The sequence below is a fragment of the Rhyacophila brunnea genome, unplaced genomic scaffold (genome assembly GCF_057557595.1).
Source record: "Rhyacophila brunnea isolate RB1 unplaced genomic scaffold, BYU_Rbru_1.0 scaffold_17, whole genome shotgun sequence".
NCBI classification, from domain to species: domain Eukaryota; kingdom Metazoa; phylum Arthropoda; class Insecta; order Trichoptera; family Rhyacophilidae; genus Rhyacophila; species Rhyacophila brunnea.
This window is the reverse complement of record NW_028232827.1, coordinates 21,473,807-21,534,754: the sequence shown is the minus strand read 5'-3', so window position 1 is coordinate 21,534,754 and position 60,948 is coordinate 21,473,807. Positions and strand designations below refer to the sequence as shown.

The 60,948-nt window shown below is 34.6% G+C and overlaps 1 protein-coding gene across 1 annotated transcript; it reads left to right on the top strand.

Moving 5' to 3' along the window:
- The first annotated feature begins 3,027 nt into the window (after positions 1–3,027).
- Positions 3,028–39,712, top strand: LOC147073827 (scoloptoxin SSD14-like). The gene is made up of 10 exons (XM_085944245.1): positions 3,028–3,459; positions 13,940–14,101; positions 27,164–27,384; positions 31,095–31,287; positions 31,409–31,609; positions 31,910–32,180; positions 33,108–33,298; positions 34,367–34,607; positions 35,375–35,488; positions 36,747–39,712. Exons 1-10 carry the CDS (start codon positions 3,443–3,445, stop codon positions 36,903–36,905), a joined length of 1,770 nt encoding a protein of 589 aa, XP_085800371.1. The 5' UTR covers positions 3,028–3,442; the 3' UTR covers positions 36,906–39,712.
- Positions 39,713–60,948: the final 21,236 nt, after the last annotated feature.

Genomic DNA, 60,948 nt, shown 5'->3' with positions numbered 1-60,948 from the left:
TGCTAGTTATTGGTTATCTTCAATAGCGATGGGGTAGCTTGTTCGCAATAAATGAAGATTTTCATTGTATATTTCGTTAAAATAATCCCCATTTATATTAATATTCAACAATAATCATTTTCTGCTAAGAGTTTGTCCATATTGCATTCGAAGTTCGAGCAATAACTAGCACAAGCATCGAAGTTTACAGTGACACGAGGTCTGAATAATATAGTGGGCCTTGCTAACCATCGAACTACATATTATAGGTATATTGAAAAGTGTAATTTAGGAGAAATGGGTCGGGGGGTGGTTAGGACTATTTTATTTAGCACTAAACCACTTGTTGTATAATTGAATAAGTTACATACACAAGTGGTTGTTATTTTAACTAATTCTGAATAAAGCAACAAAAGTACATACGTATATAAAGTAAACTCATTAAATTTATATTCACTCTACAATTTTAATATGCACTGACTCTTCCGTTTATTAATTTGTAATGTATTTTTATAATAATACTTAATAATATGTACATATTCCTATTCTTTTACCGAATTACGTGTAATGCTAATGACTTCTTTAATCAACAATAATTGGTAGGTACACCTTTGTATTTAATGAGTTATGAGTAATTTTGATAAATGCAATTATTGTAATTGCATATTTAATTTAAAATTCCTAAAAACCTGCACTTATCTAATATTCACGGCGAAATTAAATGAATTATTGGTATTTACGTACCTAAATGCAATACGATTTCACTAAAGAATTTTGGAATTTCCGTATTAGAAATTTTGAAGGCTGTTCGATTTTCGAATTTAACAATATTGTACGTTACCAATACAACCGTATTGCTAATAAGTTCATTATTTTTCTTCTTCTGTTGGCAGCCCCGTAAACAAAATGGCGGCTTTATGATTTAAAGTATGTTGCTTTACATTTATATCCGCGATTATAATCTCACGTTGTCATCCTTATTATCGTATTTATTTATTCTTGTAACGACCAATATACTCCTCTCAAAACTTCCAAGCAACAACGACCTTTTATCTCCTGCACCTCATCTACCGCCAAACTTGTAATAAACTTAATCAGTAGACCAAAGGTCCTTTTTGCTTTAATAGTATCCATGAAGAAGGAACCCCCCTTGGATTTAACTGAATTCTTCAAAATTTCGTGCTCGACTAAAAATTGTTGGCAGATCTGCTTGTAAGCGCCCGCTTATGCAAATAATGTTAGATAGCATTAAAATGGTGACACTGTGACAATAGTTCTATAATAAAATAAATTTTAGCGAATGATCTATTACTAGTTGGGTGTGCAATAAATAGTGTTGTGGAAAACTACGTGGCTAAATTTGTTAGGTAAATAAGTTAGGTTTTGGAAATATATACAGGATTAGTCGTATGACTAGAGAAGAATGTCAGGGGCAGCGAACAGATGAGTGATGCATCCAGAAGAATTTTTTTCGGTGTCTTTATTTTAAGATATATAATTTCCTTTCGATAATTCGTCAAATGATTATTTTCCGACTGCCTTTCTACAAGGCATGCTTACTTTTCAATCTCTTGAATCTCGTAGGTCTTTTATGCTGTTGAAACATTTTTGCCTGTTATCGCGAGGGATGGTTTCCAATCCTGTGGGTCTATTCTATACTTATCGAACACTAAATTGATAAATAGTATCAAACTTAGGGTAGGTTTGTATCAAAATATTAGCACTTATTGTAACAATTACACGAAGCTGGTTTTTATTGTTGCAATAAGTGCGATATTTTAACAGCACCTATCTTGCTGCTGTTAAAATATCGCACTTATTGCAACAATAAAAACCAGCTTCGTGTAATTGTTACAATAAGTGCTAATATTTTGATACAAACCTACCCTAAGTTTGATAATATTTATCACTTTAGCGGTCGATAAGCATAGAATAGACCCACTGGTGTCCTAATGAATTTGAATTTATATGCGCTTGTCAATTACCTACGTGGTCGCAACCATGATTTATTCTGGATCGGAACCGTTTCCTCGTATCATGCCTATCAGGCACCATTAGCGCGAGGTGCAAGACTAGCCAATGCGCTCCCCAAAGACGTAGACATTTTAGGAGACGTGCTATGTATATTATTATTATATATATTCTCTTCCCTCTCTTCTGAGGGTAATATTTGTTATAATGTAAATCTCATGTTGTGCACGTCTTGTATAACTTGAAATCCTTTATATTTATATCGAATCGAGCTTCAATATTGGGACCATGCCTTAAATAAAATTTGATATAAATAATAAGGATTTCAAGTTATACACATTTATATTTTTATAAAAATCGATGTTTTTTTTAAATAAATATAAAAAATATTAAAACGATGAATTAGTCAAAAATCTAAAACTTAATAAACTAAATTTTAATAATAAATATGCTCATAAAATATAATGTAATAATAAGATGTGACCCTGCAACGAATTCACATTTTATTACATTTTTTTACAATTGTAAGTTTATCTTTAAATTTAAAAACAAACAAAAAATCTTTTTAATGTTTTCAGATACTTACATATTTATTAATTAATACAGTTGAATTTGTAAATTATCAAAAAAAAATCTCAAATTGCAAGCTTCGTATTTTTCCGCTAGGTTCTTTGCTGGCATGCCTCTCCCCCTTAATTTGCGAAATTATGGTTAGCCTATGCCAGGGTGTAGACTGTAGAAGAATAAAAAGAGATGTAGAAATTTGGGGAAGAAAATGAAAAAAAATAATTGTCGACTTTATTTTGGGAAGATAACTGCTCGGACGGGAAAAAATGTCTGACAGGATAGTTTTTCACCTGGATGGGAAAACAATGGACAAAAAAGCGTTTCATCGTGGGGTATGCTTCTAATTTGAAAGACCCTTGGCGCGTCACCCATTGTTACATTTTTGGCACGAAAGTATAAAAAGGCTCGCCGCCCCTGGTATATGCCTAACAGAAACCACCAATTATTATATTATTTTTCATACTATCGCTGTAACGTAAAACTCGTTAGGTAGTAAAGTTGATAGTCCTTGCATTGACACGCGCGACTCGTTCGCGGGTAGACGTGCCATTATTGTTAATTTACAATATAATATTTATCTACAAGAACGTTGTATTTCGCGAACATATTAATGTAAATTTAAATACAAGTGAAACAAAACAAGTGTTGCAAAATTTTAAAAATATAAAAGCAAAACAATAATTACTATTTGAATTTGGAAGGATTTTTAGTTTGTGTGAATTATACGAATTCAATGTCGATTTGAATTAGGAACGTGTTTTTTTGATTCTAACAATTGTTATTTTATTAATAGAACTTGAAATTGCATTGTTTTTAAGTCGTGAATATAAGTAAATGTGACTTTATAGTTTATTATTCTCTGTGTAAATAAATTTCTCATTGTTTACGTTACTTACGCGATAGTGCCACAGGAATTAATTCCAAGATGATTTTAACGCTTAGGTAAATAAATGCTGGATGTTTTTAAAAATAATACTATTGTTAAAACCTACCGTAAAAATTGAGAAACTGAATATAAGAGGGTTATAAGTATACTTTTTTGTACAATGTAACTAAAAATCATTTTAATCTTATGAATATAATATTATGTGCCGCTAGCGGTAAAGTTGTAAATATTGCGTTTCTCTCAAAATTATAATTTAGTTTTTACGCCAATCTTATATCCAGGTCCTCCATTATATTAATAAAAATAAATCAGTGATGTTTATTTATTCATTATGTATTTAAATTTTGGTGAATCGAGGTTGTCAACTTAAAACTTACCGACCTATACAGTATTGCTCATCTTTTGTTTATGTATTTACATAAGTATATCTAATGGATTGACATATTTGGAGACTCTATTGAAAAATATCGATAAACTAAGGTGCCATTGATATTGTGTGACCGTAACAAATGCGATATGCAAATTTCAACGCTCTTTTTTGTGGTCAGTTTCTCTCTGCAATTAGCTACAGTAGTTATCATATTATTATATTTGCTGTCCATTACATAAATTTTGTACCTAACTGAGAGCCAGCGTATCGCATATTCAAAAAGAACACTTTCAGGAAATCGCGTTTTCAGATTTTCAGACGGTCGGATATGTCAATGAACTTTCAGCCTTTTGATTTTTGATTAAGTATCTATGTAAGTTTATGAATTTCAGGTTTATGTTATGAATACTTATGTAAGTATTCAAAAAGGCGAATTGGTTGTGACGTCCCGTGGCGGTAGGCAGGTTAGGGGCGGCATATTATAAAGGGCTTTGTGACCAGTGGCGATTTTCCATGAAGCAGAAGATGAGGTCGCTTCATTCTAAAGTGTCGACATCTTAGTTTAAAAATAATCGAAGCATAAAAAATTCTGAGCGCATATTGTACATATCGTAATGGCGGATTATCGCACTGGAAATTATTCCAAACCTGTCAGAGCCACAGACCTCCACGTACCTAAAACCATCACTGAAAATAGCTTACGTGGAAATGCTCTAATTCGCGTCAGATGGCGCGTATGACAATAATTTAAAGATGTTTGGTGTACGTAATACCTACCCTGAAGTTACGCGATAAGTGGGTCCGACGAAAATTCGATTCAAGTCGAATTCGTGTAAGTCGCGGTACAACTTTGGATATAAATGTTTTTTTAATTGGGACCAAGAACTAACAAAAACACTAGCTTAGAAGAAAAATATTTAATAAAATTGCAATTATATGTACATGTCATAAAATCTAACAAATTTGTCTGACTACACAATGTCTTCCTTTTTCACGCAGAATGTCTTCGTAGCAAAGCAAATAATTCTTTTTATCCCTTACTTTGTAGCTATAACGTGTTTTCTAATTTTTTAAGCCCTTTTCAATTGAGCTGAGACCTTCTGTCAAGCTTGCAATTATTGTCATGTGATTTTCTGGTGGAACTGGGTTGGATACTTCAACGGCGTAACTCCGAATTCGCGATCGAAGTGAAGTCGAGGTATTACTGTATTGTAACTAAACATGACACTTTGCCTAGGCACGTCACTGGCAATAAAATTGGCTCGGAAAGAAATGATACTTTAGGTATACACTCATCTTTAGATCCATTTAAACACACATTGGTAATGTCTAATATATTTAACTGTAATGGATTCAAGTTCTGTACTATTCCATTTAAGTCGTTTCTCGTGACCCGGGTTTCGCCTTTCGGCATCTTCAGGCGTCGTGTACACTCATGACGAAACGACTTAAATGGAATAGTACATAGCTTGAATCCATTAAAATTTAAATTCAAATTCCATCAAGTAGCTTCGGTCGAAAGTATTAATATTATTAAGTAATATATTTAACTGGGTTTAATATCGTTTTTTCATACGATGACGATGTTCTGATCCTATTGCATAGGTAAATAGATTCCAGTTATGTAAAGTAACAACTTTAAGAATTATGATAATTATGTAGGTGTGTAGGTAATAGTCACTAATAAGGATGTAGGTATTAAACGTTCGAAAGGTAGTCACTCGGTTGATTGACGTGTATGGAGTTTCAATTCGTAAAATTTAACATTTTGGTCAATGTCATAACCTTTGCGGAAGGTAGTATTTTTAAATAAACGACGGAATATAATATTCACTAACGAAATGATTGGATTGATATACTTATTTAATATTGTACGCATAAATTCAAATAAGTCTCTTAGGTCTTTACCATTTCTGTATAGTGATTAGTAGGGCCTTAGCAGTTTTATTCCGGAATAAATATATTTACGTATCATTCTTTAGAAATTCACCATTTACTATATCTACCATGCAACGAGGTTAATGCTAATGCTGGGGGGTGGCGTCTCCAATATACATGAACTTGGATGGACAACAAAAACCGATTATATTTTTAAAATCATGACAGAAAACGTACAGTTTACAATATTTATTCTATAAATTATCAATGGGTTTCGTGAATTAAAATCAAGCTACTCGTCCCGGTATGGGATGGCCGGCCTTGATTTCTCGGAATATGGTCCCAGTTAAAAATGTTTCTTACAAACATTATAGGTAATTTTGCATATATATTATGACAATCTTTAAATATAACATAATATTAATATTTGTCTGCGTTGCAGCCAACTCCTTGCTATAAGACCGTCACAAGACAGCTTCGGGGGTCAATTTGGATATTAACATTATATTATCAATATTCAATATTGCGATAGGTATCTATTGACAACAAGGGATTAAATTTTTCAAGAGAGCAAACCATATTGTTAAAGTTTGTGATCGAATATCTCGATATTGAAATTAAATGGCAAGTAAGATCCTATAAGCACCAAAGCATGTATTTTACAAAACGTGCTTGAGACTGATCATGGCATATTATGGGAACGAGGCTAGAGTGGAGATAGCCTATAAAATGAGAATACACAGATAGGAGACAACACTCGGAGATCATAAGTTAAAAATGAACACATCCGAAAAATTTGCAAACTTAAGAATGTGGTCAGATGGAGAAGAAAATTTTGGAATGTACACGTAAAATAAATTAACTAAGATTTCACACACTGTGTTGTACGGATGATCCTACAGGGTTGAAAATGCAAGATGTACGGGATGTCGTGCTGGACCGTGGGTAGTAGAGGGGTGCCGGACGAAATCCCGAAGGACGAAATCCCGAATGCTGAAATCCCGAATGGCCGAAATCCCGAAAGCCTAAATCCCGAAAGCCGAAATCCCGAACACCGAAATCCCGAAGGCCGAAATCCCGAAAAATAAAAAAATACAAACATCAATAATTGCGCAATCCTGAATTGTGCAATTTTTACAAGAGAGACAAACCCATTTTTGTGGAAATATAATTTTTTTAAATACAAACACAAATAATTGCGCAATTGTTATAAGAGAGACAAAATCCATTTGTTCTACAAAATTGTCTCTCCTGTAAAAAATTGCGCAATCTGCAAAAACCCTATTGTCGCTCTTGCAAAAAAATGCGCGATTCAAGATTGCGCAATTATTTATGTTTTATTTTTTATTTTTCGGGATTTTAGCGCTCGGGATTTCGCTTTTCGGGATTTAGGCTTTCGGGATTACGGCCATTCGGGATTTCGGCTATTCGGGATTTCTGCATTCGGGATTTCGGCCTTCGGGATTCCGGCATTCGGGATTTCGACCCAAACCCGTAGTAGAGAGATTTCGTGCTGGCCGTATGCCGTTTGGAGCGTCACAAGGCGTAGAATGAATAAGAATCCTATTGAAAGTTTAATTTGGTTGAAGAATAGGATGTCAACAGGCTTATTGACGTCAAAAACATTTGGTACCCAGTTCACATAACGTGTATTCCATCATCGCGTAGTAAAAATATCGAGTGAATAGTGAATTATTCATCTAAATCCACGAAGATTATGAAGATTCCTTGAAAATACCAATAACAGACGATTAATTAATTCTTAATGTTCGGTCATGGCTGCTAATTCTTTTCACGGTCGATTGGTTTAGGGACAAGGTTTAGAATATTTAGTCACCCAGATTCGAGAACTTGGTGTAGTGTAGACCAGTGTTTGTCAAAGATAAAGAAAACACAATTAAATTCGTAGTGATTACTATATTTTCAAAATAACAAAAACCGATATGCGCTCATATCACCTGACTAGTAGACTAGGCAACTTCTCTATTTATTCCTCAATGCTAAGGATTCATTATTTTTGTAATAGTTCTTCTATTGCCATGTTCAATACCTCCGTCCAGGCAATCAAGCACTGCGATACATGTTTTCCCCCCTCTGGTGTACACCTACTCAACTACTTTTCATTATTTTATATGCTGCTTTTATGAGATAAATCATTATCGGGGAATGCTGAAAATGCGTTTGAAAAGAAGACGGTTAGATAAAAAAGTTTTAAAAAGTTACCGTTGAGTAAGTTAGTATGTACATATAATAATGTTATTCTCGACGTGTTGTACATAGGTATAAGATAAGACCATTCCATCAAGTGTCTTTCGTAAAGCCTTGTATGCACAGAGAAAAATCTGCCATTCTTATACTATAATTACATTATATAATATTTGTCTTGATTTGTCTGCTGTAGCAAAGCGCAACACAGCAAACACACACAATAAACATACCATATCAAACAATAATTATATTAGTAACACCCGACGCCACGTTTACTGCATAATAGGTGCACAATATTAACTTGTAGTCAGTCCACACTAGGGATTGCTTTTAAAAATCCAAAATACCGGAATTTTGAAGCACACTCGTTTACGTTTTTGAAAATGATTTATAAATCATGTGCTGCTAAAATGCAAATATATTGAGTGAATCCAACAGAGGTGAAAAAATAATAAAACAAATTTCATTAAATATATTTATATAAGTAATTGTCGCGATGAATTATCATAATATTATTTCGAACTATAAAACATCCATGACAAAATTTTTTAATTATTCTGATGACTTTTCCTACAGCCGGACTTATTTGCACTTGATGAACTTTTGAGGGCTTCAGTTAAAAGTATCAATATATTCAAATTATTTGTAAAAAATCACTAGTTCTAAAATAATTATGATCAATATATATTTTGAAATATCAACATTATAAATGTAGGTATGTAGGATTTTGCTGTAAAATAATATTTTTAAATGATTTTAATAGCTATATTTATTGATAAGCACCTACTTCTGTTTTTTTTAATGTTTGAGAAACACCGGAATTCAATAAGAAATACCGAAAACCGGTATTGAGATTTTCATTCGGTATTGCAATCCTTAGTCCACACACCTGACGTTTTATCGCGTTGCATGTCGTGTTCCCAATCTGTTCCCACAGCAGGGCTCGAAATGGACCGGAATGCACCGGAGCGCTGTTCCGGTTCATAAAATCGCACAGTCTCGTGAAAATATGAATTTGACCATCTTAACTAGATATGCCATATAATTAAAAATCTAACACACTTATTTTTATAAAATACACCCACAATTAGACAACTATGTTAATGTTTTTTTTTTAAATTATCGAGCGCTCCGGTTCGTAAAATATTCCATTTCGAGCGCTGTCCCACATTCGAGATTAATTAATGAATGAGTTGAGCCGTGTTGACAATAATAATTGTATGATTATTGTCCAATCGAGTCAGGTCAATATAAGACATAACCGGTGGTGTAGTGAGGGTAGAGCGCCCTGGTACTTTTTAACACTTCTCATCAATGTTATCTTACACATAATAATTTTGAATCACACGAATAACACTAGAAAATAGTGTCGTTACTCAAAGTAGTAATATAAAGAGTGTGGCTATTGTTCGGTAAAATGAAGCCGTGTTTCTCGCGAATAACGCACAGTAGAACCTACATTTTATTATTATTGACTTAATTATGAAACATTATACCATCATGTTGCTTCTCAGTACTGCTACCAAATTTAAACTCAACATATTTTCTACTCAATTAACTAAATGGCCGGCAATAAACCAGCGACGTTTCCAAAACATATTTAATTCAGCCGTAGAATCTAGTACCTATCTTATTCTAAAGCATATTGCGGAGATATAAGCGTGCCGAATGCTTTCTCATTCGCACTCATGATTCGTTTTGTTCAGGCCTTGTGTGAAACAAATTGAATATTAATGCAATGTTATTATTTCCTTTTTTCACGTGTAGAGGAGAAATTAGAAATTTCTGGTACCTACCCAAACATCGACATATTATTTAACAATGTGCTTTTGGCGAAGAGTGAATGATTCGGATTGGTCATACATCAAGAGACTCATAGTCATAACAGTTTGCTAATAATAATATAGATAGACTGTAAAATTGAAGCAGGTCAGTCACTCTTTTGTAAGATAACCTACATTGAATACCTAGGTTATTCATAGATTGCATAATACATTGTGATATATAAGTAAGCATTAATTACTAACTACCTAATATAATATCGACTAACTCCAAATAGTCGGACATAACAGAATGTGATAATAAAATGTCAAGGGGTTTTTCGTTGTCATACAAATACGTTGTGCATACGATAAGGCTCCTTGCGCACTGTCGCCCAGTCTCCGGAAACCAGGTTGACAATGAGAGCAATCCACTGGAGTGCAGGGCAACCGATAGGATGGGTTACTTCGTATCACACGTTCCACAATACACGGGCAACCGGTCTCTAGCCAGAGTTTATCCCATTTTGTTCACACAAGGCTTCAGACATACGGCATTGCAGTAGACGTGCGTCGACGCAGGGTCTTATTTGATTCCAATTGCATCCGATTAGAATTACCAGCTGGATTTGATGGCAATGCCGTGTGTGCATCCCAGTGACGTCCCTAGACTAAATGCCGCCACATTTTTTTATACTTACGGTACTTTTTATCATCCTTTCATGACTCCAATATCTAAGAAATGTGTTATATGGATACATTACTAACAATACCACTACGATTACTTAATCTAATTTAAATGCCATTTCTGCTTCAATAGACAATATTGCGAATCTACGATTTCAGATAGGTACATTTAAAAATACGCCTGACAACTTCCAAAACGAGTAACTAGCAAACATATTTGGATAAATTTTAAATGAATGTAAGTATGTATCTACCTACAATTCAAATATTGTTTGCAAAGCTACACGTGTCATTACTGTTTACTAAGAACGTGACGTCCAAGGACAACGGAAGTAAACAAGATATCGCGAACCCGACAAAAAAAAAGTCCTTTTAAAACTTTTATATCTAGTAATAATTAATACATTTTGTTTCCAACCAGTGAGCTGAATTTTTTAATGGGAATATATTTCCGTTATTACTAAATTTAGGTAACTATATATATATATATATAAATAATGATTCTCCTTGATTTGCCGCCCTTCGGGTAAGTGCCGCCCCAAAGCGACGCTCAATCTGCCTACCCCCACGGGACGTCACTGGTGCAGCCTATGCCATACATGAAGTATGTGTGTAAAAAATACTGTGTTGCTCCTGTTGGTCCTCATAAACAGTGTGAAATTGTTCGCCAATAAAGCTAACTAAAAATCTATGAAAATCTCTATCGCCGCACTTTGAAGAAATAATAATATGGCGGTGATTTGCAGGCGTGCTGTAAACTGCACATTCTATATTATACCTATGGCGTATCTTGATATACTTACTCGAATAATTCCGGAAAAGCGTCACGTGTTTCAGTGTTTGTTTGTCGTTCGTATATTACTTTTTTCAAAGTCACCAACAACAGAAGACCGTGTTAAGTGATATAAATATATTTAGTTGTTTAATAAAAGTCGTAATTTTATATTGTGCTCACACATATCGTCGGTGTTTTGTAAAAAGGGCGAATTAACCAAAATGCTACTTTACAGGAGGAGGATTTTTAACTTTTGATATTTATTTGTTTTTTACCTGTAGATGATTATAAATATCTAACAAGTTTATAATAAAGCTTAGAAAGAATACTGTCATTACGAGGGTGGGTCAATAAGTCCTTAGAAAAGCCGACAGGTGGCGCGACTAGTACTGTAAGCGGTTTGTTTTCATGCAGCGGCACTACCGATTCAGTATGCTGCGAAGTTTCAACCAGATTGGTCGGGTTGTTGTTTTTTATTTTCGTACATTTAAAAAAAAATTTTGCTTGTTTACAAAAATGGAGAAAATTGAGTTTAGAGCTGTTATTAAACATTTTAATATAAAAGGGTTAACAGCAAAGGAAATAAAAAATGAGTTGGATTTAGTTCACGGCATATCTGCTCCTTCACTTGCAACTATTTATAACTGGTTAAATGAATTTAAACGTGGTCGTACATCAACAAAGGATGAACCACGCTCAGGACGTCCTGTAGAGGTGACTACACCAGAAATGATCAATAAAATCCACGATATGGTGTTAAGTGACCGAAGATTAAAGTTGAGTGAGATAATTGAGGTTACAGGGATCTCAAAAGGTAGCGTCATTTCTATTTTACATGACAAATTGGGCATGAAAAAAGTTTCTGCAAGATGGGTGCCGCGTTTGCTCACAGTCGACAATAAACGCAATAGGGTGGTGGCCTCTAAAGCCCTGTTGTCGCTCATGCAACGCAATCCGGATGAATTTTTTCGTCGCTTTGTAGATGAAACATGGATACACCACTATACTCCCGAGACGAAAGAACAGTCAAAGCAGTGGATTGCGAAAGGCGAACCATGTCCAAAGAAGGCGAAAACCGTAAAATCAGCTGGTAAGGTTATGGCTACTGTATTTTGGGATGCACGTGGAATTATTTTCGTTGACTATTTGGAAAAAGGAAAAACAATAACAGGGAATTATTATGCATCTTTATTGGACCAGCTAAAAAACGAAATTGAAGAAAAACGGCCTCATTTAAACAGGAAAAAAATCCTCTTTCATCAGGACAATGCCCGTGTTCACACATGTTTACGATCAATGGCTGAAATTGAAGAATTGAAGTTCGAATTGGTCGACCACCCACTGTATTCGCCAGATTTAGCCCCCAGTGACTTTTTCCTTTTCCCAAACTTAAAAAAATGGCTTAGTGGACAACGTTTTTTTTCAAATGAAGAAGTCATCGATCGGACAAATGCTTATTTTGAGGACCTTCCGAAAACTTATTTTTCTGACGGTTTAAAAAAAATTGAGAAACGTCTAACCAAGTGTATTGAGCTTCAAGGAGATTATGTTGAGAAATAAAAAAAAAATACAAAAATAAAAACTGTTTTAATGCTTTTTTCTAAGGAATTATTGACCCACCCTCGTATAATAGGTATTATAATATACTATTTTGAAAGGCCTAATATGTCACATTTGCTTTTTATTTCGTAATTTTAATTAATTTAATTTTAGTCGATTATCGTTTTTAAGTACTTTCCTGTGAAGATAAAAATTCGCCGTTTTTACACAACAAAGCTAGTGGGGTACATATTGTATTTTCATTAAAATCTCGATTTCGCCAAAATGGTTGATTCGCCCTTTTTACAAAACACCGACGATATTAGATAATTCATAAATCTTGTATGTCGCACGTTTTAGAAGATACTAAGTAATATCATTAAAATATTTAAATATATGATTATTGAAGTTATTATTTCTTTTGGTGCGTTTGGCAAATCAGATCAGAGTGTATTTTTGGCGTGTGACATGTAACACATAATTTATTTTTTCACACGAAAAAAAACGCACTCGATTGGATTCGAACCACCGATTGTTCGGTTATCAGCCGAAGGCACTACCTTTACGCCACAATATGATACTGCAATCGTGACGATTATACAGTATAATATTTATAATCGTTCCGTTGCCTAGGCAGCGAATTTATTATTGTCGGCCATTTGCAATTCCTTATATAAACAAACTATTAAACGTCAGAGTAACAGTTGGTACTTTAAAAATAAAATCAACGAGAAACAATTATATGATTTAGTAATATAAGTTAAAGTGTATAGAAATAAACCAACGGCGTTCCAATAAGCGCTCCTTTTGTGTAATTTAACAAGAAAATTAAGAGCTAGTCAAAGAATCTAGTTTGTCACAAGTTTTGTTTTTGTTTTGTTACGCCAAAGAAGTATAACTTCTAACGCGTGTACATAAGTACACACCGATTTTTTTAAAAATATTATACCAAGGTACTACAGTCTAGTAAAAAAATTTGACTGTCCATGTATCTACTCTTCTTTCGGTCATCGTATACCTCCCTCCGACAGGGTGGAACCCAACTATCTGCACTGCGTGGATTCGACAAATTATATAGCAATATAATCCATAATACTCGTAAATGCCCGAAATGGAGAATACTGTGTATTTAGATTTCTACTACTGATTCACCTCAAATCCAATCGTATAGGTATATCTGAAAAATATTTACTTTAGAGTCAACTGACTCAGTTAAGGATTAATTTTAATCGTAGTGAAAAGGGTTGGATTGGGTAATTAAGATTTTTTTTCCGAGAATATAGAAATATAATATGATGGCTTATAATATTATGTTTCAGAACAAAGTTAATCCTGGTGGTACTCATTGCTGCGGTAACTCTTGCTGCCCTGATAGCAGTCCTCGTGATCTTCTTAGGAGAAGACGAGATCCCAGCTTCGTGGGGCACCTTCAAGACTGCGGCCGTCACAGCGAATGGACAAGAATGCGCTGCGATAGGAAAGTAAGTACACTAATTGTTTTTATCTAAAACATGTTCTAACAATTTATTGTACCTACTGTAAGTGGAATGTTTCACACGTTAGTTTTTTTTAATATGTCGGAACCAGGGCTCGAAATGACCGGAGCGCACCGGAGCGCGGTTTCGGTTCGTGAAAAAATTATGGCTCTGTCTCTTGGAAAAAATATTTTGAAAGTCTGAGATAGATAGGCTATAAATAATGGAAAATCTAACATACAATTTGATAGCAATGTAAATAGGTATCTTCAGAAAACTTGTCTAGCGATCCGGTTCGTAAACTTTTCCGTTTCGAGCGCTGGTCTGAACTGAGGTTTGTAACCCTGGAAATATCTAGATTGACGATGCTGAATTAGCTTTAAATGAAAATATTGTATATACATACATAGATATAGTGTCATTTAAAAACGGTATGGTTTATTACTAATTGTAAAACAATAAATTCTTCACGCGAAAACAATTATTATGACTCATTTAAAATAGTTCTTTAAATTTTGAGACAATCTAGCTTTTTTTTCTGCCAACTGCCAACGAGTGTAAAAAAATAATATTAATATCTTCTTCTTCGGCAATATCCGCTCCTTAGTTGGAGCAAATGGACACCACGAGGCGCCTCAAGAATCCCTGTCGCTCGCCAGTCTTCTTGCATCGTTCCAGGTCAGACCAGCATCTCGTAACTCCGCCGTATGCACTCTATAGAGTATAGATAATATTTAGCGGCTTTCCAGGACGCCGGAATCCGGTTGGCTTGAAGAACAGGCAAGCCATGTTGAAGTTCTCTTCTGGCATCCGCAGCACGTGGCCGAGCCAGTACCAAAGTCGCCTCTTTACTCTCAGCGTGATGAGAGGCTGCTTGGTGCGTTCTCTTATCTCCTCGTTACTCATAAAGTCATACCGCACACCCAGTATTCGTCGCAAACATCTCTGTTCGAAGCTCAATAATACGGTTGCTCTGAGTCATCGTAAGGTGCCATGTAAGCAGCACCGTCAGAATGAATGCAAGCGTCGAATAGGCGGCATTTAGTTTTGACCGAGTACAATCGTGACTCTCAGACACTCCGCATCGAGTTGATATTTGCTCCAGCCATTCCCATTCGGATAGTGAGCTCTCTCTGCAAAATGCCATATTCCGTGATGTGTACCACATATTAATATACTTAGGTAGGTAATAATTATAAGAATTTTACATAAATCTAGCAGGTTTCCGGGATTTCCGATTCAGGGATTGCAAACTTTAGCTAGCTAGCTTGTAGCCAATAGTAGTTATTTACAGTAAGCTAAGTAGATGAATAAATCTCAGCTTTTATTCTGTTCAAAAATTCAATACAATTTTGATGAAGTGTTCCATAATATTATCTCACTATTTATGTTTATTTTAATAAGTGTTACTAGTTTTTTTATCGTATGAATAATAAATCATTAAACAGAACGTGTACCTACATTGAAACAGTCAAAAATTGATATTGACATTGAAATTATAATTATTATTTATGACCTTAACCAATAAACAAGAATATTTATTTACGAATACGAGTTTCTCATAATTCATATTTATAATAAGTAAATAACACTTGTGATAATAACTGTCTTATATTTCATTTGTTATGGACTATATGGTAGTCACTCATCATTCTGGACAAAAGTACGTTGGTAAATAGGTTTCTGTTACTTTTATAGAATAAAGTTTACTTATAGTCTAGTACTCTAGTAGAGTCAACTAGACCCAACTGGTGGTCCACATAGATTTTCTGGTGGTCCGCGAATTTTTGACGTCAAAATGCATCCAATAAAATCTTCAAAATCCGTACACTTGCAACTGTCTGTGCATTGTGTTTTGGTTCTTAAAATAAATTAATGGTTTTACGTTACAAAATAAACCGTGATCAGAATTTATTATACGTTTTATCCCCGACCATGTCCGATCCTAATAAGATCATAATGGGTCTCAACAAAGTGGTGTTTTTACGAGAAATGGATGTCAGCCACTTGCTCAACCTATTAGGTCCATACTCTGACTCATACACAAATTGGAAAACAATATGTATATTTGCTAGACCCAGGATTCGAATCTAAGGCCCGTTTCAGACGGGACACCGGTGTCGTGCTCGTATATAATAAGGAGGCCTTTGTATTCTAATAAAGGGGCCTTTGTATTATGTTTATGAACGCCCCGAGCTAATGAGTCAAAGCGTGTCCGGTACACTTTTCCGTCAGCCGCTACATTCTCAAGCCGCTGATACACATGTTTTTATTACCGCAGCCAGTTTTATGTTCTAATTTATAACGCGAAATTATGCATTGACTCATTAGCTCTGGGCGTTCATAAACATAATACAAATTCCGCTTTATTCGAATACAAAGGCCTCCTTATTATATACGAGCGCGACACCGGTGTCCCATCTGAAACGGGGGTAAGACCCACGATGCTGTAGGTATAGGCCGACGCTTAAGCCACGTGGCCATCGTAGGGTAGGCGTATTTACGTATACGTAAGTTGCGTAGTTGTGTATTATACATTACCATATAAATAATATTTTTTATTTCTGCGTTAGTGGTCCGCAAAATATTTCTCCTATTTTCATTGGTCCGCGTGTGTAAAAAGGTTGAGAAATATAACTGTTAAAAGTTAGTATGCGTGGTGGACCTCCGAGGCAGGGAGTTGAAATTTAGAAGGAATGTAGCTCTCAACCCCTTTTCCACATACAAAATTAATGTCCCCAGCGATCCGCGGGGCGCGTGGTCTTTTATGAAGCGGAAGGCATATTCAGATATTTACAAAATCTTCCCTGATTCGGCTTGTAATTAGGTACCTACCCTATATTAAACAAGCAATATATCAAATCAACGCAGAAAAAAAATAATGAATGACACCTCATATTTAAAAAATAATACATGGGTAAATTAAATAATCGCTTTACCTACTAAATTTACAAAATAAATAGTTTTTCAAACGAAATATAGTTTTCTGCCGTAATTTTAATGTCAGCCGCAATAATTATATCCAAAAAAATAATCGTATTCAAATTTTATTCGTCCGCGATGGCAGAGTGGTGACGTGCCGCTTAGTGAGTCAAAAGTCTCCGGATCGTTCGAATCCCGGGTCTGCCAAAATTCAGATTTTATTTTTCAACGTATGTTTGACCTAGAGGTCCTAGACCATGGAACTAATAAGCTTAGCAAGTGGCTAACATCCATTTTTCATAAAAACAAAATCTGTTACGATACCTCTTCGTGAGGATGCATTTTTTTTACTATATAATTATTTTATTTTTTAATATTTAATAACAATCTCACTCTTAAAATTATTCACATTGACGGGTACCGTTAATTTAGTTCAGTTTCATCAATAATTTATTTTAAATGTAGGAAGCTGAAATTTGGTACAGTGTAATTTTTGCCACCTTTAATTGCGGAAAGTAAGCAAGTATAAGACGTATCCATTGAATGGATTGGCGCGAAAACGATTTTAGGTATGGTCCTATTCAAAATTTCGATGATTCCGTAATCTTTTCTGGCCTTGCTTTTAAATATCCTATAATAACAATAATCTATACGCCAATACGCCTTTTACGAGAGCCATGGCCCCCACAAAGGGGGGGGGGGGCTGACAGGGCTCTAGCCTGGGGGCCCGGGCTCAGGAGGGTCCCGACGTGGCATATCAACTAGTTAAATGAGATAAACACACCGTAAATTTATAAGCTCTAATAGTAAAAAAGTCGCCTGCGGAGCTATAAGACGAGTATAATTTTATTTTACAATTATTTTTAGTGTCTCCTGACTAATGAAAATGACTATTTATCCAACATGGCGAAGGATCAGACGTAACTTGGCTATCACAAAAGAGGGTCGCGGTCAGTGCTTCATAATAAATGATGTGCTGACAATTCAAGGTGATTTATTTAAAAATACGAAAAATCACTAGAAATACACGGAATACCCTTTATTTTACGCGGAACCCTGGAGTTCCACGCAATATCATTTGGGAAACACTACTATAAAACATTACACTGCCCTTAACCTTAGTGATAGGCTGGGGGGCCGGCCAAATTTCGTGGACTGGGGGCCCGCTTCAGGATGTGGGGCCCATGACCAGAGCAGTACGAACAAAATGGGGCAGGTAATATAACTATTCCAGATACTTTTAATTAGGTAGGTTACAAATTAGACACTCCGTTGATCTTATGCAAAAAAATCAATCAAAAAATATCGTTGTCATAAATTATAATTAATATGGCATCTAGATTAGATATGAATAAAACGAATTTCAATGTAAAAATATCATTTGTCTTAGAATGTTTGATGTTTTTGATTTCAAAATATGTTATTTATCTTTCTCGCATTGATTAATTAAAAATTGTTTTATAACATTTATGTACGTCGTCACTTATTAATTAGGTAGTTACATATTTCCAACAGCTAAAGAAATACTATTGATCCGTGATAGGTACTTAGTTATGTAAATATCATTCCTTTCTTTATTAGTATTTTTTACCTTTATGTAATCAGTGATGTCACGTGGGGGTAGGCACTAGGCATATTGAGAGCGTCGCTTGGGGGCGGCAGTTACTCGACGGGCGGCAAATCGAGGGAATCATTTGGTATATATAGACATAGCTACCTAATCTTAGTAAAACCTACTAAACGAAAATATATTTCTATTAAAAAAATCAGCTTTCTGGTTGGAAACAAAATATATTAATTAACATAAAAGGTTTAATAGGATTGTATTTTTTGTCTGGTTCGCGATGTCTAGTTTACTTCCCTTGTCCTTCGACGTGCTTGATGACCAGAAACGACACGTGCAGATTTGCGAATAATTATTACACTCTGACTCAGTGACGTCCCTAGATAAAATGCCGCCTCTAGCCAGCGCCAAAATGCCGCCTCATTTTTTATACAGTATTTTTATTATCCTTTCACGAGTCCAATATCTACGAAATGTGTTGTATATAATATACTTTACTAACAAAATATCAGACTAATTATTCGCAAATCTGCTCGTGTCGTTTCTGGTCACCAAGGACGTAGAAGGGCGACGGAAGTAAAGTAGATATCGCAAACTCGATAAAACCAGTGAGCTGATTTTTTAATGGAAAGATATTTTCGTTATTACTAAGTTTAGATAGCTGTTTCTATGTATTCCAAACAATTCTCCTCGATTTGCCGCCCTTCGAGTAACTGCCGCCCCAAGCGACGCTCAATCTGTCTACCCCCACGGGATGTCACTGGTCTGACTTATTAACCAGTGCGCACGGAAATTGCGCTGGCCGTCAAAATTAAAGATGCATCATCCTCTTACAGAGCGCCTCACCAACTGCTCCTGGTCCACGATTATAGCCTGTATCGAAGCGTCGCGCCGTCATTATATCGATTATCGATTAAATAATGCTTAAACCTTTGCGATCTCAGTCTAAACATATCATTACAAATGTTGCCAAGATTTGTGAAGAAGAAAGCGACACGGATCGCCCTTAATTCCTCAAGACAGGGCAAATTAATTTATCGAAAAAATGACATGTAAGAATCAACGTCAAAAAATCGCCACTTTTAGGGGAAAATATTTTAAAATTAATTTTGAATGTTTTAATGGTATATATTTTATTAGTAATGTTTCTTAGATATTGGAGTCATGAAATGATGATAAAAAATACTGTATAAAAAATGGAGCAGCATTTTGTTTAGGGACGTCATTGTATGTAATGATGAAGATGATGTCTTCCATATCTCCATCAGAACTAGAATACGGACGAAAATACCTATATCATTTTGTATTTATAGAAATATTTATGTATTGTACAACCCTTAAATTCTTGATCACATTACGACACAGGTTTTATTTCATAAATATTGAATGCATGTTCTGTTTAAACATAGCTTAACAGTGTATACATAATTAACAACATTGAACTAGAAACATGATTGTAATATTGAAAATATTTTCCTTCTATTGATTTATTATTCTCATAGCAAATTTAATCAATCTCTTTTATACTTCTTAAAAAAAGTATAGAGTCGAAAATACGTATATTGCCATTTATTTGCTTAAACCAATCTAGGTAGTGGTGCAAGCATAGATGTAGGGGCCGTCCACATATTATGATGTCACACGGTTTTGGCTATTTTTAACCTCCCCCCATCGTCAAATTTCGTCACATAACCTTTTACCCCCCCTGTCTATATTACACATAGAGGTATTAAATAAAAAGAGGGGCAAGGAATCGGTTTTCTCACAGAACTGAATGAAGCAGGCCAACAATAGCCGACAACTTATGAGAAATAACGACACGATAAAAAAATGCAGGGTGTCACGGAGGATTTACTTTGGTCATTATAACGTACCCATATAATGGAATGTTAACGTGGAAATTTTGCCGAAAATTGATTACCAGCCTGCCCCACCATACTTTTTCACCATACTTTCATATAACCTGCCACCCCTAGATATTACATCACATTTTTGATACCCCCTACTAAACGTTAAAAAACAGAAGATTTATTTTTTAATATTTATCCTTAAACACCCGATCCACAATACATTTTGTATTTTCAGATCCATTTTTTTTTGTTTACTTTGTGATGTCAAATTTTCTCTGAAACCTTCCCTCCCCCTTCGTCACAAATCGTCACATCATATTAGACCCCCCCCCCTAGAGTGTGACGTCATACTATGTGGACGGCCTCTAAGTGAAAGAGTATTACATCGTGGCTAAGGCTGGAATTGGCGAATCAAATACTCAACGAGTTAGATATAAAACGGTTTATATTTAAAGATTAAGACAGACAGACAGTGTACAGTTTACTTAAAATTCGGTGGGGACAACTCCCGACTGGCGTCACGTGTGATTCTCAGGTAACATCAAGTGACCATAATATGTAATCATCATCCTCTCTCTGACCTTCTCCAGATTGATCGTCTCTGAAATGGCTCACTGGCAGAACATTCAGTTACAAAGTTAATTACTATCGTACACCTAATTTTGGATATTTATAAAACTACTTAAACGAAACATAATATTAAGATTTGTCTAACTCGTAGTAAACTTCTTGTTATAAGATCGTCAGAAGCCGATTCCGGCGTAATCCCTGTAAAGATTCCATTTAGTGGATGTTAATAGGTACATATTTATGCGTGAAAGAGGATTCAAACGTGTAACTACTTTGTATTAGACTCTATGCACTTATAGAAACGCATCTAATTTAAATGTTGTAGCCTTACTTGTCCTACTTTAAATACAAACATAATTACCTACATTTAAATATATTTTTATTATAATTGTAACAATCACTCATTTGACAACAGGCTAAATACAGTAATTATGTGGAATTTAGGGCTTGCGCAGACAGAGAGCGGTCGGAGTTCTGCGTTCAACCGACCGTTGACCGCTAACGTTCAGGGACAGCAGACAGGTGGCGGTCAACAATAAGCGTTCCATTTGTTTACAAACGTTGTACTGACACAAGCGCTGCATAATGCGACACCGCTATATTCCGACTGCGAGTGGAAGTGAGAAAGCACCGCTGTTGCGTACTCACTCCCCCGTGTGGTTTCGCTCTATGTTGTGTGACTGCTCAAATTCCTATGACGGGACTGGACGGGAGGTACGGCGTTCTTTGTAATTCCGGGCATAGAACTCCAGAACTCTAGCGTTCCAATTGACCGGCGCGGTCTGACCGCCGGCTGTGTACCCATACAGTATGAAGTCCATACAGTACAAAGAACGCCGAACTCCGAACGCGGAACGCAGACCGCCTGACCGCGCTCTGTCTGCGCAAGCCCTTAGAATCACATAATATACTTACTATTATTTAACTATGAATTCGATTAACTTACTTAAGTTGCTCACCGGTTAATTGTATTCCTCCAATTCACTGTCATTCATAATTTTTGCTTAAAGTTCGCGGGATTATAAATTTATTATAGTATGTAGCTATTTTAAAAATACACACAGTGCAGCCAATCACACAATGCTCATCCGGAATCCCGCCATAGCGACCATATCCAAATTGAAATTTCCATGGTACCTACCCAATTTTCAGTCATGATCACGTAATAATGACATTTCGTATATGATTTTTGTATCAGTGATTTATGGGAGTTTTCCGACAGTTAAAATCATTTTTTTTTAAAATAATTCACTTGATATGTCAATATGATGTATGATGTAAATACTATAAAATCATTTAAGGTCGAGGTCAGTGCAACAAGAAAATAGATAAACGAACTTAAAACTGATAATCATTGACACATTGCAATCTTTACTGGTTAATAATTGACATTAATTAAGAATATCTATCGTTCGGATGATAGTAATAAATTAATTATTGCAGAATTCATAATATATTACTAAGAAGATATGTAACTTACATAATATCATGCTTCCGCATTCAGGTGACAAGGGATATTTATTGTTGATTGTATTATAACTAATAAAAACACCTGCTAATTATTATTAGACTAAGCATAACAAAATCAAATATTGGCACACAATCACAAATCAATTCAAATAATTATGCTTAGTGTCAATGGCAGTCGACGACTTTCTAGGTGCCTACCACCTGTTATTAAATTATTAAATATACACACTTACCTACTTTCTCATATTATACATTATGTATCAAGCTACTTATAATAATAATTGATTTAATTAATGGGTAATGAATATTTTTTCAGAATACGTAATATGATTATATGAGTCGTTACTTATAATCACATCTAAAAACGTCTTTATATATTAACTAAATTAATAATAATAATTAGTATAGACTTACCATTATAGGTGTTGCAGAACGACACACAGTAAGCTTTTTTACACACCTAGGCGATGGTGCCCATAGAACGCGTCGAGCGGGCGAAGTCGGCGTATGAAGTGTTTATTCATAACCATAATCACACGTCTCTCGCCGCGCATTACCCTTCACCTATGTAATAAGCGGCCCAAGCAGCACAAAATAATTATTATTACAGCGCCTTTCATAACAAAGCAATAAAAATATTATATTATTTCGGGGCTTGTAATTAATATTTACGACGACATTATTCAACCAGCGAAATATAGGACACGGAACAAAGAGTTCCCTGTTATTAAATAATTGCTTTTCACCCGTCGATCGACGACGCCTCGAGCAGCGTAATTTTGGTAGCCGTGTTCAATGAATGGACTTCTTTGTATTTTCATTAAATCGTATCGCCGAGAAGCGAAAAACGGTGACTCATGCGGCAGGCGGGGCGCAAGGCATCGTCAAGTCCAGTGGGCGCTGGCGTATTTGATTACGTTGTATTTTTGATGATTTACGCGCCACTTGTAGAAATTTTGCGCGAGCGCCGCACTCGCTGCGTCAATGGGCTTTATGCCTAGGGGTTATTTGAATCGATCCCCAGTATGCGTATTATACCTACTATGCGCTCGAATCATTTGTGGAACGAGATTTGTATGGCGGCGACGGGACGGGACCGAGTCATCCCGGTCAGCGAAAAATAAAATATACTATTTAGACTTAGACAGCGAAAGATAGCTTTCTTAATTTGTACATAGGTGCCACCATGAAATAGAGCGTATTCAATTTAATTAATTATTTCAATGCCGCGTAATCATCATTATGTTATTACATACTTACAATCATTGCTTTATTTATTTGTATAATGATAATAAATATCACTATAAAATAGCGACGGGTTTAGATCGATAAAATAAATAATTATGTTAATATGGATGTGGGGATGATCCCTACGAACCCTTAAGGTAAAGCCGCTCCTGTCTAGTGTAGGTATTTAAGGATTATGCCTATTTAAGTTTCTATAATATAAATATAATTTATTTATCGTATTTGATAATAAATTCAAAATTATAAATACTAACTGTCAAATTACTTGCAATAAAAAACAATAGATATACATATATGTAAGTACATATGTATTTTAAGGCTTAGAAGAATTAGCATCTGTGATCATAACAAATTTCTTATCACAAGATTAATATTTTAAGGATTTACTATCAGAAGAGTTTTTACATGACGTAAATGGGCGGTCGCTTATTCAATAGTGTCGCGGCATTTAGTTGGTATTCTCCACACTGTCTTAAATCTTGGAATCAAACTAGACACCCTCGCCAAGCCAACCCACATTATTTTTAGTATCAAATTTAATGTTCAACGCGTGCGTGCTTCCTGTGCTCCTGATGGCTGTGAGACATGGCATCTTACTAAGCTTCAAATGTCTCGGCTTTTGAGCTTTGAGAATCGATGTCTCCGCCGAATCTTAAGGGTACATTGGTAAGACCGCATCACAAACACTCGAGTTCGTGAGCGGACACAGCAGCCGTCAGTGATTGAGGTAATCACGAAGAGACGCTTTACGTGGCTGGGACATGACGTGTTCCGGATGCGTGGCAAAGCATCAAGGGATCCGTCGCCGTGGCCGGCCCTCCCTCACCCTGCAGCGATGCTACAAAATTGATCTACGTGCTGCTGGTCTGGCATAGCGGGAGGCGCGAGAGTTGGCGATGGACCGAAGGAAGTGGCGTGAACTTGTGCTTGCCCTATGCCCCAACGCTGAGGCGTGACAGGGTCTTTACTCTCAAATCTGCCGCATCCAAGAAACTCATGACCTTCTAGCCACAAAGAACGTTACCTTCCCTTAATTTTCTCAGATCTAGAATCCATGTAAACTTATGTACAGTATTTTTCACTGATTCAGACCAGTTTCAAAAGTGAGAGATAGGTGCTGTTCAAAAACAATTTTGTATTGTGAAATTATACGCATTGGAGGTCACAAACTAGTGCATTAAATGAGATCTATCACTGTGGTCGTGCATCAGCGCCTTGGTATTAATTATTTTTTTCAAGCAGCTTGTGGAGCTCAGAAATAATTTTAATGAAAGAATTCATTATGCCAAAATTCGTTATTGCTTAATTAAATAATTTAAAATATAAGCGGTATTAATTTGCAAGTAATATTTTCCTTACTGATGGAAATGAACCAAAACGTTAATTCCATTTACATTTGAATTATTCAATATTGTCGAGCCACCAGATAATTAAATATGTCCAGAATTACATATTCTAAAAATATAATATTATCATGAGTAATATTTCCTGATCAATATTATGTAATATTAGAGCTAGGTATTAATTTCATTTCTCAGAACAACTCAAGTTGTATTATTAATATCGTTGCCATCAGCGCCCGAAATGGAAAAGTTTACAAACCGACATTTTTCTGAAGATATTTACATAGTCATTAAATTTTGTGTGTATTTCATAAAAATAAGTGTGTTAGATTTTCTATTATATGGCCTATCTAGCTCAGACGGTTAAATGATTTTTCCACGATACGAAGCGATAATTTTACCGATTTCACGAACAGGAACGACGATCCGGTGCGTTCCGGTCCATTTCGAGCCCTGGTTGCCGTTGATAATACAGGCGTCCTCGACTTACGTTATTAAAATTCGTTCCGAAGATTTTCGTGTAATCGCGTATGTCGAACAAAACTTAGTGTTAATTTCAAAGAATATGTGAAAATAAAATGGACCTACATATTACATTAAATAACAAAAAATTATTGATTGATGAAGTGGTTTAATTTTGCAATCTCCAGCAGCATTAATAGCTGACTGGTCTGATTGTTTTTTCCAATAAGCAAAGTTTCGTCCACATTAAAAAAATGTTGTCAGGTAATCTTCTTTTTGTATGATTTCTGCTAGACTCTCTACTGGCAGAACAACCTTTTACTTTGGCGTTATGTAGTTTATTACGCAGGGCTTGAAATGGACCCGAGCGCACCGGAGCGCCGTTCCTGTTCGTGAAATTGGTAAAATTATCGCTCAGTCTCGTGGAAAAAGTAATTTGACCGTTTGAGCTAGACAAGCCATAGAAAAGCGTAGAAAATCTAACACTTATTTTTATGAAATTCACGTAAAATTTGTTAACTATGTAAATATCTTCAGAAAACTGTCGAGCGCTCCGGTTCGTAAACTTTTCCATCTCGAGCGCTGTATATTACGGCCTTTTAATATTTGAAACCATTCGTGGCTATCAGTGAATGTATGAGTACTGAGTAGGTAACAACACTATCATCATTTTTACACTAATTTATGTCGTCAAAAGGCTCGAAGTTTTCTCCTGTATGAGTATAAGGGTTATTGGATTATGTTGTTACTGCATATCTTCCATCCACATAACCATTATAATCAATGATTTTTCCATTTCTTCTATAAATAGGTATTCCTCTTTTTTTAAATAATTATCGTAGATTTCATTACTTACTAGGCACTAATTTTTTTACGTGATCCTTAATATTATATAAAGAATATTTTATATAAACACACGAGCAGAGTGTTTCCAAAGAGCTAATCCAAGTAGTTTTCAACTTTAAATGGAATAATATGATGATGCCAGGATTACCTTCGAGTCTGAGGCTACTAAACTAATAATTGTTATTACATGAAGAGATGATTCGGCAAATAGATTCTCAATACGGAATTGAATCGTAATTATTAATCTATTTGACAAGCCAACGAATTCGTCAGAATATGTGCCGGTATCAAGATTGCAATACAACCAGCGCTCGAATTGGAAAATTTCACGAACCGGAGCGCTCGATAATTTTATAAAACTATTAACATGGTACCTAGTTATCTAATTGTATGTGTATTTTATAAAAATAAATGTGTTCGATCTTTATTATATGGTATATCTAGCTCAGACGGTCAAATTAATATTTCTAAAAGACATAGCGATAAGCTTGAGGATTTCATGAACCGGACCGGCGCTCCGGTACGCTCCGGTCCATATCGAGCCCCGAATACAACCACAAAAATATTCAATATGTGTATGTCATCTGTGTATAAAATAGAAAGGTCAATATGATGAAGTTGTGCCTAATTTACAAGATATTAATTTTGCTCTGTCTACCAACTTTACAACACTACATCAGAGGTGTCATCAAGTATTTTAATACTAAACATAATAATAATAAAACATAATGTTGCCTCTTCAACGGTTTAGCACTTTGGTCGTATTTTAATTATACATTTCCCTTAATTACAGGGCAATCTTAGAGAAGGGTGGCTCAGCGTCGGACGCAGCAATAGCGACACTCTTCTGCGATGGTATAGCGTGCGGGCAGTGCATGGGCCTCGGGGGAGGATTCCTCTTGACCATGTACACGCGTGCCACGGGTGTCGTTCGGGTGTTGAACTCCAGAGAAGTAGCGCCCGCAGCCTCCAGTGAAGGAATGTTTCAGGGAGGGAATATTTCTTCCACCGTTGGTAAGAATGGTTCAGTTTGGGATACAATTTTGTTAGTATTGCTAGCATTATTTTTATTCATCACTAGCTGAAGTACCCGGCTTCGCACAGGGTCGCTTCGTGGTTATATTTATCTTAGATATTTGAAAAATAATAAGAGGTAATTATTTTTTTAATATTAAAATATCTGTGTAATACTGTAATACCATATAGCAATATGAAAATAATTCTAATAGGAGTAAAGGTCAAACATAAGAATACTAAATTAAAATCGAGTCCAAAATATGAAAACGTTATTAATGTTATTAATATGTAGTAAAAAAAAATCAAAATTGGATGGAACAAACAAACAACAAACTTTGTATTTTATATAATAATAATTTAGAAACCTTCGCAGGTGTGCGCACAACATCTGACAAAAGTTTCATCGCAATCGGATGAATGGTATAGGAACGCATACGAATAGTAGAAGAAGATGATTTTCTAATTCAGAAATCTTCGTGGGCATGCGCATGACAACTCACCAAAGTTTCATTGCAATCGGATTAATGGTATAGGAACGCATACGAATAGAAGAAGAAGAAGATGGTTGTACTAATTCAAAAACCTTCGCGGGCGTGCGCACCACAACTGGTCAAAATTTCATCACAATCGGTTGAATGGCATAAAAACGCATACAAATAGAAGAAGAAAAGGATGGTTGTACTAATTCAGAAACCTTTGCCGGCGTGCGCACAACAACTGGTCAAAATTTCATCGCAATCGGATGAATGGTATAAGAACGCATACAAATAGAAGAAGAAAAAGATGGTTGTACTAATTCAAAAACCTTCGCGGGCGTGCGCATAACAACTGGTCAAAATTTCATCACAATCGGATGAATGGCATAAGAACGCATACAAATAGAAGAAGAAAAAGATGATTGTACTAATTCAGAAACCTTTGCGGGCAAGGGCACAACACTTGATCAAAATTTCATTGCAATCGGATGAATGGTATAGGAACGCATACGAATAGAAGAAGAAGATGATTTTCTAATTCAGAAATCTTCGTGGGCATGCGCACGACAACTCAACAAAGTTTCATTGCAATCGGATGAATGGTGTAGGTACGCATTCGAATAGAAGAAGAAGATGATGGTTGTACTAATTCAAAAACCTTCGCAGGCGTGCGCACGACAACTCACCAAAGTTTCATTGCAATCGGATGAATGGTATAGGAACGCATACGAATAGAAGAAGAAGAAGATGGTCGTACTAATTCAGAAACCTTCGCGGGCTTGCGCACAACAACTGGTCAAAATTTCATCGCAATTGGATGAATGGTATAAGAACGCATACGAATAAAAGAAGATAGAATGAAGAAAAAGAAGAAGAAGAAGAAGATGGTTGTACTATTTCATAAACCTTTGCGGGTGTTAACACAACAACTGACGAAGGTTTCATCGCAATCGAATGAATGGTAGAGGAACCATACGAATAAAAGAAGATAGAATGAAGAAGAAGAAGAAAATGATGATTTTTCTAATTTAGAAACCTTCATGAGTGTACATACAACCATTTACCAAAATTTCATTGCAATCGGATGAATGGTATAGGAACCATACGAATAAAAGAAAATATAATGAAGAAGAAGAAGAAAGTGATGATTTTTCTAATTCAGAAACCTTTATGGGTGTGCATACAACCACTTCCCAAAATTTCATCGCAATCGGATGAATGGTATAGGAACGCATACGGGACAGACACACAGACAGACAGACAGACAGACATTCATTTTTATATATTAGTATAGCCTATACTCTTTGCGCAAGTGCAAGCAATAAGTTGACAAAGTTTTATCGCAATCGGATGAACGGTATGGCTGCGCATTAAATACGAACAAACAAACACACAAACAAACTAATATTAATTTTTATATATTAGATTGAAATGGCAACACGCTTTTTGTGTTCATCATTCTCAAACCTCATGTAGAGTGTACTAAATATATGCAAAATTATTCATACCATTGGTCTTTTGTGGTTGGTGTTTGTGCATTACTTGGTACAATTTTGATGTATCTGAAAAGAGTAAACGACATTGAACACAATATTGTATTAATCTATGTTCACAAAGCGTGACAATTTTCGATTTCGCCACCAAATGGGAGTCGCTCGCTTAATTCATTATGCGTCTAAAATTGGCTAAATAACGTATAACACCACTTATTTATATAACATAGCACAAGTATGACTATGCATAAAGGCCTTAGATACTATAAAAACAATTATTTATGATTTTCCATTTTTTTATTTATTGTGTCAAAGACCTACTTATAATTATTATTGGAATGATGAATCACGGAAACATATGGATTGTGTATTTTTTTTATTGTTTACATTTTTGATAACCTAGGTAGGTACTTGTGAATCAATTGGAATTTTTGAAATTTAATGGATTTATAAATTTTTAAACTTATGTAGGTACCTACTTAATATTTTTTTAATACCTACCTAAACAAAAAATTCTATTTCCATCAGTGGCGTGCGGTGAACACGGTTTGTGGACATGCTTTTAAAAATATACAGGTATCTCTATAACGAGTACACACACATATTATTATTTTTAAATTTGTGTTTGAGTCACAGTATGGACCTAATAGGTTGAGCAAGTGGCTGACATCCATTTCTCGTAAAAACAAAATCTGTAATATGCCTTATATCCTAATAGGATCGGACATGGTCGAAGAAGAAGAGAAGATCCATGCATATGGTTGAAAAATCCAAAGTTTGTGAAGTCCGTAGGTGCCTACCAGTGTTCGTTACAATAAACCAGTGACATCCCGTCAGGGTAGGCAGATTGAGCGTCGCCTGGGGGCGACAGTTACTCGAAGGGCGGCAAATCGAGGAAAATCATTTGGAATATATATATATATAAATATGATACTTATATAGAAATAGCTAAAATTATTTTGTTTACATGTTGTACAATAATAGCATAGTAAAAGAGTATGAAAATGATAACTCTGTGTATTTCTAAATGGTACAAACCAAATGTGTCAGAAATATCAACCAAATAGAACCTCAGACTCTGGTGATTTGGGTGTCTAACTTATTTATCTATATTATATTTATTCGCTTTTTATATCTAAATTTAATTTCGTTTGTATTATTTGTATATATTTAGTAATGTATCCATACAATACATTTCTTAGATATTGGAGTCATGAAAAAATGATAAAAAATACTATATAAAAAAATGAGGCGGCATTTTGGCACTGCCTAGAGGCGGCATTTTGTCTAGGGACGTCACTGCAATAAACAACTTCTTTTGTAGTTTATGAAGGCTATGCTTGTTTCGGGGATTTTCACAGAGGTTTTTAGATTTTTTATTTTCAACTTTTTTTCGAATTTTTTTGTTGTGTAATGTAAAAATACCTATTCTCTGATATAACGAGCAAATTCAGTCGGTCCCATCTTCCTCGTATTAACAAAGTTCGACTGTAGGTACCTACATACTTTGTATTATTATAAAATTTATTATTAAATACCTACTATTTTATTGAGTATTTTTGGGCATGCTCCGCATCCAAAGCATGTATGGATCGCTCCACACGCCTTTGATTTTCATGTATTTAATCAAATGACTTATTAAAAGCATATAAAAAATTATAAATAACTACTGAATAAATATGGATTATAGTCTTATTATAGCTGATCGTACAAACAACTATTTCTATTTTAATTTCAGGTGGTATGGCAGCAGCCGTTCCTGGAGAATTGCGGGGTTATAAAGTTCTCCACGATGAATACGGAAAGTTACCTTGGGCTGATCTTATTACACCTTCGATTAAACTTTCTCGCAGAGGTTATATCGTCACAAAGTATTTCGCTAATGTGCTCAGGGACAAAGCTGACCAAATTAGAAATGAGTCTAGTTTAAGGTGATTGTAACAACCATTACGAGTAATGATTTATTCATATATATGCACAATATTGTTTGTCTACCTACCAAGAGATGTAATTTAAATGTTTATTATTTTAATTAATTTTTATTAATTTTAGTGCGATATTCATAAACCCTGCAACAAATAACGTGTGGATTGAAGGCGACAGGGTAAAGCGGCTAAAATTAGCGGAAACCCTCGAGGTCATAGCACGGGAAGGAGCTGACGCATTGTATAATGGTAGTCTTACAAAACAATTTGTAGCGGATATACAAGCTATGAACGGTATTATTACTGAAAAGGACATGAATGATTACAGGTTAGTGACACAACTATCGTAGACAATAATTATCATGACTAGGTAGTACAATAATTTGATAGTAGTACCAATTACGTTATCTGCAATACAATACTATTATAAAATTCTATTAGATGTCACTGTTTATATTTTTTAATGCATATATTATTATGCCATTATTTTTGTGTAACGATTTATCATACAGTTCAACAATTTATCATTTCAAATGCACCTAAATCCTAATCCAAACCTCCTAAGTAAATAAAAATTGTAATTATTTTCATTACAAAGTATATAGGAGAAATTATGTTCCTTTTACAGACCCATCTGGCAAGAGCCACTCACAGTAGACCTCGGGGGCAAACTGACATTGAATACAGCACCTCTACCCGGATCTGGCCATATTCTTGCCTTTATCATTAACATTTTGAAAGGATGGGTGTTTCCTAATGCCGAGAATAGACCTGCACCGGGCATTATGATGAATGGGGCTGAATATTGGCAACGCATCATCGAGACGTTCAAATATGCTTATGCAAAGAGAACCGGATTGGGAGATCCTAGACATATGCCACAAAATAAGATACAACCGGTAAATACCTACCTACTAACATCTCCGTCCAAACGTGATCACGAAAAGATGGCTCTTTCCTCGCTTTTTTTTGTGCTTTTTATCGTCATCCTCTGTGATATTTTGGGACTTGGGAGGTAAATAAATAACACGGGAATGGTTGAAAACGGCGATTTTTATTTAGTTAACATTACTATAATATGACTACATATTTATTTATTCGGAGCCCGGTATAAATATGTTTACGGTTACGATGATAAAAAAAAATCTCTCTCTGTTTTCAAAATAGCTGCTTTACCTTCTCTTCTGCGCATGTGCACCAAAATCGTTTGCCTTTCGATCCTGCCGCTGCATTTAGCACTACGAGCGGTCTCGCATCGCACGCTTGTAAGCGATAATTTTACGCTAAAAGTAATGGACAAAAATGCAGCATTGCCGTTATTAAATTTTGGTGCCAAACAAGTACAGCGTTGCCGGTTATATTATTATTTATTTTCGCAATCAACCCTTACTATGTGTCGGCTTGATAATGGTTCGGGCCTCTCTAGATCCATAGAGATATCCCCAAATGGGGACCATTCGGGGGTGTAACACTACTCATGCATTCAATCATTCGCTCGTATGGTGGCAGGTTGTCAAAGACTAAAAACTTTGATAATACACACAAAACTATATTTATTTTATGTAAAACTAGTTGAGTTAATTTTTGTCTGTCAAAAACAATAATATGGATTTTTTCAATCGACGTTATATATTATCAAATATAATTGTGATTCTTCATGATTTAGTAGCCATATGTTCCACTTCAGGAGCGAACATGATAAGAGGTGGAAGAATACATGTAAATTTTGAGAAAATGACAAGATAAACCTTAATTTATAAGATTATAGCGTGCGATTACATTGCATAAGTGGCGACAAGTATAATAAATGTTTCTGAATTTTTTAGCTTTTAGATAATTTAACATCGATAGAATACGCGGAGCATATCAGGTCTCTCATAAAAGATAATTCAACTAACCAGGATTGGCAGCACTACGGAGCCTTATTTGACATAATGGAGGATCACGGAACAGCTCACATCTCCGTCTTGGCGCCCAATGGAGATGCCATCGCTGTGACCAGTACAATCAATTTCATGTAAGGTTTACCACATACTATAAGGTTTATCAAAAAATGTTGAAGGGCACCTTCTTGGAGCTTGGAGCTTTTTAACATATGAAAACAAAAACCACTGATCTACAGATTAGGTTTGCTACAAGTGACTTTGCATTGTATGTTGATTTGGAGAGAGTTTTATACGTCTTCTACTATGATTTTTGTCAATTTGTATATACAGTACTCTCTCAGTAATCCGCCACATAATTATCCGACAACTACTATAATCCGCCGTTATTTTTACTAATAAAAAGCACAGAATCCAGCTCTATATTTCGCTGGTATTCGTAATTCGTTAAATTCAGTAGTCAGCCACGTGCCTATGTCAGCTGTCCGCCGTCGTATTTAACGTAGCTGAGGCATGAAACAACTTACCAGGACGACCAATAATTTCATTGTGGAAAAAGCTGTGACCCTCCATGAATCAAGATGAAAATTGGAAACCGAAAGACTCTGTTCCATTTGAAGAATTGATTCACAGGACGACTGAAAACTCAGAGCTAACACGAAATGTTTTAGAAGAACGGATAGCAGAAAGTTCTGAATAGTACGCATTAATTCTAACTGAAGACCAGCTCATAAATATATCAAGAGACTTAGATTCTGAGGATGAATGTAGCTCATATAGTCAAATCAGAAGATGCACTAGCTGGGATTGCCGTTTCCATTAATTGGGTAGAGGAAAATAATGCAACCGTCAACACACTCATCATGTTGCGTAAATTACGAGTAGACATAATCTTCCAATAATATTCAGGAAAAGAATAAAGAACACTGAACAACTGGTTATGTTAAGTGATTTACTGTTAAATATGTAGTTAATAAATTTATAAATAATATGTATAATTTGAATTTGAAGTTGAAATACCTACCTGTTTTAATTTTTACCATATTTTGTATGTATGCACTATGTATGCCGCTTTCACATTAGACACTTGTTTAGTTTTTGGGGTGATGGATTACTGAGAGAGTACTGTATTCCGAATTCTTTACGTTTATCAGAAATTAAGTATGATTTTGGATGATGATTGATGGCATTCAATTTTACAGACTTGGTGCTTTCTTCGTGTCAGAATCGACGGGCATTATTTTGAACAATCAGATGGACGATTTCTCCAACCCGAACGTGACAAGCATCTACGGCCTGCCGCCTTCTCCCTCCAACTTCCCCGTTGCCGGGAAGCAACCTCTATCCTCCATGTGTCCATCTATCATCATCGAGAAGGACATCGGGGCGAGATTTATTATTGGGGCAGCTGGAGGAACTAAAATAACAACACAAGTTGCGCTGGCAAGTAGTACCTTTTGTAATTATTTACTTGTCATATTATCATAGTCCAATTTTGGGTAAAAAAACAATTAGTCCAAAGTTATTGTCGGTAATACATTATTAAATTTATTGATAAATAGATATAAAATCAAAAATGTATACAACATTGTGATATATATATGGCTTTTTCCTCATTGTATATGAAGCATCTATTTTCAAAAACCAATAAATCCCTATAAATGATGGTCGAAGTCTAAACAAAAAAAAATCTATCGTTTTCATGAAAACATTCATGCGTAGTAGGGTGACATGCTTTCTGTGTTAGAAGCCCTGCAACTGCGATCAGGCTAAAAATGACTTACCATTATAACAGAGTACCAAGTAAATACCAGTTCTATATAATGGGTCTAAGACGATTCGGCGCCAGGAAAATAGGGCACTACGCAATCGAATGAAATTCGAAAATAAAGAGACATTCATGGATTATAGGTAGATTTAAAATATATACTTGATACTTATATATTATTATTTAATACTAGGTGATAATTTATTGAAAAATATACCCACAAGTAAATAATGATTTAATTGTGCATATTATGTCTAAGTTACAACGAGAAGAGAGTTCTTTTATATTTATATAAATCGTCAGGCATAATAATTCTCTATCCACAATAAAAAACATTATGTTAAGAGTAAAATGAATTTAAACTACTAAAATAGTAGATAGAAACTATTCCTCTTAGTTTAGTTCATTTTATTGAGAATTAAAATAATATTGAATTTTATAGGTTTTATTGAAACATATATTTCAACAAACGCCACTGAATGAAGCTATGGGCTCTCCGAGACTTCATCATCAGCTGTTTCCCATGGAAGTCGGCTATGAGTCTGATTTTGATAAGGTAAGCCGGCATTATGATTCCTTAATCATTATTTTGTATATCTAGAGAGACATGTATAACACCCAATTAGTGATAGTTAAGATCGACAATGTTTACCATAACATATCAAGAATAGTTCGGTACTGTGATGGCAGATGGTTAGACCTTATCCAGATGGCGCGTGTCTCACCGCCCTTTTTGCGCGAGTATCAAAAATGTGCTACATGGGCTAACAATAAAATGGGCATAAAAAAACAAGCGCGAGTGCGAGAAGAAATACTGCAACTCAGTCGTGACACATGGCTCCTGAGATTTAATATCAGCAAGCAAGCTAGCAAGATATATTCTTGTAGTTCTATAAGTTAGGTGACGTAATTTATTTTGAAATGATCATAAAACCGTTGTTTCAAGTGCGAGGCGGTCGAAATTCATTTTGAAATGGTTATAAAAAACGTCGCGTTGTCAAGAATCTAGCGAGTGCTTGCGCTACGACAGATGTTGCATTGCGAGTGCATGTGGGCGGCTCAATAAGATCACATGTACCTGGAATGCGCACAAGTTTTTACGTGCAAGTCAAATCGAGCCATCTGGACAAGGCCTTATAACTGGTGTTTACACAATTTTATATGAGAGAAAAAACAAAGTTTTGAAGTCAGTCTGACAAGTTAGTTTATAAGATATTTTGAAGTAATTTATGTTTATCAAAATAAGCGGAATTAGCATCCCAACATTAATCATTTCTTTTAAAAAAATTCAAGTTTTATCGTTATCTTGCATTTTAAGCAGATATATTATATTACCTATATCTTTTTGCAATATAAACTTTTTTTACATTTGGTCAGATGCATATCTTTTAACGTTACTTTGTGACCAATAAAGTTGCAGCTCTAATATTTAGCTACATCAAAGAATGTACAATTTGGAATATGTATATTATGGAAGAAAACTTGAAAAGTGAAACAACTACAGTTATAACTGTCTGCCATTACAGTACAAAGTTATTAAACCGATCCAATGATTTCTGTTCATGCATTATACGATTAAACTTACATTTTACCTTGAAATCATATTTTTCTGAAGTTTCAGAACCATTATACAAACATTATATTTGATTTATAAAATCATAGTGTGAGAGAGCGTAATCACATGAGATTATCTTTAGTCTATCATCACTATTATGCTTTGATAATCAATACCAGAAGGTTTTAAGAATTGAAATAAAAGTTTGAAAGTCCAATGTTACTCAGAAAGTTCTTAAAAAGGTGTATTTTTTTGGCAGAGAGTGTTGCGGAGACTGCAAAAGATCGGGCACAACATATCGGAGTTGGCGCTGACTTCAGGCTTTGCTGCGGTAAATGCGATCAGCTTAAATCGAACCACCGGAATGTATCACCTAAGCACTGACAAACGGAGACCAGGAAGTGTCGACGGGTTTTAAATTAACTTTGGATGCATTCCAATAACTAGGACAAATTTTAACTGATGGACAAAAATAGTCTAATTTTATTAGATATGTTTTAATATTTACAGATTAATGGGAGTCATTTTTATTGAAACAGGTCAGCAAACCTTAAATGTATAAATTTTATTGATTTCATGTAGTAAGTATTTTTATAAACACATTTGGAATCATTGAAAGAATTTTTTTGTATGTTAATATATTTTTTACTGTTATTTGTAGGTGGAAAGACATACCTAGTTAACACTTAATTTTGTTAGTTATTTCATTTTTATGTTTTGTACTATTTTCACAATTTAGTTATTTGAAATAATTAGTACAAAAATAAAATAACTATCAAAATTAAGAGGGTTTATAGGTTTTTCTTAAAAAAATTATTGAGCACTATTTCACAATACTAACAGAATTTTAAACAATACATAAATTAACTCATTAGCATGTATTAGCATATTATTTACATATTGTAGCTTGTAAACATGCCCAAATGTATTAAAATCAAATCTTGATGCAGTTAATTGGTAAATTATTTGTGCGCTGAAAGGATAAAATAAGATTGACTCGCTTTAATATAAATTATTTCTAATATGCAGTGATGTTCTTAAACGAGTTTATGATACAGTAATACCGCGAAGTTGCGCAACAGGTGGGTCCGACATAAATAAAAGAAATCTGAAGAATTGGGACCGAGGACGAACAAAAGCACTAGTTTATAAGAAAAATATTTAATAAAATTGCAGTTCTTTTGTACACAAAAAAGTTATTTCGATGTCGATGGCTTCATAAAATCTAAAAAATTCGTCTGAAGACATAATGCCCTCTTTTTTTCATGCAGAATTTCTTCGTAGCAAGCGAATATTTTTTTTATTCCTTACTTTGTAGCTATAACGCATTTTTCTTTCTATGTTTTCTAAATTTTTAAAATCCTTTTTAATTGTGCTGAAACATTATGTCAAGCTTGCAAGTGTCATCTGCTTTTCTGGTGGAACTGGGTCTGAAATGTCGAATAAACAACCGCATAACTCCGAGTTCGCTTAAGTCGGGGTATTACTGTAGGTACATACATAAAAAATTTCTTTGTAAAAATTTTATGTTCTATTGTGTCGTCATAATATTATGTACTTACCTATATTGTTTGATGTTATATGTCGTATAATATAGTTTTTAAAATAGGTTTTTTATATGAAAAGGCAGAGAGCAGGATAATGTTCTAAATAACTTATACACATTCTAGAGGAACTGACACTGATCACTGATATTAGATGTAAAAATGTTTGTAATAATATTAAAATGCTCTGATTAAAACAATGAACTCAACTGAGATTTCCCAATCTATATGGGGAACAGACTAATGATTACTATTAATTATTTCATAGTATTATTTTGTATAAGTAGTTATTAACTATGTATTTTAAATTCTGTGATGTCTTTCAAATTAAAATATCGTCAATGGTTTGATAGCTTTTCTGCCAGCAATAACGTGTACCTATCACGACAGCAACTGTTTACACACAAAAGTGCCTATTGTCATTTTGTCGTGCTATTTGACAGGTTTTGAAAATTGGTAAACGTAAAAATGCTGTGCTGTAAAATTTCTCAAAAATTATATGAGCCATTGAAAACTAAAGTGGTGTAAGTCACTTTTTGCACATTGTGAGTTTACACCATAAATCGAAAGATTGAGCATCATTCTGTCTTGTGCAAAAGCGGTGTAAGTGTAGTTCAATTATTTCTCCATAGATCGCAGTAACAGTCTAAAAGTGGCCAACCGAACAGCTATAGCGTTTTACGGAGTAGTGGTGTATGTCACTTGTTGGTGATATCACTGTTAGATGCGTCATAATTAACTCCTTGAAGACAGGAAGTATAATCGAAGACATTGGTCCCGTTGAATACGCCCAGAAAATTGACGAGTGATTAGTTTTAAGCCTAAATACTTAATTTCTTTATCAAATGTTTTAATAATTATGTTTATTCAGTTTTTATTCTTAATAAATTTATAAAAACATTTTAGTGAAATTTATTCAATGCTCATTCTCTGATGATAGGCGCTAATGTTGAAGGTAGGTTTAGATACGTACAAAAATGGTGTAAGTCATTGAAATAAAATATTTTAGAAAAAAAAGTTTGAAAGTGGTGAAATTCATTTTCACAGTAAATAAATAATGATAATTTTCCAATGTATTCAGGTAAAAATAGTCACTATTAGCTAAAGATGCTTATAATGAGTAGATTGTGCAAAGGGCATCAAAGTTTCTCTATTACACCAAGCTTTACAGAGTTTCTACTAAGACCCCAATTTCTGGAAATCAACCTTTTTTGACTTACACCACTTCAGCTTTCAATGGCTCATATTTCAGATGAGCTTTCGTTTCAGATGTTTCAAATGCAAAGGGTGACAGAGATCATTTTTATGCTATTCACTATGTGTATGTATCAGTAATATTATGTACTTTTACAATGGTAAAAATGTGTTGGGCTGCTTGAACAAAAACCATAATTTCTAGTCTGTCGACGTATGATTATTTGAATGTTAATATTCAAAATAAGGTAGGTTTTGGTTTTTGACAGTTCCACATAATTATGTTATCATTGTAATTTAATTATTTATTTATCTCATTATTGTACTTACTTACCTACATAAAATTATATTCATTTATTTTGTTTGCAGAATTCTTTTGTGAGCCTTTCTTATTTGAAAGATAAGTGAAATTTAGGTTAAGTATTTAACTAGGTACTGAAATAAAGATACCTAACAAATGACTTCAGGTTTTTATTACCTATTTTAAATTTGCAAAAAAAAAACTGAAACTATTTTATAATAAGAGAATATTAACAATGAAATCCCTATAAGTACCTATTATATTGTATGGATATTGACAGTTTAAAAATATCATTGACACATTACATAGTAAATGTGTTGGTATATTATTTTCAGGCCCAGTCTGAAGAGGGATTGAAGCAATTGAGCCCAATCGGCCTTTGCGCGCTGATACTAATGCTTATGCTACTTTTCAGGAAATGGTAAGAAAACTGGGCATAGTCACAATTTGAGGGGTAGGTAATTGAAAATCGGCACATGATTTTTAGACACATTTATTTTAATACTAATTTACATAAAAGCATGTTTATGTGGTAATTATAAAGGATATGGAATAGGATTTTTTTGAACTTATTGGCTGAGATCACAGATCTCTAGTCCAAAAAAACAAGCAAATTACATTTTTGGATCGGATACTTATTAACACAGGTGGATGGCGACTGACACTTATTCCAGGACTACCTGCCTGGAATTGAAGCGCTTATGTTAGCGCAACCAATTTCAAATAAAATAAAATGGCATGGTTTCGTTAATAGTTTAAAATTCAGCGAGTTGACCCATGTCCGATCATAATAAGATCATATGGGGCTCCACAGAGTGGAGGTTTGTATTAACAGATTTTGGTTTTTACGAGAAATGGATGTTAACCACTAGCTCAACCTATTGGGTCTATACTCTGACTCAAACACAAATTGAAAAACAATATGTGTATTTCGCCAGACCCAGGATTCGAACCTAGGACCCACGACGTTATAGGCCGACGCTTCGTTACGGCTACCAAATTTAAACACACCAACACAGTATTAACTACCTGCGACGTTTACAAAAAATATTTAATTTAGCCGTAGAAATTCTATCTTACTCTAATACATATTGCAGAGATATAAGTGTGCCGAATGCTTTCTCACTCGCACTTATGGTTCGTTTTTGTTCAGGCCTTGGGCCCTGATTATTAAGATAACAAAAAGTTACCTACTTGCATTTGATAAATAATAAAATTATTATTTTTTGCATCGAAGATATGAGAAGAAGGAATCTAACCAATTCTATAGGTATAACAAACAGTGCTTTACATAGGGGTCTATTCCTAGTATATAGAAATTGAATACTATGTATCATTTTACAAAATCTTTAACAAGTACAAAACATTTTTATTTGTTGACCAAGTAATTTGAGGAATTTTTTGCAGAGTATTGAATTTCACATTTTTGCTTCAAGTGATAATAATAAATAAATAATTACGCTATGATTTATATTTTTTAATTTGCTGTTTTAAGATAATCTCTATATATATAAAAATCTCGTGTCACGATGTTTGTGGTCGAACTCCTCCGAAATGGCTCGACCGATTTTTATGAAATTTTTTATGTATATTTGTTAGGTATGAGAATAGGTCAACCAGTATATTTCATACCGCTAGGTGATTAGGGTATCTCTATCCAGAAAATTTTTTCTTTTATTTTTTTGAAAATTTCTTTTTGTATTTTTTTTATTATTTTGCATCAAAAAATACCTATAACCCCAAATTTTCATCCTCCTACCCCTACCCTCCCATTTTTTAATCGCGATTTTATTATTTTTGTATGAACAAATTTAACCGTCGTTCGTATTTCAAACAGAACGAAATTATTTATGTTGTTGAATGACAGATGGCGCTACGTCCGAGAAGAATTCAAGAGAAGCGTCGCGTCATTTTGACATTTCATTCGGCATATCACAACGCAGTGCGTGCAAAATTTTTTATGATTTATTTTAATTTATCTATTTTTGTGTGCGTGTATTACAGTGCACAATGCCAGCAAGACGCAAGGGGGGCCATTTGGGCCGTCGAACGAATAAAGCAACAAACATGCGAAATAGTAGAGCAGAAAGAACAGACGAACAAATCCAACAAGATAACAAAAACTTGCGTGTGAGCATGTCGCAATTGCGTGCATCTCAATCACAAGAGGCACGAGCTGAACGAAATCAACAACGACAATTGCAACGGAGCCAAGCGCGCCGGTTCGTAGTTAACACATGCAGAGCAAATGACCGACAATGCCAACAAGTACATTGAGCATTTACATCCGCTTCGTTCCTTCGTCTCGCATTCGAGTACGAGCCAGATATTGAATATTCCGCTCATCCGAAAGTGCTGATTGGTGCTATGGACAAAGAATGTCCCCATTGTCATGCTCTCAAATTCAAACATGAGTCAGCCGGGATGTGTTGCGCATCAGGAAAAGTGCAACTACCAGAAATTGAGATACCACCAGAACCATTGAACGGCTTGCTCATCGGCACGGTTCCAGATTCAAACCTGTTCCTGAAGTCCATTCGCACATTCAATTCATACTTCCAAATGACGAATTCGGAGCAACAGAAATAGTTCACAATACTGCGGCAAATGGTCAACAATTCCATTCTACGTTCAAAATCAAAGGCCAAGTATACCACAAAGTAGGCTCATTGCTGCCAATGCCAAACGAACCACATAAATTTTTACAAATCTACTTCATGGACGGTGAGGACATCAATCGTGTGGATGCACGTTGCGGCTACAATAACCTCAATTCGCCTAATTCCAGGTGCATCGTCGGCAAACTGGACGCCCTATTGAATGAGCACAATGAATTATTGAAATTCTTCAAAGCACACATGCACGAATTGCAAAGTGACAATCACGCTATTGTCATGAATCCTGATAAAACACCAGCTGGAGAGCACGTGCGTTGATTCAATGCGCCTGTTGTTGACGACATTGCTAGAATCATGGTTGGCGACCGCACATCGACGCGAGAAATCGTGATTCGAAGAAGAAACAATAATCTGGAGTTCATCGCTGACACACACCGTTCATACAACGCTCTCCAATATCCGCTAATTTTCTGGAAGGGACAAGACGGATATTTCATAAACATTAAACAACGAGACCCTATCACAGGTAATTCATTCATTATGAACATCATTACTCATTTTGAATTGAGAAAATGAATGGTTGATGTTTTTTTGTTTTTATCGGCGGTCATCGTCTACAGCGCTCTATTCCTCTTTCTGTCATATATCCTATCCCCACACACTTACGATACATTCGTTATTTTTTATTTAACAACCAAAATATTCACTAGAAATAATTTATATGGTAGAACAACGTTTGCTGTTTTAAGATAATTAATCAATAAATAATAATGTATGTTTATGTAATCTAATTAGTAATAAATGAATGACAATCATTTTTCAAATTCAATTACATTCTAAAAATATTACAAAACCTCTTCATAAGGTTGCCTAAATCCCAGTGGCGAAGGGTAGAGATAGGCAGTTGATGCGTCATTAATAGTGCACACTAAACTTTGTCAGTCGTACGTATCTGTTTTCATTGAATTAATGCTAAGTACCCACGCACATTCTTGCTTGATGGTTTCGCTCGATCGAACATGTTGACTTGGAAGCATGCTCGTCATTGCGTCCACACACTCGAGCAGCTTGACACAAGACGCTCAGTCACAGCCGTCAAACCGTTACACGTTGAGACATGCTCAAGCGAATTTCTGTCGAACATCGAGGAAGTATTACGGACCTTGAATCTTTTTTGCATCCAGCCGTTTGCTCGATATCGAACAAAAAAGCAGCGAGCAAGATGGTGCACACGTTGAAACATGTTCGAATGAGCGTAAAACCATACAAAAGTGTTAGTTCTTAAAATTCAATTAAACCCTGCATAACCAAGCCATAATAGATAATAGCCATTAAATCATACCTAATTTTAGATATTTTATAGATAGAAGACTACTTTATATCTATTATGGTTTGGCTTAGGCAGGTTTTAATGAATAATATAAGAAAACTAACCAACGTAATATGTATTCGTAATTCAACGAAAACAAATAAGAATGACTGAAAAGGTGTGCACGATTCTTTCAGATTGCCCATAGCATACAATATAAACTATTATGGTTTGGTTTAGGCAGGGTATAATTTAATTTTAAAAACTAACCAACATCATCTGCAATTTGTATTCTTAGTTCAATGAAAACAAATAATAATATTATGACTGACCAAGTTTAATGTGCACTATTTTATATAGGAACTTAACAGCCTACCCCCACTTCTCGCCACTGCTAGATCCACACCAGATTGTAGAGCCAAATTAATGAATTATGAAAAATTCGCATGTTTTTAAGATCTCTATACTTTTTGATGAAGCCGTTTCAACTGCTTCTAAAAAACTGTCACTGCCAAGATGATTCCATTTCTCTCGATCCTTTGTGCTGTGTTTTCTACTTCCTGGATTTGTACAGTGATTGTCACTTTTTTCAGCTATTATGTCATAAAGGTCCCATTAAAGGTTTCCAGCAAACTCTGTTACGGATAGTAATAATCATTCATATATGAAGTACCTTCATTTTTAGTTTAACGAGGACAACGCTGAGATTTCCTACGTAATTGTTATATCATGATGGGTAATTAATTTTAAAAACTGGCAAGCTATGTACCTGTGTATCAAAACATACTAATTTTAGACTTATTTTATATGAAGGTAATAAGTATTGCAAGTGCATGAAATTTTATGCAAAAATAGTGAAAAAAATAGTTGCATGTCCCTTGTGTTGGAGAGTAGAAGGTACACTTGATATAAAAGTTACACTGTAATTAGCATCATCAAATAAGTGGATTATATTATTGGTTACTATGCTCAATAGTTTTGCTGATTTTGTAACATTGATACTGTAAAATTTACTTATAAAACTGTCAATTATGAAATTTTATTTTGTTTTGAAATCCTACCTATTAATGTAAATAAATCAGCAAAATATGATATTTTGTTTTATTTATCGGATACATAAATTACATAGGTACATAATAAATTTACATACATATTTCAAGAATAATTAAAAACAATCATCAAAAAATAGGTAATATATAGACGCACACACAAGGGGGAGGGATTTGGGTCTTTTGGGTTGGGGGAAATATTTAGGAGAATGAAACATTACTTCTTCTTCTTCGAGTCCTCATGGCTGAGGATCGTGATTTGGATAGCCTTCTTAGAAGGTTGGTTCCCTTGACATTCATGGCAAACACGGTTTGTGCCGGTGGAAGACCCGTGGGGCTCATGAGTTGATGTAACCATCTGGGACATCCAATATTTGCCTTTAATACTCTGATACGGCATGTTTATAAAGACAAGACAGCACAGACAATGCAAGTGGACGCCAACATCGCTAATAATTGGGATACTAAAGTTATGCCACATGCACTCGATAACCACTTGTGGATGCGACAGTCACGGTAACTAGTATGTGGACACCAGTGTAGTAGCTATTAAGCTGCAGGCCAGGTATTCATATTTAGTCACAAAGTGCTGAGTGTCTGGGTTTGAGGAATGCACCCAGAAGCTATAAGTAGTAAGTGTGGAACCAAGTGGAATCCGGCTTGATTATATTAACCCTGCCTCAAAAAATCTTTAATAAATTATTATGGATATTTTGGACCTACCTCCACACCATTTTTCTGTTAATATACAAGCCTAAATAGTTTAGGTATGCTATAGAGGCGATCCAACAAAAATAGTGCGCACTTTTTCAGTTATACTTATTTGTTTTCGTTGAATTAAGAATACTTAAATTAAAGATGGTCTTAGTTAGTTTTTTAAATTTCATTAAGCCCTGCCTAAAGCAAACCATAATCAATAAAAAATATTTTATAAATGAACATTTTTGACAAACGCTATCTACTTTTACACATTGTAATCTTAGTTCAATGAAAACAAAATACGTTTGAATGACAAAGTTTAGTGTGCACTATTTATGTCAAATCTTAACAGCATAGCCCCCACATCCTGAAGCGGGCCCCCATACCTATCGCTAAGGTCAAAAGCAGTATGACTCTCACAAGTAGCGTTTTCCAAATAGTGTTCAAGGTGAAATTACCTAAGGTTATTTGGTGTATTTTAAAATACATCCATTTGAATTGTAGAGTTTAGTTGAGTATCGACAAACAAAAATTGCATCGCACAACCACACATTTTAAAATGCTAATAATATTTACGAAATGAAATAAGGCGACTTTTTTATTATTAGAGCAAATTTTTTATGTGTGCTTGTCTCACTTATCTGGTCAACACGCCACACCAGGCCCCCAGGTGGGAGTCTTGACATCCCCCCTTTGTGGGGGCCATGCTTAACAGCCTACCTCCATCCTTCACCAGTGATAATAATGTAAGGTATTAAGTATTACTTATTCTTATTTCCTATTTCAAATAATCAAACAATGGCTTTCCATAGTTTCCATATTATGTTTGATGTCATGTTTTTTTATAATCATATTCCTAATAATAACATTCTCAGTTTTCAACTCACAACAGAAAAAGTAAAACAAGAAAATAATAAAGATATTATTTTTGTAATATGATTTAACTTTAACTTCTTATCTACATTGCAAAGGTATTGTTATATTATTACAATGTTGCTAAATAATCAGTTTAACAGATTCATGTTTCCAATTCTCACAATGGATCATTAGTTTACTCCTGAATATCAAATTTCAAGATTTAATATCTTCTTGGTATTATAAACTTTTGATGATATGATATGATTTTTGCCTGTAGACAGTATTTTGCTATAGGTACCTCTATGGTTTACAAAGGTGTTTCAAAATTCATGATATAATAAAATAAATCCAACTCATAGAAAGTTTATTTAAACTGCAGATTGATTATATGAATTGTTTTTGTCACTTTTGGTTAGCAAATTTGAGATGGGAAATAGTAATAATGTAAGTATTATATAAAAGGTTACATTTTAATATTATAATTGGTAGATAATAAACGGTACAGACAAAAGGTTTATAATTTTATAATTAATTTTTATAATTATAATAATTTTATAATCAAGTAAATATGTACAGTAGAATCCTGGCTATCCGGGCTAATGCTGGGGAGACACAGCACGTATAAATGAAAAACACGGATAATCCGAACTATGGCTTTTTCTTTTTAAAATACTTACTACAATATACATTTCTAAAGCAGACAATTATTTTTTATAAGAAAATCCGTAATTTTGGTTTGTTTGCAAGAATCTTTCTAATATCAGTTCGAATTTTCCTGAGCGAGGTTCATGTTTCCGAAAGTGAGCGATTTAAAAAAAATTAAATTCATGCACAGATAATCTGCAAACCGGATAATCGGGTTTATAATACTACAACATGCCAAGTGGCCCAATGAAAGTAGTGTATTTAGTAATAGTAGTGAAACAATCACAAACGTGACGTCACTGAGAATCGAACCTTGAGCTCCCGGATGAAAGGCCAGCGCCTTACGCACTGCACCACGAGGTAACTTGAGCAGGCAATAGACCGTTGGCCCTTTTCGGTATGTATAATGATGTTGAAAGGGTAGAGAGTGATACATATATCTACATACTTCCAGTTGGAGCCTTATTATATTATGAAGAATACAATATTTACTACTAAATTAACATTTTCTACTCGAAGCGTGAAAAAAGATATATCTTAGCTACATAGTTAAATTTAAAAAAAGAAATACACCGTTTCAATTTCCCATTAATTTTTAAAACGATACAAAAAAATAAAAAACGAAATAGAGAGAAATATCGAATAATAAATAGAAAAGATGTTGGTGCGGGGTGAGATACAAATCCGCATCTACCAAATTCAGACCATTGTGCTTTTACCAATTTAGATACCAGGTGCACCATATCCAATCACAACGAAATTCAGCAATAACTATGTATCTGAGTTGATATCAAATATCGTGTCCTGTCAAAAGTCCTACTAGGAATATATATTTTTTCTAATGTGTATATTTATGTTGTGCTCCAAATCATTAATGTTACAATAAACAATGCTACATTTTTAAATCTTGCATATAATTCATTTAATATAATTAAAAATGCATGATTTTGAGTGCCTATCTCTTCTTCCATGGCTGAGGATTGACTTATGTGTGCCCAAGAATCTCCACCCCTCACAGTCCTCAGGGCAGAGTGAAGGCGGCCACCAGTATGTTCATTTACTTGGTCAATTATGTTTCTCTGATATGTTTTGCCTGGAGGCTACCCAAATCCACCAAAAAATATGAATAAACATTATCTTTTCCCATTCAAAAAACCTTTTCGCCTACTTCCTTTATATCCAGAGACATAAAATTCGGTACAAATAGGCTAATGTGGTGACAATAAATTCTATTAACATTTGGGGGCGGTCCAGTGCTCCAAACATGGTGTTTCCATATAATGTTCTTAAAAAAACTAACTTTTCTGTAATGATTCTATCAATTTGAAATCTTCATTAATATATTCCTTATGGACGGTTTCCAGAGAGAAATGTAAAAAAGAAAACATAGGTGTTATTGATTTAATTTTCAAGATAATGGAACTTGAACATTGTAGTAGTCATCATTTTATATGTGTAGTGATAGAAGGTGGGGGGTCGGGCGAGGAGCCGAATGTGGTCATGGGTTGGATTTCCTTAATGTGTTCCACTGAACATACATTTAGATAGGTATGTGAACTCTTTCGTTTGGTGAATCCAAACCATTTAAATAATGAAAGTATATTTTGATTTTTAGTTTTATAAAATGAGAGTTTATTTCCTCAGTTTATAGGGTTAAAAGTTTATAATATATAAAGGTATAGGGTTTAAAAATTTAAATTATTCTAGTAAAAAAATTGATCACAGATAAAAAGCATTTAAAAATTAATATTATGCAGTGAGGGTTTGAACCACCTGTATTCTGTGTTAGGGCAGAGGTTTTCAAAGTGTGTGATTAATTTTTCAGAGGCACTGCAGAATATTATAATATTAATCCAGGCAAACTATTAAATATTGTTCTCTCTGATTATATAAATCAATAAAATTGACATTTTGGTTACCCCAAGTGTATGGCAACAGACTGTCTGCATATATAAAAGAAAGAGTTTTTCCTTGTGGTTACTCCTACCAGGAGACTTCGGCCATCCGCTCACGTGAATACTCAAAAAAGACGAGACTGAAATTCCAGTATCTAGCTAATGTATTTCAATGATGGCTCGCTGACGGTAAGACTGGATCGCGAAGACCGAAAAAACGCGACATTCTAGTCTCCCGGTCTCTCAGTTTCCAGTCACCAATAAAACAGTTGTACCAATATCAGTAGATTCGATGAAAAATCATATTTTCTTATCAAAATTGGTTGCACTGAACTGAACTAAATAAGCAATAACAAGTCAAGACGTCAAAAGTTAAAGATGGGCGAACCAATTTTTAATTTACAATATGTGGCAAATGTTGAGAAATACTCCTGCCTGTATAATTACAGGCTGCCAGAATATTCCCGTAAAGATATTACGGAAAGAGCTTAAAATGAAGTAGGAAAGTTTAATGAGTTTGACAGTTTGAGGTTATGAGATTATTAGCTTTCAGTAGCTTCGTGTGCGAAGCATCAGTCAGTGGCTAGTTCATGAGTTCCATCAGGTATCAGTTTGTCGGATTTTTGTTTCTGCGTGAGCGGATGGCCTTCCTCACATCATACAAAATATCATTAGCAGAGTAGGTTAAAGACATGAAATGAAGATCTGCAACTATCACCTTTATTGAAATGGAGGTAGAATTAATTTTTGAACCACATTCGTCTATATTAATTAATCAGGCTTGCGTGTTGTGACCGTTTATGAAGTCATAGGTCTCGGGTTCACATGTAATTTTTAGAGTACCTATATACGTAATAGATTGATGAAATGGCTAGCATCCATGTCTCGTGAAAAAATCTGTAAACCTCTTTGTGAGGCTATATTGGATAACATAATCTACGAGTATTATCAAGTTATGATTAAACAGTAAAAAATTAAGTAAATTACAATATTTCTTCTTACACATTTTAAAATACGAGGGTGGGTCAATAAGTCCTTAGAAAAGCCGACAAGTGGCGCGACTAGTACTGTAAGCGGTTTGTTTTCATGCAGCGGCACTACCGATTCAGTATGCTGCGAAGTTTCAATCAGATTGGTCGGGGTGTTGTGTGTTTTTCGTACATTTCAAAAAAAAATTTGCTTGTGGAAAATGGAAAAATGGAAAATGGAGAAAATTGAGTTTAGAGCTGTTATTAAACATTTTAATATAAAAGGGTTAACAGCAAAGGAAATAAAAAATGAGTTGGATTTAGTTCACGGCATATCTGCTCCTTCACTTGCAACTATTTATAACTGATTAAATGAATTTAAACGTGGTCGTACATCAACAAAGGATGAACCACGCTCAGGACGTCCTGTAGAGGTGACTACACCAGAAATGATCAATAAAATCCACGATATGGTGTTAAATGACCGAAGATTAAAGTTGAGTGAGATAATTGAGGTTACAGGGATCTCAAAAAGTAGCGTCATTTCTATTTTACATGACAAATTGGGCATGAAAAATATTTCTGCAAGATGGGTGCCGCGTTTGCTCACAGTCGACAATAAACGCAATAGGGTGGTGGCCTCTAAAGCCCTGTTGTCGCTCATGCAACGCAATCCGGATGAATTTTTTCGTCGCTTTGTGACTGTAGATGAAACATGGATACACCACTATACTCCCGAGACGAAAGAATAGTCAAAGCAGTGGATTGCGAAGACAAACCATGTCCAAAGAAGGCGAAAACCGTAAAATCAGCTGGTAAGGTTATGGCTACTGTATTTTGGGATGCACGTGAAATTATTTTCGTTGACTATTTGGAAAAAGGAAAAACAATAACAGGGGATTATTATGCATCTTTATTGGACCAGCTGAAAAACGAAATTGAAGAAAAATGGCCTCATTTAAACAGGAAAAAAATCCTCTTTCATCAGGACAATGCCCGTGTTCACACATGTTTACGATCAATGGCTAAAATTGAAGAATTGAAGTTCGAATTGGTCGACCACCCACCGTATTCGCCAGATTTAGCCCCCAGTGACTTTTTCCTTTTCCCAAACTTAAAAAAATGGCTAAGTGGACAACGTTTTTTTTCAAATGAAGAAGTCATCGATCGGACAAATGCTTATTTTGAGGACCTTCCGAAAACTTATTTTTCTGACGGTTTAAAAAAAATTGAGAAACGTCTAACCAAGTGTATTGAGCTCCAAGGAGATTATGTTGAGAAATAAAAAAAAAATACAAAAATAAAAACTGTTTTAATGCTTTTTTCTAAGGAATTATTGACCCACCCTCGTATGTAAATAAAAATAGAATAACTATTTTTTTTTTTAAATATTTAGGCTGTGAGTTATGGCTGTCATTAGTTTAAAAGTTGATAAAAAGTTAATACAGCTTTTATACATTGGGAAGCACTGGACTGTTCATATACACAGCTTATCTATAGATATGAGTTCTGAAATTCTGTTTTAATGCACACTTTGCTTTCAGTGCTGCCACAAGTGACTCTACACATGCAGATAACTATTTATTCAGTGAAATCAAAAATCGAAAGCCAGTTTTATTAATTTTATTGTGAGCATCCCTCTGAAGAGGACATTCTTGAAAAAAAGTAAGTACTTCTTTTTTTACTACTTTCAGATGTAGCATAATAATTATGATACACAATAAAGTTGGATGTGGATGAATAGATTTTTTTAAGATTGCAAGTAACACATTCTTCAGGGGTAGGAATACTAGGGAGAAAAAAATGTTTTAAAAAGTGGAAAGTCTATGCCCTGGGATCTAAAAACATACATGTGACATAAAAAGCAACATGTGAATCTACCAGATCAAATTAAAAACCAGACCACCTAGGTCAGGGGTGCTCGCAGCATGGCCGTGCTCACAGGGCTTTCTTTTTAGACCAAACCAAACCTAACCTAATCTAACATAATCTAACCTACCCCAACCTAATATTACCTAATGTAATATTAATTTGTGATAATGATGTATCAAAATGTATGAAAATTTCAAATTTTAAATTAACAATTGTTGGATCGAAAAAAAAGCCTATGCGCCGACAGAAAAAGGTACTTATTATAATTATTGTCTACATCATGGGTGGCCAACCTTTTCAGCAGCCGGGCCAGATTCTAAAAATGAGACTTCCTACCGGGCCGCACAACCGATTTTTTTTATTATACAAAACAAAAAAGAAATATATATATTATATATTAATAAAATAAAACAAAAATGAGAATCCAACATATTTATTAGATTATACTTTTTTTTAAATAATAAAAAATAAACAAAATAACATAAAAATAATAAATTTTAGTGAGAAGTTTGATTTTTTGTGGCAAAACTAAGTGCATCAATATCGATATCGAGTGAGGTTGTTCCTACACACAAACATTTTTCCAAATGCACATCAGTGATTCGTGTTCTCACTTGGGATTTGATATGCTTCATCCGACTAAAAAGCTGTTCACACGTGTAGGTGTTTCCAAATAGCGAAGTCATCATTATAGCATGTTTATAAAATGCAGGATATTTCTCCTTTATGTTTTATATTTTGTAAAACTCTTCCAAACCAACCTGGTGGAATTTCTCCTTCAACTGTTCATCGCAACATATTACACAATGTTCTATTTGTAAATTTCTCAGTAATAAATTCACGTCTACGGAGAATAGCGTTTCAAATACAGCAAATAGCACAGTGCTTTTTAAAATCTTGAGCCAATATCGAATCTCAATTAGTGAAATTAGCACATCTAGCATTTGATATTATTTTTATTTTCGCACTGCCGCGCGTTGGCCACCCATGGTCTACAAGTCTACATGGAATAAACTGTTTTCGTAAAAATAAACTATAAAAGATCATGACGGCATCTGTGACACAACTACCTAAAAATATTATAGCAAGTAAATTTATGTAAGTATTGACATTTATTGATAACATAATATTAAGTTTTAAGTTGTGTATGTGTAGAAATGTACGAATGACGCCTGATTCATACTAGACTTACGTGCCGTGTCGTGATGCATCAGAAGCACATCGGATGACTGTATTTTGTATGACGGCGTGCATTCTATTCTGAAGCCGTCTGTCGTGACGCAAACTGCTAGACTCCGATCGCATCAGTGCCCCCACCACCGCTCTGACGCGACACTCTAGTGTGAACGCCGTTTTTCTCTTGTCTCTATAGGCTGACGAAATGGTATATGCAACTTTTCTATGTCGTTCGCAATCAAGGAATGGATTTCTCTAAACTGTATCTTGTTCATTCTAGAATATAAGAAGAATCTTTCTTCATCGTCCTCGAGCTCTTTCAGGAGACTGTCAAATTCTCCTTTATTGCCTCTTCGTTTGTTTATGGGATGAACCACCGCCATCTTAGATTAATAAAGCCTGAGCATAACTTTTTGCACAAGCAACGAGTGGTCCACTTTTCAGCTGTCAACATCAGATCCCAGATTGTTTCACATATTGATTCGCCCTTTCTCGTTTCAAATTGAATTACAAAAAATTATCAAATCAAATTTATTAACAGATTACTATCAGTGTTATTTATAAATAATATACATTCCTGTTTATTCATTAGCTGTCAAAGTCAGACTAGTCCTTTACACAAAACCGGTGGTAATATCGATTTCCAAAAAATATGTAGTATTGATCTATGCATTACATTTGTAGAAGGTGTGTTAATGCTAGTGTATCATTTATCATGTAACTCATCTATCCAAATCAAACCATTCCCTGTGTGAATTCGACAGACGCGTCAGTATGAGCACTCTATAGAATAATGACATGTCATCCATAGACAACAACGGAAGGGGTGGAAAAAGTAAGACCAGTCATTGTGAATGTATCGGCTTTCTACTTGAGTCGGCAATGGATGAACCCAATGTTTTCCTTTCTTCTTTTTTCCCCATAAGTTGAGCTAACAGAAGAAATGCGAGGTCTTCTTCAAAATCACTGTCTGAATCGGAATCTAACATTTTGTTCGTCCTATCGTAGCGAAAACTATGACTGTAATCAAAATAGCATCAGTAGGTATCATAACACGACACATAGATGTGCACGCTAGTAATAACGTCAGAGCCCATGACGACACAACACAAGTCTAGTATGACTCCGGCTTGAACTAGTACAAGATATTATAATTCGATATATGGTTTTTAAAAATTTGTTTTAGTCACATTGATGTCTATTGGGATCATTGATAATATACTAGCAATGATTGGGATAGCTTGGAAAATCGAATAAATTGTCATTTTTAAAATATTTTATTATAAGATATCCAGTTCACAATTTACAGGTGATTTCCAAAAGTTTAATTTTATATCATTACTAGGTATTCGATTTGATTGATTTTCAGTATAGACATGTATTTTATGGTAAACGTGACATTTTGCAATTTGAAGCCTATTAAAAATATCAATACAGCCGCAAAAATATCAGTTTTTTAAAATTTTTTTTGCTGATTTGATTTTTTTATACACTTATATTAAACTGTGCTTTATATAGTCAATAGCAGGCACTCTTAATACACATACCCCGCCACACGCACTCAGCCCAGTGAATTGAAGTCTCACTTTTTCGCGTTTGCATAATTATATTAACACTTCTTGATACATTTGCATCATATGAGCTAAAAACACGATGAGAGTGCATTTGGTAGATCTATCCGATGGGGTTCATAATATATATTTATATATATAACAGCGGCGAAGGGTGGAGGTAGGCTGTGGAGATTCGACATAAATAGTGCACATTAAACTTTGTCAGTCATACTTATTTTTTGAAGTTATACTTCTTTTGGCGCGTTTGGGAAAACAGATCAGTGTATTTCTAGCGTGTGACGAAGTTGCGCGCGCCGACGTAACACATAATTTATTATTATGATTATATTAATTTTGGTCTCAAGGGTACACGTGCATGCGGTTAGTGTCATTTAGTTAGTCGTTCAATACAACCAAGTAAAGAGCATGTGTTGTAAACATAACCAATATTGTAATTTGAAATTTTTTTTATTTAGTTTTCATAATGTCTTCAACAAATGCGGAGAGATGTAAAAAATATCGCGAGCGTAATCAAGCAGAGAAAAGAAAATCAACAGCAGAACGTGTTCGAGCTCACAGGCTACGTCAAAAAATAGTTGCAGAAAATAAAATTTCACAAAAAAGTGAAACATCGGCAAATGGTTCTTCCAGTATTATTTCAAATCCAGACATATGTGAAGTGACTCCCGGACCATCACGTCAGCAAGCTCCTATTAGTCTAACACAGAATAATCACAATATTATTACTGTACAAGCTGAGGTACATGTACAAACTTCTCCTCGGCGATGTTTTAGTTATTTTTTGTTTTGTTACGCCTATTAAAATTTAATTGAACCCTGCCTAAAGCTTTGATATTTTTCTTTATTCTAAGACCTTGCCCAGATGGCGCGATTTGGCTTGGAAGCATTCCAGGTATATGTGACCTTATTGAGCCATCCACATGCACTTATGGCGTATCATCTGTCCCCCAACAGGCGCAAGTACTCACTAGATTCTCGACAACGCGACAATTTTATACCCATTTTAAAATGAATTATGATCGCTTCGAGCTTGAAACGATAGTTTTATGGCCATTTCAAAATAAATTACGTCACCTATTACACTGATCATGTTTATATTGAATCTCAGGAGCTTTGTGTCACAACACACATGAGTTGCGGTCGATTTTATGCCCATTAAAAATGTATTACATCACACACTATCAAATGAAACGCGTTATATGGACGCAGCACACATTTGGTAGATGCATAGGAGAATAAAGCGCAGTGTTTCTTAAGTGGCCCGTAAACGAGCCACTTTTTACGGCAATTGTGTCGCCGTTAATAGTTCCCCAAAACACGACAATAGTCGTCTACTTGCCGAAACTTTACATCTACTGCCCATGCTCTCTGGCAACATGGTTGGTTGATGTATGTGATATAGAACACAATCGAAAATACGGCAATAATTGCTAGATAAATCTATTTCATTCTCGCTCTGCTCCATGTATGCGTCTCTGTTTGACCTCACCCATAGTAACAATAAAAACATTGTAGTGACAGCCGATTTGACAATATACGTATTATTATAATTTTTCGCTGTGTCGAATATTATTATGGAGTTATTACTAATCGTCAATAATTCACCCTACATACAATGAATAAATGAACAAACCTCAGGGTATTGAAGCTTATTAACGAGGTTTATTTACGTCTTGAACTATGGAACGTGGAAGCCAAACTATATAATGATCAAAATATGAAATCTGCAATTTTTGATTCTCGTTTACGGGCCCCTTTAGTTAATAAAAGATCATTTGAGATAATGTCTCATTTAAAGAATGTTGAAAACAGTAATGTAACATTAACGATCGCATATTAAATTTTGAAATCCATTTATATAGGTACTCAATTGGTGCACTTGTGTTCATTCAACTTTCAGCACCTCAATTATTTTCCATTTTTGTATATTGTGGGTTATACTTTCATCCTCATAATAATTGCAGTAATTGATCTTAACTGAACACGTAAATTAAGGTACCTATGACATAACTGATGCACTTTTAGCTCACTCTGTTAGCCTCAGTTTTCCCCGTGTCCGGAAACTTGTATGTATGCAGTTCGCCATATCACACTTCACCGTGAAAAATGTTGTATCGGAAATATATGGCCGTATATTAAGAACGTCCAACCTCTTTGGGTCGTATAGTACTGACATAAAATTCATGTCTAAATAAAACACGGTTCTTGTCGGTTTACACTTTACAGGAAGCCAGTAACAAATAAATTTTGAAAATAGCCCGTATACTGGATTATTTATTAGGTTAGGTTAGGTTATATTAGGTTAGGTTTTCATTCTTCAATTCATGAATTTTGCTAAAATCAGCTATGAAAATTGAATTAATGTTCATATTGAATCTAATAAAATTGGACACCATATTATAGTATACAATCATCTATTTCTGATAAGAACTGTGCCACGGTGAAATGTTTTACATACAATTTACATGTACTTAACCAGTTTTTATATCACGCCAATGTATTTAATTTTATATTTGTGATTTTTACCAGCATTCAATAAGTAAAATGCCAAAGTCGGGTGCAGAACGAGTGCGGAAGTATCACAAGAAAAAGAGTACTGCAGCAAATAAAACAGGAGCTCCGTCGAAAACTGTGGTGGAATCTGTACGACCATCTAGAGCTCGGAAAAAAACTTTGAAAGCCTGTGATGTGAATCTTCCTCAATCAAAAGCGGATCAATTGCAACATCTTGCTGTATCTCCAATAAGGACTCGTAGAAGGTGTGTTGTACTTACACAAAATGCTAATGATTTTAAGCGACAGTTTCAAGGCAACCCTTAATTGTATTTTTGTATAGCAATTTCAATTGAATATCAAAATGACCTCAAAGAAATGACAAGTCGTTTGATACACCCGAACAAATTATCATCATGCCACATGCTGTCACGGTAAGGTCGCGCTACGGGAAAAAAGTGTGGAATGTCGTTTTTCATGGTGTTTGAAATGTTATCATCAGCTTGATATCATTCCCATCGTGAAGCACAAAAATGAATATTGTCAATTATTATTAGCAAAATCTACCGAAATGGCCAGACCAACACTGAGGTCACCTCACGCGAATCACGCTACATCACCAACAGCTTGAGTCAGTGAATGATTTCTTTTATTTTCTGCATGTTTTAGTGGTTTGCTCTATAGGTTTTCTATGTCTGGTGTTTGTATTATCTATGCATGCAATATCGAGTACCTATTAATCTATGCAATATCGCAAGTAATTTTGACATACGCACACGTAGAAACTGTTAAAAGTAATTGAAAGTACCATGAATCATGAATAATAATTCAAAATATCAAACATAAAGCATTGTTGTCGTTACCTTACGAATTTATTTTTTCGTCATTTTCGTCTCCAGCACAAAAAGATTTCAAGTTATACACATTTATATTTTTATAAAAATCGATATTTTTTAAAGTAAATATAAAAAATATTAAAACTATGAATTAATCAAAAATCTCTTAGGTGATGCTTAGAAAACTTAATAAACTAAATTTTAATAATAAATATGACCATAAAATAAATGTAATAATAAGGTGGGGTCCGATTCAACAAATTCACGTTTTATTACATTTTTTACAATTGTAAGTTTATCTTTGACTTAAAATAAAAAAGATTTTTCTTTTTAATGTTTTCAGATACATTTTTATTAATTAAAATAGTTGAAATTGTAAATTATCAAAAAAATGTCTCAAATTGCAAGCTTCGTATTTTTCCACTAGTGCCTCTGGTAGGTAAAGACATCGCAGACCGAAAATGACATTTTTAGTTTGGGTAATCGACAGTGCAGTTATCTACTCAGTAAGAATTGCTAGATGTTTTTTGTAAAAATAAATAGATGTCACTATAAAAATGTTTAATCAAAAACGCACGCAAAAACAGAAATTACCATGCTTACGTAAGACCCAATGCTTCTCATTTTCTATAAATTTATATCACAGATTCATACTCTTTTCGCTTTTTTTATTCTGTTGATCGATAACTGCAAAAGCTTATACATAACGGTTTCGATCTCCTCTTCCCAATCCGAGGAATACTCGAGTTGGCGCTTTCCATACTTGGATTTATAGTGATAGTTATCATTCAAAATATATTGCGGAATGATGAAACTATATATTAAATTTATCAGCATGACAGCACGTGACATTTGCATGATACTTAGTGTTAGGTATATATTATGAATATTGATATATTCCACCTACATGAGGATGGGTATTCAGTGGACGTTGTTTTATAAATTTTTAAAATATTGTCTACTTAAACTTAACTTATTCGGTGTACTTCCATTTACTGACTACATATATAACTTTTATATTTACTGTTTGTATTGTTTATCTAATAATGCTTCTATTTCTTTGTTTTTTCATTTCAAGTTGTGAACGTTTTGAATTTGTAATGTTCACATAAATTATGAAAATAGATAGATTTTAATAAAATGGTGAATTTTATCAATTAAAATTGCCTTTTCAGACAACTATGTCAAAAAGACGAGGGAGGATTTTCAATGCACAGAAGTTCATTTGCTATCTTCGTCACATTGTTACACTTTAGGATAGTATTGTATGAGTGACAAATGATTTAATGAAGAGATAGTTGGTACTAAGTGGGTTATCTTTCAACTACCAGATATTTTCGAAAAACATTATTTTTTAAAGAGTTACAGGGGAAATTATATTCTCATAACGTATAAACAAGCCATTCTCGCTTTTCTAGGAGAGCTCAATCTTTGCACAATTCATATTGGATGTTGTGAGTTCACGCATTCCATCATTCGCAATTATTGACATTAATGTGCAAGCTGATGATCTGTTTGTGTATATTGATCATTTGAAATCTTTTAATGAAGATATGTAAGTTTATGACAGTGATACTACCAGTCAACATTCTTATACGTTTTCTTCCCGTCTCCTTCTCTCTCATATGTTTATGTTCTATCTTACTGTATTTGTTCTGGTGTTTTAGACTCAATAATTATGTGTCTGTGAGCTGCTGCATTAACCTAGCGGAGTTTTTGCAGTCTCCTGACTTCCTATTTTTTTATTGCTTGTGTATTTTGCCTAATGTTCCAGTAGGTTACAGCCAGCGTTGCCAACTTAGTGTTTTTATTGCCAGATCTAGCATTTTTGAATACACATCTAGCTTGTGAAATATGCATCTGGCGTTAAATCTAGCATTTTTCGACAATGAAAACAGCAATTTATTATAAATTAATAATTAAATTAAATAAAAATTATAAATTTAATGTAACATACAATAATCATAACTATGTGTAGACAATTTTTTTTTATGATTCTACCGAGGCTTTGACTGCAACTTGCTGTCATATCGTCTCTTCTCATCTAGAAGAGGATCCGCCGATCAGGTCCTCACGCCAATTCTGTTTTAAAAACTTTACAATTTTGGCAAGCTCTTATGACTTATGTATTTATTAGTTGCGAAAGAATTAATTCTTCTTCAATATAGTCTGTTCTCACAAACCAATGTTCAAAAATATGACTTATTTTTTAAAAATGCTAGTTTCTAATCACTATTATAAGAAAATCTAGCAATTTCGTCTGCCAAATGGCATATTTTTTACTCTATCTGGCAATGACATTAATATGGACGAATCATCTAGAAAATAAAATGACACTCACTTTGTGTCGGGTCTGCCGGATGGCGAAATTCATATTTTAATATCGGTATCCTACGCTCAAATGAACATTCTGCTTGCAAGCGGTCTGGCGACACCGCTGGGTCTGCCCATACAAAATTTCTGACTGTCAGGTTTCGACTCCACCGTTATTATTGTGTTACAAAATGCCAATGTGCCTAGTTAAAAATTGTAAAAAAATCTACTAAACACTCCAAGAAAGATGGGATATCACTTTGCATGTGTTAGTATTATTTATTATTTATAAAATGCCATTTTAAGATATTGATGAAAGTTTATTCAATGCAATTGAATGACAGAAACCATTGGACAGTCAGTCGCCTGTGATTCGCTGCGCTCACTTGCGTCTAATCTCCGAGAAGTCGTAAGTAACCGAGAATCTGTTTCTAACGCAATGAGTCATGACACTAATACGCCATTACAATAAAGGTTATATTACTATAAATTCTCGAAGCTTGTATCGCATAATGGAAACGGATACGTCAATGGTCACGTGACATCTACCTATACATCTGTGAATGACTTTCATGCACAATTTCTCGTGCGCGCCGGGTATGAAGTGAGTCGTCCATTTAATATGTCATTGCTATCTGGTATATTTTTGTCAATTGCAGTTGGCAACACTGTTTACATCACCCTATCCTTATTATAATAACCCACTAATTTCTTATCTAAACGCCACTTGGTTGATTTTCTAACACCATCACTTTGATTTATCCACTCCAGAATTCTCTATATAATAGAATGGAAGAGCTCACATTGTTATCATACCACATGAGCGCACGCGAGTTCACAGTAAATTTGTGGCATGGGCAAGAACTATGCATACATTTATTAAACCCATTATGAAGTCACCTGTTTCATATTGCATTGCACAACCAACCTTATGGATGATAGAACTCTTTTTAATTTCCTGCAAATTTATTTTCCAGTGACATGACGTCATGTACCTACCTGTATTTTAATCGTCGAGTCACCAAACGCACTCTGATGACTTTTTCAACTTAATAGTCACAAAAAATGGTTTTAACTTCATATATACTATACATACTTATATATAATTTTATTTTCT

Excerpts from the sequence above, each read along its gene's own strand:
- LOC147073827 (XM_085944245.1), top strand. Across the intron at positions 31,610-31,909 it reads AAGGACATGAATGATTACAG|ACCCATCTGGCAAGAGCCAC; the intron begins GTTAGTGACACA and ends TTCCTTTTACAG. Across the intron at positions 35,489-36,746 it reads ATGAGTCTGATTTTGATAAG|AGAGTGTTGCGGAGACTGCA; the intron begins GTAAGCCGGCAT and ends TTTTTTTGGCAG.